This window comes from Dromiciops gliroides, chromosome 3 (genome assembly GCF_019393635.1).
Source record: "Dromiciops gliroides isolate mDroGli1 chromosome 3, mDroGli1.pri, whole genome shotgun sequence".
NCBI classification, from domain to species: Eukaryota; Metazoa; Chordata; class Mammalia; order Microbiotheria; family Microbiotheriidae; genus Dromiciops; species Dromiciops gliroides.
Window position 1 is genome coordinate 595,746,389 of NC_057863.1, and position 72,089 is coordinate 595,818,477.

Sequence of the window (72,089 nt, forward strand, 5' to 3'; positions counted from 1 at the left end):
AACATTTATGTATGCTAATCCACATTAAATTGCATAATACCCTTCAGTTTCCCATGCATACAGCTTCAGATGCTTTTCATATTACTGGGATCACATTTCATATTTCCCAATTTTAAAAGGCATTACTATTTTGCACTTTTGAAAATTAGACTGATTCTAAGTGATCCCATGAATCTTAAAAATATAGAACCTTTTGTTATGAAAGGAGATTAGAGTTAAACCTACCCATATTAATAAATCCCCATTTGTGTGTGTTATCGCAGCTCAGTGAATATACACTAATTACAAGCGGGCTGAACTTGTGGCTCTGTGAGACACAAGTCATGGGGTTTAACTAGAAAAGCATTTTCTGAAAAGCCATTTATCTAACGCCAAGTAAAGCTGAAGCATCAGTGGCCTGGCTCTAGTTATGATTGGGAAAACATGTCCAGACTGGTTATCTTATGCCTCTGTGGGAATTTAGGCCACGCATTAATGCACTGCAGATAAAATCCACTTGAAAATTTCTCCCAACAGCAGGACTGGAGTGATACTGCCTATGTGCAGAACTAGCCAGGAGCAATGTAAAATCAACCATAAAACACAAACCATTCAAAACGAGGGCCCTAGTTCAAAATGACCAGTTGCAGGCTTCTCCTGGCTGGTTTGTACAACTAAAATCAACTAGATTCTTCAAAGGGGCCCAAATTAGCAAAAACTTCTACTAAAAATTGGCATGTAAATTAGGTACTCCCAAGGCCAGGGCACCAGGAGGAAGGAGGTTTTTTTGCCACACCCTCAAAAAAATGGACCAGGCAGATCTACCTGGTACTCTGTTGCTTGCTACCCTCAAGCTCCAGATTGGCAAGGTGGTAAGGAGAGGCATCCTGCTACTGGCACATGTGGTTCAATGGGTATGGCCACAATGACATTTAAATATGGGAATCTACACTGGTCAGACCAGATCTGGAATTCTGTATTCTTCTCCCTTCTGCCACTGGACCCAGATGGCTCTGGGGGAGTAAGGTTGATGACCCTCCCTCACTTAAATCCAATTTCAGTGCAAGTCATGACACCACCCTGATGTCATGGTCCTCTTCGGGAACAAAGGACAAATAACAGCATGGGTGCCATATTGTAGAAGGAACACTCATAAGCTTGAGGAGAGGAACACAATAGTGATGGGGCTGAAAACCCCTGAAGAATTATAAATCTTTTTTTTTTTTAAGTAAGGCAATTGGGGTTAAGTGACTTGCCCAGGGTCACACAGCTAGTAAGTGTCAAGTGTCTGAGGCCGGATTTGAACTCAGGTCCTCCTGAATCCAGGGCCGGTGCTCTATCCACTGCACCATCTACCTGCCCAAGAATTATAAATCTTAAGATAGTGTGCTTGGGGGCAGCTAGGTGGCACAGTGGATAAAGCACCGGCCCTGGATTCAGGAGTACCTGAGTTCAAATCTGGCCTCAGACACTTGACACTTACTAGCTGTGTGACCCTGGGCAAGTCACTTAACCCCAACTGCCTCACCAAAAAAAAAAAAAAAAAGATAGTGTGCTTGAAGATAACATAAGCCCTGTATTCAAATATCTCTAAGAGCTCTCATGCAGAAAAGTGAAGAGACATTCTGCCTCACACCAATGACAGCAAGTACTGATGGATCTGAGTCACAGAGACACTGATTTTAGCTCAGTGCAAGGAGAATTTCACTGATAAGGTATCGCCTGCCATCAGCCTGGGCTGCTGCCTGCTTTGGGAAATTTCTTTCCCAGCCAACTGCAGGAGGCATTTGAAAGAGTACCAAGAGACAGGAATGAAAGAAGCAGTAGGAGATTCCTAAAGCTCTTAAGGTAATGCCCAGGCGAGTGTCCTCTATGAAAAATATCCTTGCTTTGGAGAAGCCTCCCTGCCTGCATCCCCTGCCTTTGCCCACCTGCCCTACTGTGGAGGTGGTGAAGAAATAAATCCTTTCCCCAAGGTTTTAGTACATTTAATAAGAACCTCAAGTGAGAAAAAAAAGTTGGGGTGAGGGCATTGGACTAGGTGACCTCTAAGGTTCCTTCCAACTCACTCTGAGATTCTGCAATCTTGTCTATCTACTAACACTCCAACTGAATGTAATCCAAAAGTTACAAGAGAATGAAATAACTTTCCTCATCTGAACAGTTCTCCTATAAAAGGACCAAGAATAATTGATATAGAACGAACACACAATCTAGGACTGGGTTTAATGGAGCTGACCATGGACTCCACTAACTGCAAGGACCACTCACCACCTGCCCTGACCACCCATCTCTACACCCACCCCCACCCCCAGGGCATGGAGAGTTGCTTCCTATGAGACTTCACCGTACTTTGGGAACTCAGGAACAGGAGTCATGCCTGTGAAAAGTCTATGAAATAGGGGGGCGGCTAGGTGGCGCAGTGGATAAAGCACTGGCCCTGGATTCAGGAGTACCTGAGTTCAAATCCGGCCTCAGACACTTGACACTTACTAGCTGTGTGACCCTGGGCAAGTCACTTAACCCCCATTGCCCCGCAAAAAAAAACAAAAAACAAACAAACAAAAAAGTCTATGAAATAATTCTCTAAAACAATGAGGCAAGATGTTGGCCAAATTCCTATTGTGTCATGCCCAATAGTTGAATGAGAAAAGGTGACAGATGCACCCCAAGTCAAGTTACACTTGTCCAGATTTCACACCTAGGCTTCACAACATCCTAGTGCTGCTTACCAGGTACTCAACTTATCTCTCCTTGCTTGCAGTATGGGACCCAGAAGAGACCTTTAAAATAACCTTCCCAAAATAACAAGTCACAGCAAGCCCAAGAGAACAAATGCAAAACCAGGCAAAGAGCATGTAAAATATGTTTTATTGTTCTTTAAAAGGGTTCAGAGTTTGTTTGGAATCAGGCTGCACACCTTTCAATCAGTCCGACATCTCTCTTACCATGTCAAACTGGCTTCAGCTAGCAATACTTCATTAAATTCAAAAGAAAAACTTTTTAATTTCACACACACAAAGAAATCCAGTTCTGAGAATAGTTAACATTAGTCTGTAGTTCAAAACAAAAAGAGGGCTAGTATTGACTGTAGCCTTGTACACCCTTCTTATCAGACAAAACCAGGAAGGTTCTCCTAATTCAGGTAGGCACTGATGTTGCCCTACCTCTTAACAGCAATGAAAATCCAAGTTCATCAAAGGCAAGAGGCTTATTATGGCATTGATGAAATGACATTTCAGCAAGCAGACTGTGCTGTCTGAGCTTTGAGGGGTACTGTTTTGATCTGAGGCCTATGTTAAAAGGAATCTATTGGCATGTTCTGAAATCATAAATTTTGGATAGTACCATCATTTTTTTTAAACTTTAAAACCCTAGGAACAATTTAAAATGCATTATTTTGTGTTTTCAGGAGGGAGGCAGAAGGGGGAAAGAGAATAATCTGCAGTTTTTCATTTAGCTAACAATCAAAACAGAACTCTGGGAACAGGAAAGGAGGCAGTTCACACAGCCGGCATCTGAGGTATCGACAAGGGACTGGCCAGTCCATTCCCACTGACCCAGCTGCTCTAAACAAACGAAAAGTTTTTGGCTCTGCACAGCAAGACACAGCAGGACAAGGTGACCTTAAGCCTGTATCTCAAGCCTCAGAAGTGGAAAGATGTTACCTAGGCAATGTTGAGGTGAAAAAGGACAAGGGCCCCAGTCAGGGCTCTCCAACTGTTCTATCAAACCAGCCTGGCTAGAACTGTTGCCTGGGAAGGAGCAGAAAGTGTGTATTAGCACATGGAATCCAGCAAGAATGCTGTACAAATAATGCTACACTGATCCACAAGCAACCCATTTCATATTCCCTAGGCTCCAATTCATTCAAGGTCTCTTCTCTACCCTGCCATGGCCTGTGGACTAAATACTCAATAGGCATTGTTGGTTTTGAACCAGTGATTTTCATCTCAAAAAAGAATCGAGTAAGAAAAGAACAAGGCAATCAGTGGTTAAACTGAAACTGTACACAAGGGCGAGTTTGGGAATACCCACACCAGACATTTATTTATTCTCAACTGTGGACTGTACTCTGTCCATGAAAACTCACCCACAATACACAAACTATTCCTGAAACAGGCATTTCAAGGCCTTGGTGGGCTCTGACACTATCCGACATGAAGTCTGAATAATAATGGCTACAGCTGGCATGTCTGTAATGGGTAGAAAAAAGCATGCTAACTTCCCGCCTGGAAGGGCCTCTCAAGCAAGAGAACCAGTCTGACCTGGAAGAGGGAGGCCTTTCCTCCCACCTAGTAAAAAAGTTCATCTTTCCATAATCCACTTAGCTTTTGCTCCATATTCTTACTTAAGCAATAGAAGGAAACAGTTCATCTCTCAGCTAAGTTCTTTGGACAAGTATGAATGCACACATAACAGAAGATATACTCCTCTTATACTACCCCCACCTCAATTACAAAAACAAAAAAACAAAACAAAAAAAATCCAACACAAAACAAAGAAACCCAACCTTCAAACCACCCATCCCCCCTAAAAAGGGTTCCTTGCCTGCTCTGCCTAATGATAGGTTGAATTTTCAGGAAAAGAAAGACTAAAAAGAACATCTCCTTGTTACTCAAGACTAAGAACCAATCCCCTGGGCCACAGAACAAAACTGCCACTGTTATTTCTAAAAGTGCCCAGTTGGGCTTAAGGCTGTCAGACTGTACACATCCACAGCAGCCAGGGCTCCTCCTAGCCTCTGTCAACACACACACACACACACACACACACACACACACACACACACACACACACACACACACACACACGAGACAAGGGAAAGATAACCAGAGAGGAAATGCCACAGGGAGGAGGATGGGCCAGCCCTAACTGTGAGGTGTGCTCCCCAAACAGATGATTGTTGCTGCACAGGCCAATGTTCTGCTGGTTTTCCTTAGAGACCCCATTTTGAAAAAAGTTAAAAAATACAGGAGGTTTAGAAATGATTCCCTCCTGGCAGAAATTCAAACTGCAACACTGGGAGAAAATCATCCTTCACTGAATTCATCATTTTTTCCCCTCTCTCTCTCTTTAAACTCTTTATTATTCACGTTATAGAGTTTTCTTTTTTGTTTTGTTTTAAAACATTAGGACAGAGGTTGAGGAGTACTGACTCCCATCGCTACTTTGTTGACATAGTTTAGATTCCAGATTCACATTTCCAGGTACCAAGAGTCCCCACAAAAAAACCACAATCCAATTCAGCTTTTTCTCTACTGAACACAGCAGTGCCCATTGGTATCTCTGAATCGTAATCGCATCTTGGGTCGGTACTTCTCAAGGTAAAGCAGCTGTTTGGAATTGAATGCTCCCCTTCTTTTTCTGAAAATAGAAGAACCACAACTTAATACGTGCAAAATGCTTCCTTACTCATTAAGCTACATGTATTGTTGCTGTTTCCAGCCCAAGGCCTTTTAAAACTCAACTAAAAAACCTCACTCCTTTCTCAAGTGACATCATTTCAAAGCAAAAGAAATCTGCAATGGAGCATTATGGTCCCTCCAGTAAAAGGATGGAAAAATTCCCTTCAATTCTCTATAGATTGTGCCACAGTCCATCAAATGGCTACACCAAGATCAGAATGGCATATCTTAAGACACTTAAGAGAATAACTTTCCCCCAAGAGAGTCATGTGTTACTTCATTATCTTATAAACTGGTATGCTGGGGGTTTTTTTCCAACAGCAACATCCACTGACGGATAGGGAAAGAAAGGCCATGCTCCAAGACAGGAATAGGGAGTGTCTTCTGAGAAGATTCCCATCTTCATTTCAGGATCCTTGATTTAGTTATATAGAGACTGTTATGATCTTATTGGGGAGTGGCTCTATAGAAAATGGGCACAATGGTGGCTGCCAACATTTCTGACCAGCATTACAACACAGTCCAGCATGCTAAATTGTGAAACAAGATTTAAGTCCTATCTAACATCATCTATAGGTTGTAACCACCCTAACTCTGGGCATGAATAATTGACACAGTATTAACACAGTTTCACAGAGAAATTAAACAATTCTTCATACATGGTTTCATAATGGTATTGAGAGTTATTTAGAGTCAGCTTCTAGGTTATTACAAGCCCTGTTGGGAGTATGAATGACCCTTACTACCACCCTTACTCCTTACCTATGCTGCTTCTCTTCATTCAAGTCATGTGAGTATCTGACTTTGCCATACAAATGACAAAGTCCACAAGTCTTTAGGATGGTGTTGCCTCTGAAAACTAGATTGATTGTACTTTTCTTTTTCATCCACAGGATTTTTAGGTCAAAGACAGCAAGTTAATATACATGGTAAATGAAATCCTCTCTTCCACACCTCTCCTTAGCCCATCAATGTGTTTAGAAGGTAAGACCATGAGTAATGCCTTGCACCACAGGCTTGCTGAACACACAATTCCGTACTTACTGTCTTATAAACTGAACTGCATCTTCATACTTCATTCCACATTCAATCAAAGCAAGTGCAACCAGCACAGGTGCCCTGCAAAAAGAAACCCATCTGTAAATACCCACAAATCTTTTGAATTAAAAGATTTTTAGACACAGGATTGTCATACTTAAAGGGAAAACACTTTGTTCTAGTATACAAAGTACTATGATAGTATCTCTCCAAATTTAAGGCTATGTCAAAAGATTTCTGTATTTGAACTATCATTATTTATATCTGAAAGCTCTCTAGGTCCACCACCCAAAATGTAAAATTCTAGACCTGACCATTATGTCAGCAAAAGAACCGAATACATTATCTAATCTTGCAAGAGTGCTTTCTAAATTCTCACTTCCAGGATGGAGTTGCCCTCATTAGATGCCCCAAAATTGCTATAATACTTTTTTGTGAGCTTAGGGAGCGAATATTGGAAGATTATTAATTGGAAACAGCTCCCAAGGTAACTCCTTTAAATCCAACACAGGCTACCAATTGTTATCCGAGATTATAAGCCCAGAGCAGACAGCAAAATGCCCAGAACTGGCCAGGAAAGCTACCTTCAGCTACAGGGGGCACAACAGAAATTGCTTTCTAAGCTGCAGAGAGGGGCAAGAACAACAAGCAAGTCTAACATCTTGCCTGAACTGAGCCTGAGTCACCTTTATCTTGGAGCAAAAATAGTTTCAACTAATGTTCTGAGTCCAAGTTCTTATCATAAATAGGCAGTTTAATCTGCTGACCAAAAAGGTACAATGCATTTTGGGATACTAAAAAAGGAAAAGGGCTTTTAAATCCTAACAGTCACTCATCTTTATAAATCTCTTTGGGGAGATTAAAATAAAACTATCCATTCTCTTACAGTGTTTTCATTTAAAGACAAAAATAATCTTCTTTAAGGATGTAATACAAACCTCTAACTAAAAAGAGTAATAACTGTATAATATAAGTTGAATATTTAATTACTTAGAAAAGTCAAAGGAAGGGAATTGCTGGTAATCTGCAATGTTTTTAAATTCAGAGATAATGTAATTACCTTAAGTTGATATCACCAACAAAACATCTAATATACCAAATATAATACCAAGATCAATCATAGTAAGCCAAAAAAAAATCCCAACCCACAACACAAAAAGCTGAACCCAAATAGATATTAAATCATCATTGCCAGCCTTTATTCTCATTTTCCTTTTTTTCAGGGCAATTTAATAATATTTAATGTCATTGCTGTTGCTGTTCGGTTGTTTCAGTCATGTCAGACTCTTCATGACCCCATTTGTGGTTTTCTTGACACAGGTACTAGAATGGTTTGCTATTTCTTTCTCCAGCTCATTTTACAGATGAGGAAACTGGGGCAAACAGGTTAAGTGACTTGCCCAGGATCACACAGCTAGTAAATGTCTAGGTCAAATTTGAATTCAGGTCCTCCTAATTCTCTAGGTCTGGTGTTCCATCCACTGTACCACCCACCTGCCCACCACTTGTAGCTTAATAAATGCTAATCTGGACAAATTGAAAACTTCAGCTGACTTACCTTGGCATGCTAATGAATTCACTGACAAAAACCTAAGTGCTTACCTTCCCAGCCCAGCAACACAGTGCACAGCAACACAGCAACCCGGCTCTTCTCGAAATTTGCTTTTTAATAGATTTAGCCAATCATCTACTATCTGATTAGGAGGTGGAGCTCCATCATCAAATGGCCAGTCCTTAGAAGTAATAAAAGACCAGTACATTAAATGGAGTTTCTTCCAAAAGAAGCTAATGTTATCAGGTACAAGTTACTTTACCAGAGTTATAATACAGATGTTACCAAAAAAAAAAAAAAGCACAGTATTTTGCCAAATTGAAGATAAGAGTTCAATAATAATTTAATTAGATAGTATATTACAATTAAATCCAAGAAAAAGTAAAAAAAGGAGAAAACACACAACTCACTTTAAAATGGCACACATGTATGTCTATTGATCAAACAGGAGTACACATTTGAAGGAGTTAAAGTGCCAAATATTAAGGAAACCTGGCCTTGACTCAATTCCGACCTGGTTTCAATTAAGAACCTCCTACAAAGGAGGGGTCAGGCTCCGAGTCTCCTTCCTATCTCCTAGAAAGGAGTCCTGAGAAAACAAAACATGGCAGCTTTAACAGGAGAAGGGAGGATGACCATTCCAGGCAGCCTCTCTTCTATAAGAACAGGGGACATTTACACAGTCCTTGGAGGTTTACAGACATTTAATTTGATCCCCAAAACACCACTCTAAGGTTTAAAGACACCAGCATGAGTCATCTCATTTTACTGATGAGAAAACTTAATAAAGTAGACTGAGGTAAAGGACTTTGTCCCAAGTCACTTATCTGAGTGACATGCAAATCCAAGCCCCTGAATTCCAAATACATGCTCCTCCTACTATACTATAGCGTCTTCCTATTGAAGGGGAAGCATAGTGTCAATGTCAGTGTCAATGTCATAAAGCACAGGACAAATGAGAGCCAAGAGAGATCAGGATACACAACTGTGTGACTAGAGGCACAATATTCTCCACCACTCAAAATGGGGATAACAATACATGTAATTTCCTTCTGGTCATGCAGGCTCACAACCTTGAAGTCATCACCCATGCCTTATTTCTCATTCACCCGACATATCTAATCAAGGTAGATATCTCACCACTCCACCTCCACAACACTTCTCCCACCTGCTCCCATATGCTTCCTAGTCAGACAGGTCCTCATAAGGACTTGCCTGGATTACTGGAGGGGCTGCCTATCACCTCTAGGATCAAATAGAAGAGCCTTGGTTTGGCATTTAAAGCTCTTCACAACGTGGTCACAATCTTCTTTTACAGGCTTGCACACTTCATTCTCCTCTCTGCACTCTATACACTATGTCTGCTACGGCCAAACTGGCCTTCTTCCTGTTCTACACACAGAGAACAACTTCTTCTGTCTCTGGGCCCTGGATAACTGTCTCCCTGGCCTCCAACTTGCACCCTTTCTCACCATCATTTCACAAAATCCCTTGCTTCCTTCACAGCTGGGCCCAAGAGCTGTCTTCTGTATTAGGCCTCCTCTGGTTCTATCATCTGAGAGTGATTGCCCTCTTCCCCCATAATCTCAGCAAACCTATATAGGTGCTTGTTGTCTCCCAGGTGGGATGTTAGCTTTTTGATATGAAAAATTCTCCCCCTGCTTCTTTTATAGGACTGGGGAACCATGGGTATGATGATCAGACTTTTTCAACTAATGGTTAGATTGGATGAATTTTTTTCTTCCCTTTTGTATTCTTAATTATAAGAGCTGGCTCTCTAGGAGGGAGGGCTTCTGGGAATGCAGTCAATTGGGTAAAAAGGAAAGATATTAATATTTTGTTTTTGTTTTTTTGTTTTTGCAGAGCAATGAAGGTTAAGTGACTTGCCCAGGGTCACACAGCTAGTAAGTGTCAAGTGTCTGAGGCTGGATTTGAATTCAGGTCCTCCTGAATCCAGGACTGGTGCTTTATCCACTGTGCCACCTAGCTGCCCCCCTCAATATTTATTTTTAAAAGAACCCTGAGGGCAAGGACTGCTTTGCTTTTGTCCCTATATCTCCAACACATAGTACAGTGACTGGCATACAGCAGGTATTTAATACTTTTTTGACCGAATATTTCATAGGACTGTTGTGAGATAAAGTATATCCAGTGCTTTGTAAAATTTAAAGTACTTTGTGATTCATCTGAGTGGCATAATGGAGATACAGTTTTTGGACTTTAAATCAGCAAGACCTGAACTCAAAACCTGCCTTAGGCACTACACAGATGCGGCCAAAGGCAAGTCACTTTAACCTCTCTTAGCTTCAATGATCTCATCAGTAAAATGGGGGTAATTATCTCACCTGCCTCCCAGGGTTACTTGTGATGATCCAATGAGAACATAAGTAAAGCACTTGTAAACCTTAAAGCCTATTTTAAAACTGCTATTATTAGGAGTACCTGAGTTCAAATCCGGCCTCAGACACTTGACACTTACTAGCTGTGTGACCCTGGGCAAGTCACTTAACCCCCACTGCCCCACAAAACAACCCCCCCCCAAAAAAATGCTATTATTGTTGTTGTTCTAGTCATTTCACTGTTTCAATCTTATCTAACTCTGAATGGTCCCATTTGAAGTTTTCTTGGCAAAAGTAATGGAGTGGTTAGCCATTTCCTTCTCCAGTTCATTTTACAAATGAGGAAATTAAGGCCAATAGGGTTAAGGGACTTGCCCAGGGTCACATAGCTAGTAAGTGTGTAGTCGTAGTACTATTACTAGTGCTGCTGCTGCTGCTGCTGCTGCTGCTGCTGCTGCTGCTGCTGCTGCTGCTACTACTACTACTACTCTCTTACACCACTACAACAACCTCCTAATTGGTCTCCCTATCTCAAGTCTCTCCATTCTCCATCCAATTTCCACACAGTTGCCAAATTAAGATTCCAAAAGCATAGGTCAGACTTAGGTCTCTCCTCAGCTGAAAACGCTCCAATGCCTACTGCCAACTCTTCTACTTGGCATTTAATTTAAAGTCCTTCACAAATTGATTCTATTCTACCTTTCTGGGCTTATTACAAATTACTCTTCATTATAAACTTTCTATTGCAATCAAATGGTCCATTGCTAGCCTTCATCTCTAACAACCATGCATAGGCTCTCTCCCACAGAGAGAACACACTCCTTTCACCTCTATTGCCCTCCCTCACCTCTACCATTTTCACAGACCAGCTCAAGTCCTCCCTCCTATCAGAGGCCTTTTTTGATTGCCAACTTCCGCCCTGGGAAATTGCTGTATGTAGACTGCAAGCTCTCTGAGTGCTAAGATGGTAGCACCAGCACCCCACCTAGAATTTAAGTGGGTACTCAATGAGCATTTGTTGGATGACTGTTCAGTTGACACTCCATTATTATTACTCTTCAAGAAAAATCATGGGTACTGAGATGTTGGACCTCTGAGAGGCAGAAAAAATAAGGTATTCCTAAGGACTCTCCAAGGACAGCACAAAAAGACAAATGCAAACCAACAAGTGCTAGGTGATTGAGATCCAAACCGCCCTCAGTCCATCACCACCAGGAACTTTCATTTAGCCTATTAAGCAGGCTGGCACATTACAATTCAAGCTGTCAGCTGCTCCCCATAATTAAGAATCTGTCAGGATTAGCTATGTAAATTCTCTTCTAGAATTTTAACTGTATGCAGCCATGTAGCCATGCCCTCCATCTTGGTTCACTTTTTGCACTAGTCTCCAAGATATACTTAAATGGCAACATGAAGCACAGTGCACTTATGTTCTTCTCTTCTGAGAAAGTTTCCATCAAAACATCAAAGCATTTTCTCAACACTAAAGTAACAATTTAATAGCCTCTGAATCTAAAATCATCATATTTGAAATTATCCTTGCAAGTGCACAGTGCATTCATTGCTAATCAATAACACCATGAATTACCTTCTGATTCACCTTTAAACAACTAGGTTTGAAAAAGAAAGAAATTCTAAACTCAGCTTTCAATATCTTTGGTTTTTCAACTACCGTCAGGCATTAATTTTACCTATCACACACAGTTTCCCCCTAAAGAAACTGGCCAGCATTAACCATAGACTAAACTGATACCTGCTCATCAGGGAAACTTTTATTTTAAAAAAGTGTTTACCAGCACTACGGATTCAGAAGAGCCACAACAGATTCCTAGCTCCATCTTCTCACCAACTCATTTCCCATCTGCCTGGCGTACACATACTTGACAGAGGAGAATCAATTTGCAGATCTCAACTTTAGAGTCAAAAATTAATCTAAAGCAGTGAAACTAATTTGATCGTGCAATACTTTAAAGCTTGGCATAAAACTCAGGGTTCACAAACAGGACATACCAGCTAAGAATAGTTTTTACATTTTTAAATAAAGTTTTATTAAATTAAAAATATAAAAGCCATTCTTTGCTTGCAAAACCAGACTGCTATGTCTGCCCTGAAGGCAGTAGTTTGCCAAATCCTGGAATACATATATTCTGGTCAGAGGAGTAGCACAGGTATATGTGTAAATGATTACTTATCTAGACACTTTAGGGAAAGAAATTACATGTTATGTTCTTATTTTTTAAATAAGATATATTAAGTATTGATAGGTAATTTCATATAGAATACCTGATGGGGAAAATTTTGCTAGCATCATCAACCTTTTCTACAAAAAACTAGAAACTATCACAGAAAACAATTTGAGGAATGCTTAACTAAATGTCACACTGACTTAATTTTCTTCTTTTTTTTATTTTTAGTTCCAAATTTTCTCCCTTCTCCTTCCCCAAACCCATTGAGCAGACAAGAAAAACAAAGCTAATTTCATAAAAAGTTAATTCCACTAGCCTTGTCAAAAAAGAAAGATGGAAAAGAAAAGCTGTTTCAGACTTTTACTCTGAACATATTACTTCTCTGTCTGGAACTGGATAAGTTGTTTGTTTTATTATGAATCTTTTTAAAACGTGGTTGGTCACTGTGCTTATCAGTTACCAGGTCTTTCAGATCTGATTCTGCTCACTTCACTTAGTTCAGTTCCTGTCAGTTTATATAAATCTTCCCAGGTTTTCCTGAAAACAACCTCTTCATCACTTCTTACAACACAACAGTATTCTATTACATTTATATATTCAAAATACTGGTTCTGTCTTTCTCTGAAGTTGCATCTCACCAGTTTCCAATTCTTTGCCACCACAAAAAGGGCTGCTATAAATATTTTTGTACATGTGGCTCCTTTTTCTTTTTCTTTGATCTCTTTAAGGTATAGATCTATTAGTAGTAAATCTGGGTCAAAGGGTATGCAGTTTAATAGTTTTGGGGGGTAAAATTTCAAACTGCTTTCCAGAATGTATAAACTAGTTCACAGCTCCACCAGTAGGTAAAGAATCTGTTTTTAGGTAGCCCCCTCAACATTCTTGACCAATCTGATGGGTCTGAGTTGTTTTAATTTGAATTTCTCTAGTTATTAGTGATTTAGAGTTTGGGCTATCAATAGCTTGGCTTTCTTATTCTGAAAACTACCTATTCATACATATCCTTTGATCACTTACTAAGGAATGGTTCTTATTCTTATAAATTTCTGTTCTCTATATAGCTTACAAGTGAAATATTTATCAAAGAAACTTGATGCAAATACTTTTCCCAATTATCTGCCTCTCTTCTAATTTTAGCTGCATTGGTTTTGTTTATGCAAAAACTTTTTAATTTTATGTAATAAAAAATTTGACTTAATTTTCTCCAGAGTATGATTTTACTCATAATTTTAGGAAGTAAATTTCATTTTTATATACATATATAAATTTTATATCTTCAGCTTGGCAACCACTTATTACATGCCAATTACTCTGATAGATAGTGGAGAAATAAAGGCAGAACAGCACCTGTCCTGGAGTCAGTCAACCAACACAGAATGGAGTACCAAACAAACACTGTGCTTAAGTGTTGAAGATACAAAGACAAAAGTCAAGCAATCCCTGCCCTCAAAAACCTAAAATTCTAATGGAGGAGAAAACACATAGATAACTGTATATTCAAGATACAAGATAAGCTAACCTAAGGCCTCCTGCACAAAGTAGCAATTAAGTTCAGTCCTTTTTTTTTTTTTAAATCAATTTTATTTATTTATTTATTTTGGTGAGGCAATTGGGGTTAAGTGACTTGCCCAGGGTCACACAGCTAGTGTGTTAAGTGTCTGAGGCCAGATTTGAACTCAGGTCCTCCTGAATCCAGGGCCAGTGCTTTATCCACTGTGCCATCTAGCTGCCCCCAATTAAGTTCAGTCTCGAAAGAAAAAGGTGGAGGTAAAAGGAAAGCACTGGGGGGAAGGGGTGGGAGTGCTGCATTGTAGAGCAAAAGTACAAAGATGGGGGCTGAATCATTTGTCTGAATGACAACAAACAGGCCAGTACGAGTAGACTGAAGAAGAGACTAATGAAGACTGAAAAGGGAGGAAGAGACCAGACTGTGAAGAGCTTCAAATGCCAGCCAGCATGGTTTCTATTTGATCCTAGAAGTAATAAGGAAAGAAGAAGGGAGAGGGGAGAAGGGAGAAAGGAGAAGGGAGAAGGAGAAGGAGAAGAAAGAAAAAAGAAGATGAAAGAAGACGAAGGAAGAAAGGCAAAGGAAGAAAGGCGAAGGCGAAGTAATAAGGATCCCCTGGAGTTCACTAAGCAGGGGAGTGACATGACTGGATTTGCACTTTGGACAATTACTTTGGTGGCTATGTGGAGGATGGGCAGAATGGGGAGAAGCTTAAAGCAGGGAGACAACTGCAATAATCTAGGCAAGAGAAGATGAGGGTTTGAATTAGGGTGGTGACTGTGAGTAGGGAGAATGGGACACATACAAGGGACACTATGGCAATAAAAACTGGAAAAAAATGGGTTATGTTTCTCGTCTGCTACAAAAGGCAACTGGTGCTACAGTGGACAGACCCCTGGGCCTGGAGTTAGGAAGATGAGTTCAAAATAAATCCTCAAATCCAGCTGGTCTCAGACACTCACTAGCCATGTACAGTTTAACAGGAGTGAGGGTGATATAGTGGGACTTGCACTTTAGGAAGATCAATTTGACAATTGAATGGAGGATGGCCTGGAATGAGAAGAAACTTGAGGCAAGGAGACCAACCAGAAGCCAATTGTGATATTCCAGGCATGAAGTGATTAGGGGTAATAATACCTCCCTCCCTTCCAGGGTTGCTGTGAAGCTCAAATGGGATAAAATGTATAAAAAGTACAGTGTCAGGCACAAAATAGGTGCTATATAAATGCTGATCCCCTTCCTCTACCCCACTATATGGGGTACAATAGGAACAATATCTTAACTCCTCTGCCCCTCTACAAATTAGGACAGTTTAAAATCATCCTCAAGACTTACTGGTGGGGCAGCTAGGTGGCGCAGTGGATGGGCCCTGGATTCAGGAGGACCCGAGTTCAAATCCGGCCTCAGACACTTAAGACTTACTAGCTGTGTGACCCTGGGCAAGTCACTTAACCCCAATTGCCTCACGAAAGAAAGAAAGAAAGAAAGAAAGAAAGAAAGAAAGAAAGAAAGAAAGAAAGAAAGAAAGAAAGAAAGAAAGAAAGAAAGACTTGACTGGCTCAAGCTCCTGTCATCATCTCCTGGTTGCCTGGTACAAAAGGGCTCTGGAAATGTTTTCTGATGCTTGGCTGGCAAACTATGCTGGGCAACTCAGACAAAGAAACATCACTAAGCCAATCAGCCTGGACTCTCAAAGCATATGCTTCTTGAATAGCCTTCTCCTGTACAACTAAGTGGATCTTCTTTTACTTACTGCTGAATGACCTATGAGTCTGATTTCTTTCCAATAACGAACATAAGCTATCAGGATTCAGGCCCATACCAGAATATGGGGTAAATGATGGTGAGGCATCTGGAATGACAATGGGATTTTTCCTCCTCAACAGAAAGTTATGAAGGGTGGGTTGGAGTTGGGGTGGGGGAAGAATGTGATGAGTTTTGTTGTGGACAGGTAGAGTTTGAGATGTCTATACAAGACATCCACTCCACGATGCGGGACTAGCTCTCAGAAGAGAGACATGGGCTAAATATAGAGATCTGAAGTTATTGCCATGTAAAAATTAGCCCAAAAGAGCTGTCAAGTTAGACAATGTTAAAAGAAAAAGAAGAGGGCCCAGGACAGAGTCTTAGGGTGCACTCAAAGTCTTACATTTTACTGAGATATACATGTATAGAGATTTGGCATAATAAAAGGCAAGGAGGTAGGGGAATAAAGAGATCCGAAGGGTTCTAAGAAAATGTGGAAATCAAGTACACTTTCACATCTGCAGGAGAGCTTATAAGGAAGTAGGACCCCAGCACAGCATTAGTACTGCCTAATAGATATTTATATCCCACAGGCCCTGCTCATGCCACATGTTCTATATAGGGCTTATCTTCCCCACACCCAGCCTCTTCTTTCAAACTTCCCTAAGTTCTGCCAAAGGCATGATCATCTACCCAGTCACCATAGTCTGACACCTACCCTCTCCTAGCCTCTAAATCCAATCAGTTCCTGTCAATTATCCACATTTTTCACATCTATCTCTTCTCCAATTCCATACAGAGCAAGAGGCAGGGAGGTGATAAAATAGACAACTGGGCCTGGAGTTAGGAAGACCTGAATTCAAAACCAGCCTCAGACACTCACTAGCTGTGTGTCCCTGGGCAATTTACTTAACCTCAATCTACCTGAATTTCCTCAACTGTGAAATGGGAATAATAGCACTTGTTTTAGGGCTCATATGAGACAACATTTGTAAAGCACCTATTAGCACAGTGCCTGGCACATAGTAGATATTTAATCAATCCTTCCTTTCTTCATCAGCATACTAGTTCAGACTCTCGTGGTTGGTTAACTAGCTTTTATATGCAGATGACTCTCAGATGTACTTGTCCAACCCTAACCTCTCTCCTGATCTCCAGTCTCCCAATACCCACTGCCTATTAGACATCTCAAAACGGATGTCCCAAAGAAGTCTTAAATTCAACATGTTTAAAAGAAATTACTGATGTTTTTACCTTCTTAACATCTCTCCCAAATACCTTCTTCCCTCTTCTGACATTGCCACTGCCTTGTCATAGGCCCTAGCCACTCACACTTGCTGGTTTGTCCTCCTGCCTCAAGCCTCTTCTCACCTTAGATCATCCTCAACTCAGCTGTCAAATCTTTCAAAAGTGCTGACTACATCACTTCCCTATTCAAAAAACTCCTATAGCTCTTTATTGCTTTGGAGATCAAATATAAAATCCTAATTGGCTTTTAAATCCCTTCATAACCTGGCCCCCTCCTCCTTTTGCAGTTTTCTTGCACCTTAATTCTCCCATCACCCTCTGCAATCCAGTGACATGACCTCCATCACACAATACTCAATCTCCTTACTCCAAGTGTTTGCACGAGCTGTTGCCCAGGCCTGGAACTCTCTCTTTCCTCCTCTCTTCCTCCCAGACTCCTCAGCTAAAGTCCCACCTTTTTGCAAGGGGCCTTTCCCATCTTCCTTAATTTTAGCTACTTTCCCAATTTTATTCTGTATTAATCTTGTTTGTACAGAATAGTTCACATGGCATCTCCCTCAGACTGTGAGCTCTTAGAGTGGGAATTGATTTTTTTTTGTTTTTGTTTTTTTTGGATTTTTTTTTTCTTTGTATCCCCGGCACTTAGCACAGTGCCTAGGACATAGCAGGCACTTCATAATAGTTCCCTAATTGGTCTCCCTGTCTCCCTGATTTACCACCTTTCACAAAGCTGCCAAAATGATATTCCAAAAGCACAAAAAGACCCATGTCACTCCCCTGCTCAAAAAGCTTCAGTGGCTCCCCATTACCTCTAAGATCTTCACAATCTGATTCCAGCCTCCCTTCAGACTTATTACATACTACTCCCTTTCACATACATTCTACACTCCAACCAAACTGGCCTATCTGCTGTTCTTCTATGACATTTCCATTTTCCATCTCTGTACCTTTGTATAGGCTGGCCCCAATCTCTGGAATCACTTTCCTATTTCTCAGCATCCCTAGTTTCCTTTAAAACTCCGGGACGGGGGGCTAGGTAGCACAGTGGATAGAGCACCAGCCCTGGAGTCAGGAGGACCTGAGTTCAAATCTAGCCTCAGACACTTTAACACGTACTAGCTATGTGACCCTAGGCAAGTCACTTAACCCCAATTGCCTCACACACACAAAAATACCAACCAATTAAAAAAAAAACCCTCCATTCAAGCCCTTTCAAAATAAGGCCTTTGCTGAGCCTCCTTGACACAGAAGACAGTCCTCCCCCTATGACCTTGTATTTACTTTGAACATGTTTAACATTTATCTATACTTGCGTGTGTTGTTTTTCCTCATAGAGCAGAGGCTTCTTAGGGGCAAGGAGAGTTTTGTTTTTATCTCTAAATCACCAGTAACTAGCCAAGTTTTGGCATATAACAGGCACTTAAGAAATACAGAACTCACTTGTTGGTTAATTGGGAGCCATGTAAGCTCTGACATAATAAGGATACTGAAAGACAGTTCCTTCCAGGCATGGGGAGGGTGACAGAATTTCAGGTTCAGGAGAACAGCTAATTTGTCCAGTTTAGCTGGAATGTAGAATTCGTGAAGTGGAACATGAAACCAGATTCTGTGGGGCCTTATATACCTGAATAGGAAGTTTGTATTTTATCCTAGAAGAAATAAGGAGCCACTGAAGGTTTGTTTTGAGCAGTCAACTGACATGGTTAGAGGCGTGCCTTAAAAAGATATTTTGGAAGCTGTCTGAAAGAAGGACTGGAGGAAAGGCTAGAAGCCAAGAGTTCAATTATGAAATCCTGTACTGGGGTGGTAGCCATCTGAAGGTAGGGTAAGAGATGGAGAAGAGAAAAAAAAAAAAAAAAACAAAGGGTTCTGCTAAGCTGTCTGTTTTGGGGGGGAGGGGAGAAATTATTTTTTTGAGTGATGGTTTCTGAATCTTGCTTGTTTTTAACTTATTCTCATAAGTTAGAGAGAGAATATAGCATGACCAAATGAATACTGAACCAAAATGAATCAATAAAGACCTGAAATGAAATTTAGGATCTGACATTTATTAGCTGAGTAACCCTGCGTACATCATTTTTTACTTCAATGGGCCTCAGTTTCCTCATCTGTAAAATGAGGGTACTAACAATTTTTTTTGGGGGGGGGGGTTGAGGCAATTGGGGTTAAGTAACTTGCCCAGGGTCACACAGCTAGTAAGTGTTAAATGTCTGAGGCCAGATTTGAACTCAGGTACTCCTGAATCCAGGGCCAGTGCTCTATCCACTGTACCACCTAGCTGCCCCCAGTAGTAACACTTTTACTAACTACACACCATGTGTTAGGGTAATAAAAAAGGCTTTATAAAAATTATAGACCTAGATAAATGAGCTATTATCACAATAAATTACAAAGATATTATTGTGTTCAATTCTCCAAAATGAAGTCTTGAATGTCAATATTTTAAATATATAAGCAATCTACTTACCTGTAATTCAATTTGACAAATATTAAGTAGTTACTATATGCAAGACACAGGTAAGTAAGCAAAAAATACATAGTATTTTCATGAAGGGAGAAAGCACTAACAAGGTGGGTGGAAGAGGGGGAATGGAGATCAATAAAGGCTGCTTTTAAGGTAGTAACTGAGTTGTGCTATGAAGAAAGCTAGAAAGATGTTGAAAGAGGTGTTGAAAAAGTGCATTCCAGGTATGTGGAAAGTGAATGGGGTTCACCCATGCAAAGGTAGAGAAGCATGAGATGCAGTATTCTGTATGGGGACCAGCTAGCAAGCTTTAATGTAACTCAGTAAACCCTCCAATGAAGTCTGCTCCGATGTGGAATCATGGGATAGAGTTAAACTGGAAAGGCTTTAAGAACAGGCCCATTGAGGGGCAGCTAGATGGTGCAGTGGACAGAGCACCGGCCCTGGAGTCAGGAGTACCTGAGTTCAAATCCGGCCTCAGACACTTAACACTTACTAGCTGTGTGACCCTGGGCAAGTCACTTAACCCCAATTGCCTCACCAAAAAAAAAAAAGAACAGGCCCATTAAGACTGTGAAACTCATGAGAGAATGAGTCTAGCTTAGCAGGGTGAAGGATGCCTCTTCAGCAGGAGGCCAACCATCAGCTCAGGAACTCTTCCAGTAATGGCAACTCAAAACAGCCATACACTGAGGACTTCTGGCTAAGACAAGGCAGACTGTCCAACTACCAGATAGCTAAGGTGGTAAAACCCTAAAATTTGCACCAGAATGAAAGGATCAAGAAATCCAATAAGAAACTACAATAAGTGACTTTTTCCACCTAAGAACCGTACAAAAGAACAGCCAGAAGTCCATGGACAAGAGAATAAAGGCGTCTGCCAACAGTACCAGGGCAGGCAGCCAAGCTTAGTTTTCCAGAGCAACCAACTAAGACAGTATAGCCTGTAAGGCTGTATTTAGAGACAGCAAAAGTGTATAGAGGCCAGAAAGCCTCAGGGTGGAAACCCTGAAAGCCCAAGGAAACGACAGCCAGAGTAAAGAGGCAACATTCAGAGAAGGGGGAAAAATAAGCATCCCTTTAAAACCTTAATGTTTTCAAAGGAGGGAGAGGGGGCAAAAAGAGAGGGTATGTTCTGAAGATTTTAAGAAAGGAAAAAGAAGGAAGGGTAAAAGAAAAACACCAGTACAGAAAAGGAGGTAGAATTTACTATTTTCTTTGTAATTTGGTGGAATTTGCCAATTCTTTTCATTGGGATACATGAGAAGTGTATACAAATATTTTTGAGGAGAAAGGGGCGAGGGCATCAGTTGAACTTCATTCTTGTTTGAACCAAAGGAGGGGTTTATGCACACACACAAGAGTTTGGTATAGAACTACATCAAAACTCAACAAAAAGTAACAAGTGTAGATGTTGGAAGGAGGTACAGGTTAAGAGAAAGGATAATATCAAGGAAAGAATGCTTAAGGGCTGATCAAAAGGGAAAAAGACCAAGACTCTCAGCAGGGCACCCAACAACTGGAATATGCCTGAACAAACTGCTATATCAATGTGATATATTACCACGCTACAAGAAATGACCAACAGAGAACAATTTCAGAAAATCCTTGGTAATGTGAACTAATGCAGTGAAGTGAGCAGAACAAAAAGAACAATATTTACAAGGAAAACATCAATATAAAGAAAAATTTTGAAAGATTTAAGAACCCTGATCAATACAATGACCGACCATGTCTCCATGCCTATGATAAAACATATACCTCCTAACAAAAGGGTCTGAACAGACACTGTAGATTGTTTTATTTCACCACATTTACTTGTTACAGGGGTAGTTTTTTTCTCTCAGTTTTTAAACAGGGGCAGGGAAAGAAAATGTTTGGAATGAGGAAGATGTTTGAGCAAGAAAGGAAGCAATAGTGATGCCCCACCACCACCAAAAAAAAAAGGCCAACAAAACATTTTTTAAAATGCAGAGTAGAAAAGCAAGACACACATGGCAGTTTTGAAAGTAAAACAGAATATATAACTTTTTTTTAAAAGCAAGTAGTATGAAATAACATACAATCCTCTTTTTGAGTTCTGCTATGTATATAGAAATACTCTTTTTGTCACTGGAGTTCAGAATTTTTGAATAAAATTTTAAAAGCTCATATACTAAAGAATAAAGAGATTACAGGTGCATTTAGTACCCACATTAATAAAATCACTGGAATAGTGAACTAAATTTAACACATTAGACATATGAAAGCTTATAAAAGATTAACTTTACCATCATTATACAAACTTAATTCCTAGAGGAGAGTAAAAAGGTCATGTGACAAATTTTCAGGAGGGGTGACAACATATTGTCAAAACTCCCTCATTACCTTACTACTTTCTATACACAAACCTGACAAATAATCTTAATCAACCATAAATAAAAGATGGTAAATCCCTGCTTTCATTAGTATTTAGATAAGGGAAGATGATTTTCACTTAGTAATATCCAATGCTTTATTGTCAGATTTAGTTATCTAAGGAATCTAATCATGATACAAAATGCTCAGAGACCTAACAGTGTCATCATCTGTGCTGACTACTTTCTAAGGTCAAGCTACCTTCTGATCCTCTCCCCCCTCCCAAATTATCAAAAGATAAAAAAGAAGTAATTCTGTATTTGTAAAACAAAAGAAATACTATTATCAAATATATTTTATGAATACCTGGTGGAAATGACTTCCATTTAGATTTAAACCAATGACCTAGAAATGAAAGCTAAATATCACATTTATTAATATCCAAAGAAAAATGCACTTCTCCACTTTCTTGAGATAAATAGGGACTTTTAGCTCACATACATTTGGTTTTAAAAAAATTCTGTAGTTCTAGACTTTTTAGAGTGTAAATGAATTAAAATTTTAGCAATTTACTAATAATCCAGGAGTCAAATGAGATAGCTAAAAACTATTTTTGGCACTATGTTGAATCAGCAATTTAAAAAAACAACTTCAATTGTTAGCAACCTAATTTGGCTTTGCTGAATATAAACTTGGCCTGTATAATTATTACTTAAATATTATATTTGTATTTATATTTACTTAATAGTTGAAAATTATAAATACTACACACTCACTAGAACCTGGATTCCTTCTTTTTCAACTGGAGCTTTATCATACGTAGCATCACAAACTCGGACCAAAGTTGTCACACCATACTTCTTAAGTTCCTTTAAAGAAAAACAAATACAAGCATATTTGCTATCTGAATCTAAGATTAGGACTATAAAAGTTTAGAAGAGAACTGGTAGGAATGCTAAAAATATTATCTAATCAAATCTGCTAATTTTATAGATGAAGGAACTGGGCCTAGAAGGAAGAAAAATATTTGCGCAAAATCAGTTCAAAGCAACAACCATTTATTTCTTAGGTGCCCACTCTGTGCAAAGCACTGTGCTAAGGATATGAAGATGAAAAAGGATGTGATCCTGACTCGTTTTATCGATCGAGTAGGGTAAAGGTGAGACTATAAAGCAGGTTACCTGACTCCTAATCCAGAGTTCTTTGTTTTTTGTTTTGTTTATTAAGTGAGGCAGTTGGGGTTAAGTGACTTGCCCAGGGTCACACAGCCAGTAAGTGTTAAGTGTCTGAGGCCGGATTTGAACTCAGGTACTCCTGACTCCATGGCCGGTGCTTTATCCACTGCGCCACCTAGCTGCCCCAAGAGTTCTTTAACAGCATTCTTCTGAAACTCTACTTAAGCTTAAGAAAAGCTGTGAGGTGTGCTAGAAGACAGTAAATACAATCACAGCCTGGTTCCCTGCTCCTCTATACATTCTTTATTCTAATTTCACCTGGCACTTCTGCCACCATCACCCTGTTTGGATTAGGTTCCTCTGCTATCTCTGAAGTGGCTGGCCTAGAACTGGAAACAACATGAGACAGTACTGGGCTAGACCTAAACAGTCTTAGGCCACTGAAATGCCATGACTCCATTTACAGACCTGTGTGGTCAACCTACATATACCATGCAAAGCAAATTAAACTGCTTAAAGAAGTTACAAATATAAATGAGAACACTCAGTCTGTCAGGAACTTAAATCATTTATATAAATCATAGAGTTATTATAATTGTTAATGGAGTATAAAGCCAAGAGATTTGAAACCACACACTACATGGAACAGCAACTTAAAAAACAAACTTCAAAATACAGGTAAAATCCCATTATAGTGAACTCTATAAGACTTAATCATGTGGCAGTTGTATTCATGATAAAAAAAACATCCTACACTGAGAAAAATCCTATTTCTAGTATTCAGGACATGGAGATTAAAGAGAACAAAAACTTAGAAACAAAATTAGCCAATGAAAATAATGCTCTAATTTCAGTAGGAACAGGAAGAGATTCTCCAAACATTAATACTTAATTAGTATTAAACATTAATTAGTACTTCTATCCCAATACTACCCCTAAGCTCTGGAGTCATGGGGGAAGGGGGGGGGTAGTGCTTCAGGTAAATAATCTAGGGTTTTTGTTTTGTTTTGTTTTGTTTAGTGAGGCAATTAGGGTTAAGTGACTTGCCCAGGGTCACACAGCTAGTAAGTGTTAAGTGTCTGAGGCCGGATTTGAACTCTGGTACTCCTGACTCCAGGGCCAGTGCTCTATCCACTGCGCCACCCAGCTGCCCCTATAATCTAGGGTTTTAAGGGAGCTTCAGGCCACAACACCTGGGAGTGAAAGAGCAGTTGCTACTTGCAGACATGGAAAAGTATTAATGATTGTTATGAGACCAACACCCATAAAAGGCCATACTGGGTTAGACTGGAATCCTTCCGGGAGCTCTTTTCCAGCTCAAAAAGCCATGATTATGTTGTAAACAGGTCAAACAAGACTTATGTCTATCCCTCATGGATGGAAAAACTTTTGTGGTACATTCACTATGATGGGTTTTTTAACCTGTAAAATGAATCCCCAAAGTGGACTACACTGCACTCTTACCTCTGTGAACTTGTTGAGTGTTGCATTGGTAGGATTGTGGGTAATCAGAAAACGCATGTTCTCATATGAGATCTCCACAGGGGCTGGACGGTTCATTATGGCAGACAAAAAGTGTGTATGCGTGTGAGAGAAAGAGAGATGGGAGGAGTAGGTATGTGTGGGTGTGTGTTTGGGGAAGAGAGATGGGAAAATGGAGGGGAAAAAAATCAATAACCCTTGAAACGTTTCACAGCAGAAAACATTAAAAAGACCACAAAAATGCCTATTATTGATCAGTGTCTTCTCTAGTCAGCTTGTTCCTTCCTTAAGGAGTTTCTTCGGGATAACCAGATCTATTTAGAATCCTCTGGAATTCAGATTCAACTTGGGCCTCAATGACTGCAGATGGTTACCTTCAACCTCCAAAAATCCAACAAATGCCTTCAACTTCAGCGGCCTTTCCTACATTTAGGCACTGGTGAGGCAAGGTGAAAGTATAGACCCGCTCTGCACTTGTTTTCTTGATGCTTAATTTTGCTGGAGGTGTTAAAGGGAATATGCTTCCAATATGAAAAAAATAAAGATATATGCCAAATATTTCTGAGGCCAATCTTGGTGTCCGGAGTCTTCAAGGCAATGTTAATTATGGCACGTAGAAAAGCCTCAAGCTCACTTGTCAGCAAAAGCACTGTGCTGAGCCTGGCAGAAGTCTGCCTGCACGCTCAGAATCGCCATAAATGTGCGGCGTGGATTCCAACAGAGAACCTACAGGAAAAGAAAAACACCAAGTGTGAGTAACTAGTTAACAGCATTACAGCATCAGAGCACACAATACTATGAGTAAAGAAATCAATTCAATTCAACAAGCATTGGGAATACAAAAGCCCAAGTCTCTACCCACCTGTAGCTTACATTCTAACAGTGGGAAACAACATGAACACAATGTACTCTTTACTATTTTAAGTTACCCGGATAAGTATGGAATTATAAGAGTACTAGATGTGCAAAACACACATTCTAAAACATACATAGGTGTACTTGCTTTGCAAAGTTTTTCATTAAAATGTGTTGGGGAGGGGCAGCTAGGTGGCAGAGTGGATAAAGCATCGGCCCTGGAGTCAGGAGGACCTGAGTTCAAATCCAGCCTCAGACATTTGATGCTTACTAGCTGTGTGACCCTGGGCAAGTCACTTAACCCCAATTGCCTCACCAAAACAAAACACACACAAAAAAAATTTGTTGGGTAAACTATTAAATTTTTACAAGTGCAACTCACTACTTAAGGTAATTTTTTTTTTTAATTTGTGTGTGTGTGTGTGTGTGAGGCAATTGGTTTTAAGTGACTTACTAGCTGTGTGACCCTGGGCAAGTATGTCAAGTGTCTGAGGCCGAATTTGAACTCAGGTCCTCCTGACTCCAGGGCTGGTGCTCTATCCACTGTGCCACCTAGCTGCCCCAGGTAATTTTACCTATGGATGAATTCTTTCCATAATGGAATCACCACTACTGCCCTTACTCATAAGCCTTACGAGCCAAGTGTTCATATATTTCCTATTTGCTTAAAAAAGATTACACTAGAAGACTGGGGGAGGATTAATATATTTATCCTTGAGACGGTAAACCTCTTTTACTACCCACAAAATAAGCACTGCCCCCCAAATAGAGTAATAATACCCTTTTCCCATTCCATCTTTTACCTAAGTCTGTTCCTATTTCACCAAGCCAAGAGTATAAAATCATAAAGCTAATAGAATAGTTTTACACCTCCACTGCTATCCCCCCCAAATTTTCACACACACACACACACACACACACACACACACACACACAAATAGCAGAAGAACAAAAAGGCAAAGTTGTCCAATATTTTAAGCTAGAATAACTGTACCAGAGCTCTGACATAAGCACAATTAGTTGGTTAAGACTATTCACTGTCAGGGGGCGGCTAGGTGGCGCAGTGGATAAGCACCGGCCCTGGATTCAGGAGTACCTGAGTTCAAATCCGGCCTCAGACACTTGACACTTACTAGCTGTGTGACCCTGGGCAAGTCACTTAACCCCCACTGCCCCGTAAAAATAAATAAAAATAAATAAATAAAAGACTATTCACTGTCTTTGAGTACTCTTAGACATGTCTGGTTTCCCCAACTAGATAAGCTCCTCTAATGGGATGATGATTTTCTTCCTATCTCCTACACCATACTACCAGGGTGGAACAAGCCTTCTGCCAGTTTTCAAGAACAGCTGTGTACCAAAAAAACTTCACCTCCCTTCAGCCTACCTGGTGATGAGCCCCTAAAGTTAATTAGGCTGGCCCTCCCCTGGCAGACTTGCTGTGTTACACATAGTCCTTCACCCAGCCCACTCCAAAATCCCTTCCAGGGCAAAAGCACCCTATTGTGGCAAATGAAGCATACCCAGAGCTGAGGAAAAAAGCCCAGGGCCCTGTCTACTGTGATGAGGCCCAGTGGAAAACTCTCAGTGAACTTTCCACTCCCTGAGGACCCTTGGTTTTATCAGTGACACAGAAGCCAAACTATGGATGGTTAGATCAATAAATAGTCTAGGAACAATTATCATGCCCCCAATTCATCACCCCGAAGCCAACCTAGTGATAACTTTCCCCATTTGAGGGGGATCCAGATGTGGTTTCAGCCATACAGAGAACTCCCAATGCAGAAACTCCCATTTATAACTACCAATTTTAAGAAAGTTGCCTGGGGCACCTGAAAGTTATATGACTTGATCCCACAACTGGTATGTGTCAGAAGCAGGACTTCTTTCTGACTCCAAAGCCAGCCCTTCCATCCACTGCTGTCTCTCAAGACACCTATAAATGTATTTGTTAATTTATTCTCCCTAATATTCAAATTCTCTAAAAGGCAGGGAAGAAGCCTGGAGTTTTGCCCAATTCAAAAATAATAAGGTTCATGAGAATAGTCACAAAATAACTTCAACATCATGGCCAGGAAAACCCTAACATCCAGCCATTTAATATAATTCTTTACTCAGTCTTCTTTTATTTTTTGTTTTAATTGCATGGATTCTATTATCACAGACGGAAGTACAAAAATAAAACATTCTTAAAATTCAGAAGACACAGCATTTCAAATGGCATTCTTAATGTCTTCACACCACTATCCTATTCAATTAAAGACATCCAACAGTGCAAATGCAAAAGATTCCTATACTTAAGAAGACTGCAAATAAATACACATACCACCACTCATACTCTTCTCAATAACTTAGACATTTAACACAAACCAAAAACATAAATCTCACATTACCCAAATAGATCCGTCTTTCAAATACTGGCCACAGAATCACAGGATCCTATATTTGGAAAAGACCTTAGAGAACACTTAGTCCAATCCCTCCTCAAGTGAGGAAACTGGGAGGGAGGGACTTGGCCAAGGTCATAAAGGTACTTGAAAGAACAGGGCTCAGTCTCCTAGAACCCACATTCTCCTAGCAATGTGTCCAGAACTATGAATGAACATGGTGCTTCAATTACCTGGGGAGGGCTGGGGAAAAGGGAGGAACAGCCCCCTCCCAGAGAGAAGGAATTAACCCAGTCTCTTTCATTCAAGTATAAGTTTTCTTCACATATTTGCTGAAATTGTTCATCTGTTACTCTGTGGATATATAATCATTCTTTTTATGATATAAGAATAACTATTCAAAGTAGCGCATAGCAAAACACATGGAAATTCTAAGCTGCTTCGTAGCCCTTTGGAACCATAGATACCATCGAGGTTAGTGTGTGTGTCAGTTGAGAAAAAGCAATGAAAAGACAGCATTGTACTGATGGCCCGGTTTTAAAAGTCAAGATGCCAGAATTAAGTTTTCTACCTAGATACTGTTTGCCTGCTTGGGGAACAGCAAGCTTTATGCCATATTTCTTCTCCAACTCTCTTCTGGAAGGACCACTTCAGGAACAGATGATAATTTACTGTGACATTTTTTCCCCTTAATGCAGAGATCCCTAACACAAGAAGTCATGCCAAAAGAAAAAGTATTTTATAAGTGTTCATAGACCCATGATAATAAAATTAAGCTTCTCTTCTCTATCCCCCCAATCTCCAAAGAAGTGTTCAGCTACATCAATGGAGAACCTTTTGCAACCTGTCAGTTCATTTAAACTAAGACAAGTACCTTTGGAATTAATAATAATTCAAAGCAAAAAGATTCTAAGAGAGCATGAACAATCTACTACGGCTGGGAAAAACTCAAAAGTTGCAGAATCCCATGGTTCAGCAAATGGTTAGCACCTGTAAACTCTCCAGGAAGACTTTTAAAAGAAAAGTAGGGGGGCAGCTAGGTGGCACAGTGGATAGAGCACCAGCCCTGGAGTCAGGAGTACCTGAGTTCAAATCGGGCCTCAGACAGTTAACACTAGCTGTGTGACCCTGGGCAAGTCACTGAACCCCAACTGCCTCACAAAAATAAATAAATAAATAAAATTCTGGTGCCTTATCTCTTAAAAAAAAAAAAGTAGGGGGCAGCTAGGTGGGGCAGTGGATAGAGCACTGGCCCTGGAGTCAGGAGTACCTGAGTTCAAATCCAGCCTCAGACACTTAACACTTACTAGCTGTGTGACCCTGGGCAAGTCACTGAACCCCAACTGCCTCACTAAAAAAAAATTGTATTTCTGGCATTAATTCTACTTTGTTCATTTAAGGAGAGAGTAAAACAAAACAAAACAAAAAAAAATCTGTTCAGTGACTAAAGAGCCTGGGTTACTTTAAAGTATCTGCCAACCATCCTTTGAGTAATTATTTAAGATGCAAAATTTTAGGCACTATAAAATTAAATCTACACCCCCTATATCTTTTTCCAACAACAATAATAATAATAACAATGATAATAACTAGCATTTTATGGAGTACTTTTGATTTTTACAAAGAATTTTTTTACTTATTTTATCCTCATGACAACCCTGGGAAGTAGGTGTTATTTTACAGATGAGGAAACTGAGACAGAGAGAAGTTAAGTGAATTGCCTTGGATCATACCATAAGAATCTAAAGCCAGATTTAAACTCATGTCTTCCAGACACCAGGTCCAGTTTCCTTACCCACGGAACCACCTTGATGCCTAATACCTTCCCATGCAATGCTCTTTCAATGCCATCTGCTCTAATTTAAGGCTAAATGAGGAGCCTATTTCCAGAGTAATATGTCAATATTTCATAAATGGAATAAAATATAGCTTTACTGAAATTTAGAACAGGAAAATTTTAAAGTCCTTTAAATTTCTAAAATAAAAAGTCAGAATCCAATCCATTAATTTGAGATGGTGTACTATCAGATGGACTTTACCAGGGGTTAAATCCATGAGGGGAGGTGGGCTGTCAACAGTACAATACTATACAGGATGTTCAATTAAGCCCTTAAAGAAGGCCTGTTGGAAGCTGCTTAGTGTCAGACTAGTGACAAAGCTTTGTATAGTTTTGGAATGTAATGGCTAAGATAATGGGCCATAAACTATCCTATCAACTTTTTAAGATAAAAATTGCTGTCCTTCATTTTTGAAGAGGGTCATGGCATTGGGAGGGGTTGCCATGACTTGTAGTGGATTGGATTTAAGTGAGGGAGAGTCATGCAAGGTCACCAATCTCACTTTCTCCTCCAGAGCCATCTGGGTCCAGTGACAAGATATATATCAGGATCGCTGGAGATGGCCCCAAATGTTTAAGGCAATTTGGGCTTAAGTGACTTGCCCACGGTCACACAGCTACTAAGTGTCTGAGGTCATATTTGAACTCAGGTCCTCCCAACTTCAGGACCAGTGCTCTATCTACTACCTACCTGCTCCAAGATAAAAATAAGTATTTGAAAAATATATAATAGGGGAAAGAGGATCCTTAAAAATAGAGAGGAAAGAAAACCTACACCTAGGCTAAAGTCCTAGCTAAGTTATTATGTAACTTAAAGTCACTTAACCTCTGTGGACTTCAGTTTCCCCACCTGTAAAATGTGGGGATTGGTCTACTTGATCTCTAAGGGGTATCTTACAGCTCTAACAAAGTATGTATGGGGACCACCTCTATAAAATAATTCTGTACTACATCTGTTCTGGGAGGCAATAATGTGTTGGAAACTGGATCTGTACTCAGAAGATTTGGGCTTGAATCCCAACTCTGCCACTTTACCTAGCCACGCGACCTGGGGCAAATCTCGCAATTTCTTTAATTTGTAGTTTGGTATTAATACTACTTCCCAGCATTGTTGTGTGAGGAGTTATTACCTGACCATGCAGTAGAGCAGACTACACCTTCTGGCAACTAAAATGAAATATAATTACAAAAAATACTGGGTGGCCTTTTTAAAGACAATCTCATATCTCACTGTGCATACATTTAAAAGTGAAATATCGGGGCAGTTAGGTGGTGCAGTAGAGAAAGCACAGGCCCTGGATTCAGGAGAACCTGAGTTCAAATGCGGCTTCAAACACTTGACACTAGCTGTGTGACCCTGGTCAAGTCACTTAACCCTCATTGCCCTGTAAAAAAACCCCAAAAAAGAACTTTTTTAAAAAGTGAAATATCCTATATTTCAAGTTCTGCACTAAGAAATTGCCTTTTTATTTCTAAAATTCAAGTGAATGACAAAATGAGCAGAGAAAAACCTCAATCTCATGGAGTAGGTCCTAGTTTTCATTAAACACAGGTTATATATATCTTATAATGCAAAGAATAAATCCTAGCTTTAAGATAACACAAAAGGCTATGGATATGTGAAAAGCAAGTTGATATACAATTAAAGCTTTTACTTTGCTTAAAAGACACTTAACAGGAAGTCATGCAAATTTAAATCAGCTCAGTTTCTATATTCCTGCAACATTATAGCAGCACACTTTATGAAGTACCAACTTAAAACAAAAGTTGCCAACAACATGCTTTCTCTAGAGGTAAGAAGACTGTAAATAGCAACCCCAACTTTTTATCTTAACCACCATAATAGTAGTCTTCAATGCCTTCATATTCCCATCTTTCTACTTCCTCATATGAAAACATTAGAGTCCTACTACCAAGGAAATCTATAGTCAAATTTATTCCCCCAAAGAAGAGATGAGAAAACTCCTAACTTTCCCCTCAACGGAAAAGTGGAGGGGGCAATGGGTGTGGAGCACTATATACCATAAGACTCAGCTAGGATGTTAGTTTTGCTGAATTTCATTCTTTTTTTTCTGCTTTACTTTTTCATATACAGTTTGGCTTGATGAGTAGAGCAGAAGGAGGAGTATATTCAGAAACTAAAGTTATATAAAAACAAATTATAGTAATACACTTTTGTTAAAAATCAATGATAACACTAATATCACCAAAATATTTATGGCAGCCTTTTCTGTGGTAGCAACAAATAAAATAAGTATGCATTGATTGAGGAATGGCTCAACAAATTATGGTTATAGGAATGTAATAAAATTTTACTGCTCCAAGAAATATCAAATATGAAGAATTCAAGGAAACTTGAACTGATACAAAGTGAAATAAGCAGAACACAATGACTAACCACAATAATGAAAAGAAAAACATTTAAAAAACATCAGAACACAGACCAATACAATGATTCATCTTGACTCCAGAGGACTGAGGAAACAAACTTTCCCTTTGGTAGAAAAGTGGTAGAATAAAGGCACATAATAAAGCATATTTTATCAGAAATAGTGTGCCAATTTGTTTTGCCTAATTGTATTTTATTATAGGGAAAGATGGATGAATTAGTTATTGGGAAATGGCAGCAATACAAACAAACCAAAAAAATCAATGAAAACATATCAACAAAATCCAATGGCCACTTCTATTTTTAAAAATGACCTTGGATGGGAAAATGTTTTAATAGTTCAGAAACAGGATAAGATATAACCTGACACTCAACAGAGAGTAAAACAACCAACAACCACATCAGATTCTGAGAAGAGTATCGGTTATTTACCCAAAATCCCCTGACCCTGTAAGCAGGGATCAAAAGGGAATGGTTCTCAAAATTGTGTGTTCTCTGGTGATTACCAATCCTGGTAGGGTTTAGAGTGAAACAGATAAGTGAACTATAAGATTAAAACTTAACTACCGCCCACATATTCAGGTCCTACTTTCAAAATGTTCCTTCAGATTCTGTTACTTTGTTTTTTTAGCATATAGCAATTTCCCAAGAAGAGCCTTTTAGTCTAAACATATTCTTCCCTCTTCTTCTTTCCTCACTATTTCTATTCTTTAAGGATTTGTGGTTTTGTCAATGTGGGTAGTAATAAAGCAGTCCATAACCCATTTGTAACAAACCATCTGAGTGTTGCCATAGCCAAAAGTTTTATCACCCTGGGGCTAACAGCTCCAAATTTAGGTAGGCTGGTCTACGGACAATGCATTAATCTATCACCAGACCTATACTTTCCCCTCATATAAATTAAAATAGGGATAACATAACTATGACTGAGAGGCACAGACCTTTTTTTTAAAAAGGTCACATCATTTGGGTAGCATCTGTAATAATACACTGAAAATCATAACAATGGCCACTAGTGTTGTTTTCAAGGAATGTTTTTTAATTAAGTTAAATGGGTCTGGTAACCTGATTCTATTTGTTCATATTTCTATTTCCAGTCTGAGGTATCATGTAGCTATCCTGTGAATAAGTTTTAACTTTTAAAACTATCATCTTCCTGTGTTTTAAGGCTTTCTAGGTTTCCTGTTATAGATTTTTTAAAAATCATATAGAAAGTAAACTCATTCTAAATGATTTAGAAAATAACTTGCTGTATATAAAGTCTATACTCCAATTGAAGTTAAATCCTGAAGCTTGTTTAAGCTCAAAAATATGAGTGATTTCCTAGAGAGCAACTGAAGTATCAACCTTTTGATTTTGTTTCCAAATCCATACAACAGAGTTACTCATAGCCAACTACAGAATCCAGTATTTCATTTATACTGGAATGCACTTAGAATTTAACTGCAATCCTAACTAGAAGCCAACAACCAAGAGACACCTGGACTCTAGCTCACACCATTCTCAAGTGTTATCTTGGCTATAATCAGGGAAGTTAGAATGACTGTAACAGCTGCAAGTTTCCTGAGGTTGCAAAAGAGATACTTCAGAAAAGGTTGTATGAATCATTTTTCCAAAGAAGCTACAACACAGCAACAACAACTACAGGATGCAAAAGATGACATTGTCCCAGGACTGTTTGTTGAATTATATATGGTAACATCTTACCAACAGTAGCATGCAAAGCAAAAGCTTTTCATCTCTGGTTAGTATTATTAAAAGAATACCATGTTTCAATGATTAGACAGTTTTGTGGGCCAGTTTAATACTTTACATTCCCCATTCTGTCAAACATATATTTCATCATATTCACTTATATTCTGAAGTTTGGTGATTTGCATCAGTTATGTGACAGGTACTATGCTAAGCACTTTACAAATATTTATTAAAGAAATTATAGAACCTTTTTAAGTATTAAATGTAAAAATATTCTTAACTTCATTTATACAGTTGGTGCTTTAAGGCTTACAAAGCACTTTCCACACAACTCTGGGAAGTATGTTACCCTATGTTGCAGAAGTACTGGTCTTAAATTAAAGGGAAACCTAAGTTCAAATACTAACTGAGCAACTTAGTAGCTCTCTGACTATTCGTAGAGTACACCCTAAGACTCAGAGATAGATCACACAGCTAATAAATGTCTGATCTGGAATTAGAAACCATGTCTCCAAGTGCAGTACTAAATGAGTTCAGATTTTATTACCTTTTTCTTCCTAGTTAGAGGAAGTATGGTTGCACAGACTTCTGAGCCATACATACTCCTTCAAGTGCCTTCAAAGTTGGAGAAGCAATAAGGTAATTTTCTAATCAGACTAAAAAAATGCAGGACTTCTTAACTGGTCCATTTAAACACACACGGTTCCATGTAGGATGCAAAACAAAAATGTCAACAGGTTTGTTGAAATGAACAATCTAGTTGAGAGAAGGTGTGTGGTAATATCTTATCAATAGCAACTAAGAAGTATTTTGTGAACACAAAATATGGGAAAGAGTGGCTTAAAGCTAGAGGTAAGAAAGGTTTCTTGGAGAAAATAACCATAAAAGAAAGTCATGGTCATGGGCTGCTATGGAGAGGGCAGGATGTATCAAGGAGGTGGGGAAGGTATAGTCAAAGGTTGAGCAAAATGCAGAGATCAGACTGACCCTTAGATGTACTCCTGTCTAGAGTGTACAAAAGAAATTAGCTCAGATGGTCTCCCAACCTAGCACTGGGCCTAACAGAGTACTATGCACACCAGAGGGATTTGTAGAATTGAAATTCAATGAATCTAGGGAGGCCAGAAGATGGATGGCTTTGAAAACAAGCCTCAAGTCAAAAGGCAATAATAACAGGTCTTTGAGTAAACTGAGATGGAATCAAGTAGCAGTTCACTGACTCTAGAATCCAATATGCAAGAGATGTAGGTATCCTTAATGCTGGCCCTTCCAAAACCACCAACTGGCTTCACAATTATACCCTCACCTGAGCAAACTCTACTTAATTAGGGAGCTATTTTTCCTAACAAGATCAGTCTATCCAAATTCCAGTGAAGATATAGCAATATACCCTACTGAAGATAGCCATTCATTTGGACTATAACTGTAAGTGCTATTAACAAATTTATAATCTTTCCTTAAAAGAGATCTTCACATTCTTTGACAGTTTTAAAAACCGATAAAGGGAAGCTTATTTGTAACTACATGTGTAGAGTGAAAAATGTCAAGAATAATGTCACTAGAGTCTATTGTTTCTTCATCAACTCCCTCTCAATTTGCTGACAAATCTTGCTGATGACTCATTTCCTCTGCACTAACAAAGTCACCCCATTCCTTAATGATAGGCTTTTCACCAGTAATAGAAAGTAGAAAACAGATGTCAACTTACTTTGGTATCCAAAAAGTAGATAGCAACTATTCTGTGAACACCAACGTACCAACCAACCAAGAAGCATTTATCAAACATCTACCATGTTCAGGCGCTGCTTTTAGAGGCAAAAATGAAACAGTTACTGCTCTCAAAAACCTGTCATTCTATCCAGAGAAGCAGCATGTACACATCTAAGTAAATGTTTAGTAAACACAAAGTAATTTTTTGAGGGGGTACTAACAGCTGAGGGAACAAAGGAAAGGTCTCACACAGGTAGCACTTGAACTACACAAAGAGAATGGAGGAAAACATCTACTCAAAACCACAAATAAAACAGCGGTAATTTAAAGTGATGTCCAGGGGCAGCTGGGTGGCGAAGTGGATAGAGCATTGGCCCTGGATTCAGGAGTTCCTGAGTTCAAATCAGGCCTCAGACACTTGACACGTACTAGCTGTGTGACCCTGGGCAAGTCACAACCCCCATTGCCCCACAAAAAAAAATAATAATAATTAATTAAATTAAAAGAGCTATGGGAGACTTTTGTGAATTTGAATTCTTGTCAAATACATTAGCTTAAAAGCCAAATTTTTGGCAATGGCAGCAATAAAAATAGAAGTACTGTATCTGATCTTCTAAAGCAAATATATCACATGTGCATTTTGTGCCAAAAGAATTAACATTTTCTGAGAAAGATGAAATCTCAACCCAAAGACACTATGAAAAGAATTAAAATACTGCTTCTCTAAAAGCAAGCAAGCCTTTCCAATAGTCAAAATATTTTTTTTCAAAATGGGCTCAGCTAACAAAAGGTCACTGAAAGAAGTAATTTTATAATTCCCTAAAGTTTGAAAAGTCAACATTGCACAAAATAAATTTATATTAAAAAGATGAAATTAAATAGGGTTTGTGGGTTGTTTAAACCACAGTAGATTCCATGTTACTGGTTAATAAATTCAACCCAGGAAAACCAAAACCATATGTATATCACATATGTATATACTGCTGATTATGATTGGTTATGTTGTCACAGGTATTTTCGCATGGAATCTTACAGAAACCTTAAGTAATGGTGATGTGAGGGTCTTCCTTGAAAAATGAAGGGGCCACCTCCTCAAACCTCATTCTAGGGGCAGCTAGGTGGTGCAGCGGAAAAAGTACCAGCCCTGGATTCACGAGGGCCTGCGCTCAAATCCAGCCTCAGACACTTGACACTTACTAGCTGTGTGACCATGGGCAAGTCACAACCCTCATTGCCCTAGGGGAGGTGGGGGGATACTCTCATTCTGGTTAATTCAATGAAGGATAATTACCGAAAGTGGAAAGAGCCAGTAAAATCTAAAGCCAGCTTTGGAGGGGCTGCTTGGACAATAGTGGAAACTGGTTTGGCCAAGACCAAACTGCTGTTCAAGAGAATGGTATTCAGGCACAATACCCATTTCAGTTCTATATCAACCAACTCTGTAAAGCTTTCCGAACATCAACCAGGAAGTCAAAAAAGCTGAAAAATGTGGTTCTGCTAACTCAACAAAAAATAATTGCAGAAAGTTATCAGACACCTTTATAGATACAACTGTTGTGAAGTTTAGTGGGGTTAGAAGCTCTCCTAATTTTCCCCAAAGATTAAAAATTAAATCACCATTTCACAATCTAATGAAACATGGCTCAAAAACAAAATAACTTAAGTGAACTGTTTCATCAAGGTTGCACGAGTTATAAAATCAAGAGATTATGCATCAATTTCTAGGGAACATAGTATCAACTTGAGTATCTCAGACAAATCACAAAACAAATATGCCAGGAAAATAGTTTACATGCCTTTAAACGAATAATTTTTAAAAGTTTAAAAACAAATCTATATTTCAAGCAGAAAGGGGCAATTTGGGCACTTAACATCTCCTACCTACACTGCTTTCTGTAAAAAAAATAATAATAATAATGTAGGAGAGAATGACTGAAAACAAGCTAGGGCATAGGCAGCTAGATAGACCACTGGGCCAGCCCTGACTTGTTAAGACGACACTAGTTTGGGGCAGCTAGGTGGTGCAGTGGATAGAGCACAGACCTGGAGTCAGGAGGACCTGAGTTCAAATCTGACCTCAGACACTTGACACTTACTAGCTGTGTGACCCTGGACAAGTCACTTAACCCCAACTGCCTCACCAGAAAAAAAGATGTGAGTTTAAATCCAGCCTCAGATGCTTATCTATGTTTGCCTGAGTTTCTTTATCTGTAAAATGAACTGGAGAAGCAAATGGCAAACCACTCCAGTATCTTTGCCAAAAAAACCCTACGTGAGATCATGAACAGTCAAACACAACACTACAGAAGGAAGAAAATTGTCCACCATTAGCTGTTTTTATTAGTCAAAAAAGGTGAAGTGATCAACTTTTGAAAGTTATACCCCTGGGACAGCTAGGTGGTGCAGTGGATAGAGTACCGGCCCTGGATTCAGGAGGACCTGAGTTCAAATCCTACCTCAGACACTTGACACTTACTAGCTGTGTGACCTTGGGCAAGTCACTTAACCCCAAATGCCTCACCAAAAAAAAAAATTATAATCCTAAGCTTTATAGTAGCAGCAATAATAAACAACTCACTTTTATATTGTGCTTTAAGATTTAGAGAGTACTATCCTGCTATTCAAACAAGTCTCTTAAATAACAGTATCTTGTACCTCAAGTGACAGCGAACAAAGCACATGCAACACAACTGAAGAACTGGTACACCACACTCTCTCTTCAGTGTACAAATCAGTCAACGAGCACTAGTCTTCCAAAGTGAATCCTTTTATCTAGAGGGAACTTCAATTTTCAAATGAACTCAATTTTTCATATAACGTCTGGGGAAAACACCTACCACTTTAGACCAGCTCACTATTCAAGGTGAACAGATCAAAAATCTGTCTACAAAATTAGTGTTCCTTTGCATCCAATGCCTCAACATTTTATTTTTTAAGTTATTTCCACAGGCTTCACTATAGTTTCCAACCTCCCAATTCTGCCCTAGTGCTGAAAAACAAATCACTTCTATTCCAATTCTCTTCCTCAATATGAGCAAGTTTTTCTCTGGGAAAATATTAAGATAAATTACTAAACAAGTAGAAGGTTAATCACTAAGAAAGGTCAATTTGATTTTTAAAAATATATTCTGGAAAATGTTTCCATTAAAAAACTTTTAAGCCTTCAGGTCTTTAGTTTTTAAATTATATGTAAAAATCAGTCACATATTTTACTCTTTTATAATGTTTCCAAAGTTCAATGACTATGTTGTAAATGGTTTATTTCCATCAACTGGGTTCATGAAAATTAAATCTTACTTGACTTTTGAGTCATGGAGGGAGTGGTTTTACTTCTGCAATTCTGAGTCATAGCATACTCTCTCTGTTCAGAAGTTCTAAACTATTTGTCATTTATACAGGTGTCCTAAAATTAGCCAACCGTTCCCAGAGGCAAGACCATTTCTAGTTGACCCACTTTCCAAGAGAAGAGACCATTTCTGGATGACCCTTTCTAACTCACCCTCAAAGTCACTAAAATCCATCCATTCCTTTTCCCACTCCAACAAAAAAATATGTGTGCTTTCCTCTCCCAAGCCACATCCCAGGTGCCTCATAAAAACTGAAAACACCAGCACCAGGCACACACCCTGAGGCCCCAAGAGAGCTTGTAAGTAGAATCCACTCCCACACAAGAGCCTATACTTAGGCCCTAAAGAGTCTCCAACCAACCTTCCCTTAAACGATCGCCTTGCCTCCAAGCCTCTCTATTCATTGCTTATACAGACCTCAAAAGAACTATATGGAGAAAAAACCTTCAAGGAAACTCCACTGAAAGAAAAACTCACTTTCTATTTCTGAAAGCAAAATGTATAGGGTGATTTGCAAGAGGGCTGGTACCCCTTCTGGGTTTATATGAACTAAGTCCTTCATGCTGAGGGGAAGTTGTGTTAATAAAGATGGTTTTTGTGGGAGCAAGGCCTTCCAAGGACTGGAGCACTCACCAAGTTTAAGAGTTAACCCAAAGTCCTAAACACTAGATCCAGTAATTATTAAGCCCTTCAAAAAAGACTCTTGGGATATGAGGTCATAGAACCCCTGACTCTAAAAGGGACTCCCAACAGTACTGGGCAAAGAGTACAATACAAATCAAGAGTATTCCTAAATAATCAATTAAAAAACATCTGCAAAGTACCTACTATGAGCCAGGCACTGTCCTAAACACTGAAACAGAAATAAGCACTAATTGTCTATGGCATAACAGACCAATCAATCCTCCATATTCCAACCATCAAAAAGAATCTGAATGTTGAGCTGTTTGCCTGTCACCACGTTCCACAGTGCACTTGCCATTGCTATACAGGAAAGTGGTTTTTGAGGCCTTGATAATGTCATTCTGCTTCCTGAATTTCCGTTTGTACTTTCAACAGGACATAACTTCACTGACTTCCTGTCTAAAACTATTGCACATCATATGGAACATGGGAGCAAAGAGCTCCCATGTTCCAATCCAGTAGTAGCTACTTTTTTTGATAAAAGGGAAAGTGCTAACCTTTAAACTCAAGGAAATCTACAAAGTAAATGTCCTCTGGAATTTGTTTAGATATTAAGAAAGTTGTATGTTCAGGCTTTCTTGCCAAGAGTAGGGGGTGGGGAACAAATCCTAAAGAGGGGATAAATGTAATTCTACACAATCCTGCATTATACATTTCTAAAATGCCTTTCATCGGAAAAACTCAAAACACTTTATAAGCATTAGCCTCCCAGGAATAGATGGGCTTTTCAGTCTGGTACAGAAAAGGTCAAAGTCTTTCTTGGACAGGAAGAGTTAGGGAGTTTTGGACTGAGAAAGTCAGAAAGGGCAGGGCCAATCATTTAGCAAACTTTTAAATGCAAATAGAATATAGGGTGGAAGAAATTAAAGAAAGCAGAAAGAAGCCAAAAGACTGCTTCCCAAGCCTCAAAAGTCACACAAACCAGAACCCCTAGGTTAAAGTTTCCTCCCTCATCCAATTCACCAGTACAAATGACCACCCTCAAGACTCAAGGAATGCCCTTCCATTTACAAGTAACCATCTGGAAACACAGGTCCCTTCCCCCATCCTCATCAGAGTGACCACCTGAAGACCCAGGAAAGATCCCCTTTACAACAAAATGAGTGGCCACCTAAAAACCCACACACACCATTCACAAGAAAGTGACCACCTGAAAAGCCAGAAAGAACCCCTCCATTTATAATAAAGTGACCACCTAAAGACCCAGGAAGGCCTCTTCCCTTTACAACAAAGTGAGTGACCACCTAAAGACACCCAGACACCATTTACAATAAAGTGACCGACCACCTGAAGAGCCAAGAAAAATTCCTCTCACCATTTACAAAAAAGTGACCACCTGAAGGCCAGGGAGAACTTTCCCCTTATGTGTACAATAAATGAAGTGACCACCTGAAGACCCACGAAGCGGCAACACCCCCCCCCGCAATAAAGTGACCACCGGAAGACCCACGAAGGTCCCCTCCCCAATAGATTCAAAGCCCACGGAGGAGCTTCCACCACCACCCCCCCACCCGGTCGCGCTCCCTCCTTCCGGGGACGTGTCTGGGGCCTGGGTAATGGCTGCGGCGGCGGCGGCTGCTGCCCTTCCCTGGCTTGGGGTGGGGGGCAGAGGAGCTGGACCCCACACACACAGCTTCTCCCACCACCACCCCGACCCCGCGGGGCCTCACTCACGCCGGCGAGCTGGGGGCTGGGCATTGAAGTCCGGCGGCGAGGACGGTCGGGCGGCCGGGGGGCTCCTCCTCAGTCACCTCGGCGGCGGCGGCGGCGGCGGCGGCGGTGGCGGCGGCGACGACGACTCCCCCCCAGCCTCCCCCCGAGCGCGCGACACCCGGCCCGGCCCGGCGGCGGCTCCGGCCCCGGTCCCGGCCCCGGCGGCGGCTCCGGCTCGGGCCCCGGCTCCGGCTCGGGCGGCGGCGGCGCGTGCCAGCGAGTCCGTCTTGCTGCGGCGGCGGTGGCGGCTCCGGCTCCGGCCCCGGCTCTGGCTGAGGCGGCGGCGGCGGGGGCTGCGGCTGCTCCCCGTGTGGAGGCAGCGCCGGGGCCTCGCCTCGCGCCGCTCCGCCGAAGGGCCTGCTCCGCGCTCCGCGCTCTGGCTGCCGCTGCTGCTTGCTGCTCCCGCCGCTGGGGCTCCCGCTGCCGCTGCTCCGGCTCCTGCCGCCGCTGCCGCTGCCGGGACGGTTACGGCTCAGGCTGATCGCGCCGCCGCCGCCGCCGCCGCTGCCGCCGCCGCCGCCGCTCCTGCTGCGCGCGCAACCGGAACCACCTCGCCTTCTCCCCCTCCCCCCCCCCCTCGTGTCCCCGCTCCTGCGAGCGCCCCCGCCCTCCCGGGCCGTTGGTCGGCTCCTCAGCCCTCCACTCCCTTCGCACTCCCGGCCCACCCGCCCGGCGGCCATTCCATCCGACCCGCCCACCCAGGCTCTCGCCTTTGTCTTGACCTCTGCCCTGAACCCCCCTTCCCCCCTCCGCTTCTCCCCATGGTTCCTTCCACTTGGAGCTCAATCTCGTTGAGGCCTGATCCATGTGGCCACGAGAATGGGGGAGGCTACACGCACACACTCGCACACAACACACACATAGACACACCACACGCACACACACATACATACACATACCACACGCACACGAACACACACAAACACACACACAGCCCAGTCCCGGGCAGGAAGCTGCACCCTCAGGCATCCCGGCCTTTGGCCTCCTTAGGAAGGGCTCCCAGCAGCCTTTGCTCCTGGAAGTATTGGCCATGCTGCCAGGTGCCATGATGCAAGGGCTGGGTGCCAGACCCTGGTGGGACGTGGCAAGGGAGCTAAAGGCCATTGGAAAGGGATTCCCAGCCTTGAGGACTGGCAGAGGCCAAGGAGACGCAAGCCAGAGCTGCCTGCCTCTTGACTGAGCCTCCTCAGAGACTAGGGTCTCCTTGGCCCTTGGCCCCGAAGTTCCTGGGCAGCAGGTCTCAGGCCTGAGGATTGACCCAGCAATGGGGAGAGATTTCCTGTAGACTTAACCTCTTTTTTGGGGGGGGGGGGAGCAGGGTGCAAATTAGCAGGAAGCTAGACCAGGCTGATTGCCAGTTGTCATAAAGAACAATCAGTGGAAGTCTGCTCAGGGGGGAATAGAACTAGCTTCGGGAATCTTCATTACTTCAAAAAGATCCCTGATTTCATCACTCTGGGTCTTCCTTTCATTAAGGAAGACTCTATCTCTTTAAACTGGAGTAGGCGGTTTTCACAAACTGCTGTGGCAAAACAAACAAACAAATAAACAAATTGTCCCTAGTGATAACTCCTGTGTGTGATAAACACCCAGTCAATTGCTGAACTCATCCTCAAAGCTCTTATTCCCTTCCCTCCCAAATTGGGAGGACCCGCCTGGGCTTGTGCTCTGTATGTGTCGCTTCCATTCCAGACAGAGGCATACAGGCAGGACTTTTTGTGGGAAGCATCAAGATCAGGTTTTAGAAAATGTGTCTCTTAGATAAAAGTGGCTATTGAGTGTTCTATCCAGCCAGCCCTGGTAGCACAGACCTGCCCCAAAACTAGGTAGCAGAAGCATGCCCTTAATAGAAAATGAGCTCCTCCTCAAGGACAGGAACTCTCTCATTTTGGTATTTATATACCCAGCACCTAGCACAGTGCCTGGGATACATCAGGTGCTTGTTGATGGAGGAGTCCCGGCTTATTCCTGTTCTTCCCAAGCCTCAAAGTTGCCTAAGAAATAGTAATTAACCTCATAGACATGAGGGCCTTCCCTCACTATGTGGGGCTCTGGACCATGCATTTTTGAAGCTGGACCCCAGAGAACCCTTCAGAAGACTAAGTGATGCAAAGAAGGGTCTATCCGGTGACTCAGCTCCATCAGCCCATCCATCACAAAGCCCTGGAGTTTACTCGCTGTTAAAGGCCCCAGGAGGGAGTATTTCAAGATGAGACAGGCAAGTCAGTATGGGACTTAAAGACTGGAATAACAAGCTTTGCCACAGGCCAGAAGAGAGGTGCATCTGCCCAGTGGCAAAGGGGAAGCTGGCACAGCTCCTGTTTGCCCTCCACCTGCTGTCTCTCATATCCAGGAAGTGCAGAATAGGTGCCGAGAAGGGATCACAGGCATGATGCCCTCCTAGAGCTGGACATGGAACCCACTATTTTAGGGAAACATCTCCTTCCTCTAATGCAAGCCAGGGATAACAATGGGAATGAGCCATGCCTACCACAGAGTCTCCAGGAACCAAGAAGAAATACCCCCAACATAATGGAGCTTCTGACCTTATCAAAAATTGTTCCCTGAGTAGAGCTATAACAGTTTGTCTCCACACCTTAAATAGCTTGAGAACTGAGCTTGGGGCACCTATATTGTACAGCGTGAATCATTCTTGACACTGAGTTTAATACATAATAAATGCCCTGAGTTTAGCAGTGCCTTTTTCTGAAAGGCTCTGAGTCTCATTAGCTTACTAATCCTCTTGACAGCCCTGAGAGGTAGGCTGGCACTATCCTTTGCTTTAGCTTAGAGAGTATTAGCACCTCAAGGGCAGGAAACTGTTTATACAGATATTCTCTGCATATTTTTCAAGCCTCACTGGACATTACTTACCAATTACACACTGAAATCCAACCAAACTTGCCTTTTCTCTATTCCTCACAGCTGACACTCCATCTCTCATCTCTGTGTCTTTATACTGCCTACTGTACTTGCCTGGAACACGCTACCTCTACCACATAGAATCCTCTACCAAATGGGAAAATAATTTTTAAAAGTGCTTAGAACAGGGGGCGGCTAGGTGGCGCAGCGGATAAAGTACTGGCCCTGGATTCAGGAGGACCTGAGTTCAGATTCGGCCTCAGACACTTGACACTAGCTGTGTGACCCTGGGCAAGTCATTTAACCCCCATTGCCCCTCAAAAAAACAAAAACAAAAAACAAAGTGCTTAGCACAATGGGGCAGCTAGGTGACACAGTGGATAGAGCACCAGCCCTGGATTCAGGAGGACATGAGTTCAAATTTGACCTCAGACACTTAACACTTACTAGCTGTGTGACCCTGGGCAAGTCACTTAACCCCAATTGCCTCACACACACACAAAAAAAGGCTTAGCACAGTGCCTGGTACATAGTAAACGATATGTAAATGCTTATTCCCTTCCCAGCACCACCTTTTGCATGAAGACTTTTCTGCTAGTGCCCTCCCTCAGAAAGACAAAATACAAAATGAAAGTGAAAAGAGGCAAAAGGGATGGGGCAAGATGTAGAAATCCAAAGGCATATGGGTGCCATCTTTAAATGGAGGTCCCAGGAAGAGCTCTCTGATCCACCTTCCAAAGGGGCCCCCAGGAACAGAGGGTACTGATGAGATGTGAATACCAGGGCCATGTGATCTCACAGAAGAAGTACAGGAAGTTCCAGGACCATGGTGGAGAAATCCAAAGGAAAGTAACCAGGTGGGAAATGAAGAGTTAATACTTTGTATTTAACTACTTTGTATATCTTTGTATTTAATCTGTATATATTTTATAGGTGCTTGTTGTCTCTCCCATTAGAAAATAAGCTTTTAATAAGAAGAGATTGTTTCTTTCTTTGTACTTCTATCCCCAGCTGGGACCATGACCAGTCATCTGGCCACTGGATTCTGATGATTTTGGAAGAAAGGGCGAGGCTGGTGACTTTGCACAGCTCTTTCTCACTTCAATCCTACTCACTTGCAAATCAAGACATCCTGATGTCATTGGTCCTCTCTGAGAACAACAGAAATCCCCAGCACCTAGCAGCACAGTGCCTGGCACATAAAAGAATGCTTTCATCAATAGCTGGTAATTGAATTGATTGATAGTGCTCACCCCCTAGCTAGTGTTCCATATGAAATTTAATTCAATTCAACAAACATTTATCAAGTTTGAGGCACTGAATGCTTGGTTGGTTGTTGTCCTTCATTCTCACAGAGGACCAAAATAACATTGCTATGTTGGGGTCGAGGTACAGTGTGTCTGACTCTGGCTGATTAGACCAATACAAGCTGAGAAGGCTCTACCATGGGTCAGGCACAAATAGTCCTTAGGAACATTTGGAATGGAGATGTCTCTACATTTGTGCATCTCATATTTCTTTTGAGCTACTGCAATTCTGCTTAGCTCAGAGAACACAACACCTTCTTTGATGCAGGCATGCCATACAGGGCAGTCTGGTGCCAGTAGCCAGTGTCTCCCAAGTCTCACAATTGATTCCAAAGTTCTTCAGAGAAACCTCGAGAGTGTCCTTGTATCACTTCTTTTTTCTTTCTTTCTTTCTTTCTTTCTTTTTTTTTTTTTTTTTTTGGTGAGGCAATTGGGGTTAAGTGACTTGCCCAGGGTCACACAGCTAATAAGTGTCAAGTGTCTGAGGCTGGATTTGAACTCAGGTCCTCCTGACTCCAGGGCCAGTGCTCTATCCACTGCGCCACCTAGCTGCCCCTGTATCACTTCTTTTGACCTCATGTGAGTGCTTGCCTTGAGTGAATTCTCCATAAACTAGTCTTTTAGGCAAACTTATTTGGGGCTTTTGAACAGAGTGACCAGCTCATTGAAACTGCACTCTCTACAGTAGAGTCTGAATGCTTGGCAGTTCAGCTCAAGAAAGAACATCAAGTGTCCAGTACCTTATCTTGCCAGATGATCTTCGGCATCTTCCTAAGACAATTCAAATGAAAGTGATTCAATTGTCTGGCATAGTGCTGGTATACTGTCCAGGTTTCACAGGTGTACAACAATGAAGTCAGCACAATAGCGCTGTAGACCTTTGATTTGGTGGGCAGCCTAATAGTTCTCTCCCATGCTTTCTTTTGGAGTCTCCCAAACATTGAACTAGCTCTGGCAATGTGTGCATCAACCCCATCATCTACATGGCCGTCCCTGGAAAGTCTACTGCCAAGGTAAGCGAACTCACTCACAGAATAACAGATTTCTCTATTTGCTGTAACCAAATGGTTCCCTGTATGCATAGTGAGGAGAACCTCTGTTTTCTTGCTGTTTATTGTCTGGTCAAAATTAGCATAAGTGGCAGAGAATCGATCTATTCTCTGTTGCATCTCAGCCTCAGAGGCTGCATTGAGTGCACAATCATCTGCAAACAAAAAGTCGAGCATCCGCTCTCCCTCCCTTAACTTATTTCAAGTTAAATAATTTCCCATCAGTTCCAAAGATGACCTCGATGCCATTTTTACTTCTGTTGAAGGCATCCGACAACATTGCTGAAAACATCATGCTAAAAAAGCATGGGAGTAGGGCAGCTAGGTGGCCCAGTAGATAAATCACGGGCCCTGGATTCAAATCAGACCTCAGACACTTGACACTTACTAGTTGTGTAACCCTGGGCAAGTCACTTAACCCTCATTCCTTCCCCCCAAAAAAAAAATAAATAAAAAGCATGGGGGCAAGCACACAGCCCTGCTTTGCTTCAATGGTGACTGGGAAAGTGAGAGAGTCTTGTCCATTATGTAGAACTCATGCAAGCATGCTGTCATGGAAATGCTTTACAATACTGATGAACTTCTCTGGGCAACCAAATTTTGCCATGATCTTCCACAAGCCCTCCTTACAGACAGCATCAAAAGCCTTGGTCAGATCAACAAATGCTGCATACAGACCTCCGTTCTGCTACTGGTATTTCTTCTGTAGTTACTGGGCAGCAAACAGCATATTGACTGTTCCTCAGCCCTTTCTAAAGCCACACTGGCTCTCCAGTAGATAACCATCTTCCAGGTGAAGGATCAGCCTATTAAGGAGGACTTTGGTAAGAATCTTACTGGCAATGACTAAGAGAGAGACTACACCCTGTGATTGTCACAGGTCAATTTATTTCTTTTCCCTTTATAGAGATGGACAATAGAGGCATCCTTGAATTCCTGGGGGGATAACCTCCTATACATGAAGATTTCAGTCAGATTTTGTGTGAGTAGTATACCCCCTGGCTTGTAAATCTCTGCTAGAATAAAATCATCACCAGGCACTTTTCCACACAAGAGGAGCCTAATGGCATTCAAAACCTCTTCTTTGGTTGGAAGTTTGGTTAAAGAAGGATCGACTTCAGCCTGAACAATGGTCAATGCCTTCAGCATTAGTTGATGTGTCTGTTGAGAACACTATGGAAGTTCAACCCATCTCCTCCAGGATCATGTCCATGTCACTAATCAATGTGGCTCCATGAGCACTAAGTAGTTGAGATGCAAGTCTGAGGTACCACCTCACACATATCTGATTAGCTAATTTGGCCAAAAAAGGAAAATAAATTGATAATAATAATAATACATCTTTGGCTCATAAATAGCCTTCTGGGAATCATAAAAGTGCTTTGGATTGTTACTTATTAGCATAAAACTGAATTTCTTCTGCCTTCTTACTGAGCCAAGAATTCTGAATCTCTCTAAGCTTCATTTATACTTTACTTTTGATGCTGTTTCTTAGAGACACTGCTTTCTTAAAGACGGATGAATTATCCTGCTGATAAACCCTGTAGAGTTCTCATTTTTCATTTAGTAACTTCTGAAATTCCCCATCATTTTCATCAAGTCAGTCCTGATGTTTGTGAGTATTCTGACCAGATGAATAAATGCAAATCTCTGAAACTCCAAATCTCAGAGCTACCCACTCCTTTTCTGCTCCACTGTTGCCAACTGCGTGTTGGCTCAACTTTCCCTCCAAGTTGGCAACAAACTGTGTGGAGAAAAGTGCTCTAATATGTTGATATTAAGTCTTCTGGTAGTTGTCTTGCCTTGGGGCCACCACTTTTGCTGAATGCAAATGTTTAGCTTGGAGAGGATAAGTCTATGATCAGTCCAGCACTCTGTACCACATATCACCTTTGTCATTCTCTCATCCTCTCTGTCTCTTCTCCTTACAATCACATAGACTATTAAATGCCAGTGTTTGCTTCAGGGTGCATCCACAAAGTTGTATTGCATTTAGGTAAATGGAAGACAGTGTTGGTGTTGAGAAGGTCATGAGACACATGAGTCTTCAGTAATAAGTGACCATTGGTGTTGCTGTTTCTAACTCTGTTCCTCCCAAGGACACCCTGCTATGTCTGGTATTCTGAGCCTACTCTAGAATTAAATTCACTACAAGGGGCAGCTAGGTGACACATGGATAGAGCACCAGCCCTGGAATCAGGAGGACCTGAGTTCAAATCTGACCTCAGACACTTAACACTTATGTGACCCTGGGCAAGTCACTTAACCCCAATTGCCTCACCAAAAAAAAAAAAAAATTCACTACAAACTTGTCCTCTTTCAGCATTTTGTTGATGTGGGTCTCCAGATCTACATAAAAATTTTTCTTTGACTCCACCAAGTGTGATGTTTAAAATCTATATTGTGTGATTGCCTTAAATTAGAAGCTTCAGCACCACTCTTTGGGCATTAAACATTTATTAAAGCATACAGATATTCACATGGAGTTCAGAAAGTTAAGAAAAAGCCTACCTAGGGGCGGCTAGATGGTGCAGTGTATAGAGCACTGGCCCTGGATTCAGGAGGACCTGAGTTCAAATCCAGCCTCAGACATTTAACACGTATAGCTGTGTGACCTTAGGCAAGTCACTTAACCCCAACTGCCTCACCAAAAAAGAAAAGAAAAGAAAAGAAAAAAGAAAAAGCCTACCTAGCCTAGAGTTCCAGCCTGGTTTGGTCTGGTTCTTCCTCAAGTCCTCTGCCACAAGCCTGCTTCAATCATGAACTCTCTAGCAAACTGATTGTGGAAGCTTTTTATAGGTCTGGAACAGAGGCAGTCCTTACACACTGCTTCAAGCTGATTGGTTGGCGTCATCCAGATCCATTGGTTCACTGGACTTGAAGGTGTTCTCAAGCTGAGTTCAAAGTCTAGCTTCTGAGAATAATATCTTCTTAAGGGCTAGCCAGGTGTGAATACAATCTAGTTAACTTGAAGTAGGCTAATCAGCAGTCAATCACTCTCATTTAATTAAATCAGTTTAGATTAATCTCCAGGTGGGCCTTTGAGTATCTGTTAAATCCCATTATTTTATCACACTAGGTTTGTCTTAGTGAGAGCATATACACTGAAAATGGTAGTGTGGCACTTTCCTGCAAGTGGCAACCACATTGTCATGAGCCTGTCCTTCACTCCTTTTAGGAGGTACACAAACTTGTTGATTAGATTATATTTAATTTTAAAACCCACTCCAGCTTCATACCCCGCTTAGCACTGAGTGCTAAGGATACAAGGACAACCCTAAGAGTCTTACATTCTATTGGGGAGATATAAGTACACAGATTAAATAAATACAAACCATAGGAGAGGGGAAACATTCACAATTGTGGGGACATAAAAAAAAGTTTAGGAAATAAATTGAGTCAAGTTTTGGAAGAAGCTGGGGATGTTGAGAGAGGTGAAGAGGGAGAACAGTATAGGCCTGGGAAACAGCCTGTGAAAAGGCATGGTTTCTGCAGATGGCCTCCTGAATTCTGGAAATAGTAGGAATGGGGGGATTCTTTTTTTAAATTTTTAAATCTTAATAGTAATTTTTTTCCAGTTACATGTAAAGATAGTTTTCAACAGTTGTTTTTATAACATGTTGAGTTTCAAATTTTTCTCCCTCCTTCCCAGAAAGCAATCTAATATAGGTTATATATGTACAATCACATTTAACATATTTCTGTGTTTGTCATGTTGTAAAAGAAGAATCAGAACAAAAAGGGAAAACCTAAAAAAAAAGTAGAAATAGTATGGTTCAATCTGCATTCAGATTCCACAGTTCTTTTTTCTGGATGTGGAGAGCATTTTCCATCATGAGTGTTTTGGAATTGTCCTGGATCATTGCACTGCTGAAAAGAGCCAAGTCTATCACAATTGATCATTGAACAATGTTGCTGTTACTGTGTACAATGTTCTCCTGGTTCTCCTCACTTCACTCAGTATCAGTCCACTTAAATCTTTCCAGATTTTCTGAAATCTGCCTGCTCATAATCTCTTACAGCACAATAGAATTCCATTATATTCATATACCACAACTTGTTCAGCCATTCCCCAATTGATTGGTATCCCCTTGATTTCCAATTCTTTGCCACCACAGAGTGGCTATAGGGGCAGCTAGGTGGCGCAATGGATAGAGCACTGGCCTTGGATTCAGGAGGACCTGAGTTCAAATCCGGCCTCAGACACTTGACACTTACTAGCTGTGTGACCCTGGGCAAGTCACTTAACCCCCATTGCCCCACAAAAAAAACAAAAAACAAAACAAAAACAGAGTGGCTATAAATATTTTTGTACGTATGGGCCCTTTTCCCTTTTTTATGATCTCTTTGGGATACAGACCTAGTAGTGGTATTACTGGGTCAAAGGGTATGCACAGCCCCATAACCCTTTGGGAATAGTTCCAAATTGCTCTCCAGAATGGTTGGATCAGTTCACAACTCTACCAACAATGCATTAGTCTTCCAATTTTCCCAAATCTTCTCCAACATTTATTATTTTCCTTTTTGGCCAAATTAGCTAATCTGATAGGTATGAGGTGGTACCTCAGAGTTGTTTTAATTTGCATTTCTCTAATCAATAGTGATTTAGAACATTTTTTCATACGGCAATAGATAGCTTTGATTTCATCTCAAAACTGCCTGTTCCTATCCTTTGACCATTTCTCAATTGGGGAATGACTCGTATTCTTATAAATTTGGTACAGTTCTCTATATATTTTAGAAATGAGGCCTTTATCAGAAACAGAAATTGTAAAAAATTGTTTCCCAGCTTTCTGCTTTCCTTCTAAGCATGGGAGAATTCTTCAACAAAATGTTTTAGAAATAAATCTGGACAAGACAGATATGCACATGTATCAGGCGTACTCTGGCTCCCACACTCCCTCTTTAAGAGCTAGGCAGGCAACATGTCAACATTCTAGGAATCATTGAGGGGTTTGTGATCTTGCTTCTCTAATGCTATAGACTTGAGTCCCCACTGGCTGCATTCCCCCTCATTGTTAGGCAACAGTGACTAGAACCCCGGGTCTATTTGGCTATTTAACATTGATTAGCTTTTATAAAGAGATATCTACTTGAAGTTATAGCAATGACAAAATTATAATTCCTCTCTCCACCCCAATACCTTAGAGACATACTTTCCTTTATCCCACCTCATTCTATGAGGAAAATGGGCTTATTCTTAGCAGAGTTCCTACAGAACACTGATTCCACCAAGTTCACATCTGCTACTGCATGAGTTCTGGTCTCAGCTACTAAAGGCCTAGGTCTGGAAGGTCACTCTTTGCACTTCAGGGCATCACTGCTGTGCTGGCTGCAAAATTCAGATGTCACTCTACTTTCACCTGAAATGGAAGGGGGGAAAGTCAAAACAAAACAAAACAAGCAGGAGGGCAAGCAAAGAACCCAGGCTTTTAATCACAAGGCCACATGACCTTAGAGAGAAGAAGGCCCACAAGTGAAGAAGTCAATAAAATCCACTAAGATGAAGCAACCAGACAGAATGAATCAAAAAGGAATGGTGGAAGTCAAAGAAGGCCTTGGAAAAGCACCTCCACTGCTGGCTCCGTAGCCAACCAAAGAGGCTTCTCCTAGCCACATAGTTAACAGGCCAGAGTCATCTGTGGAATGTCTACACTTGCTCCGCAGCTTCTCCAGGACATGCTCCATCACCTATCATCACAACTGTGCTGGAAGCAGGGTCCTAGCCTCTTCAAGTGAAGATTCTGTCAGAGGCACACTGCATGTACCCCTGATCACTATAATACACATAATGAGGAAGCTACATTGAAGTGCCTCAAAACAAAGAGGACTTGCCCACATATAACTTAGGTACAGAACTCAACAACCAGGACCCTGCAACTAGCATATTGCCTTGCATGCTTTTGGCACTCAATCATTGTTTGTTCCAGTCAACAGACATTTATGTGCCTAAGGATAAAACATCATCCTGGGTATTAGGGCTACAAATGACTCAGGTCCCCCTCTCAAAGGTCACACAGTCTAATGAGGGGAAAGACAAATACACAGCTAACTGTTACAAGGGATAGGGAGAGCAGGACAAAGAAGACCAAGGATTGTGCTTTAAAAGACCTGAGTCTGGCAAGGGGCCATTACTACTTTCTCCCTGGAACTGGAGCTGAGGAGCCTTAGGAAGGCCTTGAAAGAAGAGATGTTTTTTTTCCATAGGGATGGAGGCAGGGGAAGCCAATCCAAGAAGCGAGAGACAGCTTGAATAAGGACATGAAAGTGGGAGAGGATGAGACGAGAATGGAATAGAGAGTCATCCAATTTGGCTGAAATGTGGAAAGCATGAAGGAGAATGAAATAAGATAAGCCTGAAAAAGTAGGATGGAGCTAGGTGGGGGGTAGGTGGGGAAGGTGGTCTTCAATACCTAGAATTCATACTTTATTCAATAAGCAATGAGGGAGGGGTGGCTAGGTGGCACAGTGGATAAAGCACCGGCCCTGGATTCAGGAGGACCTGAGTTCAAATCCAACCTCAGACACTTGACACTTACTAGCTGTGTGACCCTGGGCAAGTCACTTAACCCCCATTGCCCCACCCAAAAAAAAAAAAAGAATGTTAAAAATAAGCAATGAGGGAATAGTAGACAAGTGATATAACTCACATTTTTATAATGCTCCTAGGTTTAACAAAGCACTTTCCTCATAGCCTTGTAAAGTAGGTGCTATAGGTATTATTACCCCCATTTTATAGGTAAAGAAGCTGAGGCTAAGGCAGAGGCAGTATCAGTGGGAAAAGAGCCTAGCTCTGGAATCAGAACACCCAGGTTCGGAGCCTAGCTTGGATACCCACTCTGTGACCCTGGGAGGGTCTTCAGACCTCTCTGAGCTTCAGTTCCCACATCTGTGAAATGAGGGGTTTGAACAAGATGGCCATTAAGATCCCTTCCAGCCCTAAATGCTATGTTCCCATGACCCTACAAACTTTCCATCCCTAGGCCTTCATTTAATCACCCCAACAATGAAGGGATTAGATTATGTGGCCACTAAGAGCCCTTCTGAGCTCTAGATGGGAACTTTCTCTGGGTCCCTGGGCTCTAAGATGGGAGCTTCCATTTTGCCCTGTCCAGAATCAGGCCCACACTTTCTGGGCATCTCCACCCTACAAACCACCTGTATACCCCATCCCCTAGAGAGGTGTTGAAAGGCCTCTCTATTCATGGCCCTTTCTGTTAAAATTCCTGAAGGCAGGAACTAGCTGCTTGCTTGCCTTGTCTCCCCAGCATTTAGCATAGTGCCTGGGTTGGTAAGCACTAAATGAGGACTGTTTACTTGTCTATTGGTGTAATGGCAAATGTTCAACAACCAGCCCTCCCCCCCCCCAAAAAAAAAAGAGTATACAACACATGTTTAAGTTTAATTTGCTTCTTTTTTTGGGGGGGGGTAAGGCAATTGGGGTTAAGTGACTTGCCCAGGGTCACACAGCTAGTAAGTGTTAAGTGTCTGAGGCCAGATTTGAACTCAGGTACTCCTGAATCCAGGGCGGGTGCTCTATCCACTTAATTTGCATTATTAACATTTTCTCCATCTATTTCTCACTTTCTTGAGTCTAGATAATCAATAAAACAATAAATCAAGCTCTGATTTTTAGCCAGGTGTAAATGCTCAAACTGAAGATGTAACAATGGGACTTTCTTAAGCTGGGCTGGGCTATATCCATCTATCTATACCCATTTATCTATCTATCTATTTACCTATCTATCTTTAGCTATCTCTATCATCTATCCATTTACATGCCTACCTACTTAGCTATCTCTATCTACCTATTTACCTACCTATCTCCATCTAACCACATATATCCAACAATTTCTCTCCATCCATCCATCCATCTACCTATCTACTTACCTATTTATCTCTATCTACCTATGTATCTACATCTATCTATTATATCCATCCATCTAGCTAGCTAGCTACTTCTCAACTTATCTATATATCTCTATTTCTATCCATTTACCTATCTATATTCAGCAATGGCCATGCAGGTAGCTGAACCAGGTGCTGTGGAGTGCTTAGAGCTTGGGCAGACATGGCAGACATTAAGACCATCCACTGCATTCTGGGCCATTACCAGTCCTCTTGATTTTTGTTCTGCCACTGGACATAGATGACTCTAAAAGAGAGTGAGTCTGGTGACTTTGTACAATTCTGCCTCACTGAAATCCAATCCACTTGCAAACCAAGACAGCCTATTAAGAGGTGATAAGATACCGAACTAGGACCTGTGGTTAGGGACCCATGTGGGGACAAGGGTAGCAACTTTCCAAATTATAAACCAAATGAGGCCACAGTTTGGGGATTTTCTCTCAGTCAGTGACCATTTAATGGGAGACCAGAGCTCTGTCCAGTTTAGGAAGGAGAAGAAGGGAGTGTTTCTGTATTCTTCAACTAATCTGGAATTCTGCTTAGATTAGAAAAGATCAGCCACTAGGTCCTTCTATTACAGGGCCCACACCCTCCCAGAGTGATAACCCATGAAGGAGGGAGAAGGGGGAGGAAGGAATGCACTGATTCACTGCCCCACCCATCTCCTGACTCTAATCTACAGCCTGGAATTTTACAGACATCTTAAAAAAAAAAAAAAGAGTGGGTGCCCAGATTCCCCAGAAAGCAGCAGGATCCCCACTTGCCCATCAGTTTGTATAAGTATCCAGGAGGACTGGAGAGACCTGCAGAAGCTCCCATTGACCTCAATCACACAGGGAAAGCAGATGGCAAGCTCCAAGTAAGTCCCTGCTGTTAGGGGAAAACTCAGCCAGGGAAAGAGGGAGATGTTCAGAGACATCATGGCTAGTGCTGGGGTGGGTGTGGGGTTTTTTTGGGGGGGGGCAGAAGGGGGCAGGGAGATTTCCTCTCAATGGTGGAATCTGGAATGGTATAGCCTAATAATAATTATACAGGACAAAATGGACCCAGGAAACAACATTTCTCGATCACTGAATTGAGTCCACAGGCTTCTCTCTGTCTCAACCAACATCAGCCATGGGTCAGGTCATGAACAGGAAAAGGCCACCTGATTCCCCTTCCCAGGAGGAAGGTCCAGTGGTTTTCAGAGCTGAAAAGAAGATTTCATTTTAAAGAGGAGGAAATGGAGGCCCAGAGAAGTCTTGCCCAAGATGGTGCAGTGAGCTAGCAGCGGGACCAGGATTAGAACTTGTGAGGGAAAAATCCATCCTCTTCTCAATAATTCTCAGGAACTCAGCAGTGAAGTGACAAAAGCTCTTTTATTTCCTTCTCTCGAAGAGGCACCCTAGTGTGCAGCTAGTGGGTGCCCAGAAAGGGGGCTTGAAAGCCCTGTTTTATACCCTAGTCCCTAACGCAAATGGACCTTCCCCTTTTTTATCACTGGTCAGGGTTACTTACAATCTACAAAAACTAGCTAATCGGAACCCAGTATTCCCACCCCTCTTCCTTGTATGGGCATAACTCGGGAGTGGACCTTATACTTCCTTATATGGACAGAACTCTGAAGAGGACCTAATTGAGACCAGGGCTCCTTGAACCATGTGACCTTGCTAACCTGAGGGGGAGGAGGGGATCTGAGACCTTTGTCCTACAAACAGGTCAGGGAAATATGACTGACTGTTATATCCATGTTGAGAGGAGACAATTACCCATTTCTCACAGAACTGTATTCCCAAACTCAGAATCTGGTGGTTTTTCCCTTACACCACACTGTCTTCTGGGTTGACTTCTCATCTTGAGTGAGCAGTGCAGTGTTGTGAACTGAACAGAATCACAGGATCTGGGTTCAAATCTTGCTTCTGCTACTTAGCTCCCAGTGTGACCTTAGTAAGGTCACTTGGTTCTCTGGGCTCCAATATCTTCATCAAACAATAAGCATGTATTAAGAACTTATTCTGTTTCAGCAACTGTGTTGGGAACATGAAGACAAAAGGAAAACAGCCCCTTCTTTCAGGGAGTTTACCTTCTAAGGGGATATAACACACACATACATAATATACATGTGCGTGATGGTGAAGCAGCTCATAAGACCCAGGCTTATGGCAGGTCCTCTCTCTGTTTGTTACCCATGAATACCAGGTGATGCTTGAGCTGAGTCTTTTTTGTGTGTGTGTGAGGCAAATGGGGTTAAGTGACTCGCCTAGGGTCACACAGCTAGTCAGTGTCAAATGTCTGAGATCACATTTGAACTCAGGTCCTCCTGAATCCAGGGCCGGTGCTCTATCCACTGTACCACCTAACTGCCCCTTGAGCTGAGTCTTAAAGGAAATCAGGAATTCCAAGAGGCAGATGTGAAGGAGTGAAATCTATGCAACAAAGATGGCCAGTGGGAAGGAAAGGAAATGGGAAAAGGCACATATTGTGTGGGGTGGCCAGCAGACTGGAGAGGCAGGAAGAGACCAGGGTGTGAGGAGGTTTAAATGTCAAATAGATCCAAAAGGCCCTAGGCAGCCATTGAAGGTTACTGAGTAGGGGAGGGATATGCTAAAATGCACATTTTGGGAAAATCCCTTTGGTGGAGAAAGGGTTGGAGTAAATAGAGGCCTGAACTATAACAGGCTATGTGAAGGGGTTAGACTAGACAGCCCTGAAGGGCCGTGCCAGATGGAGATTTATGAGCCTTTTATCCAGGGGTGTGCTAGAATCCACTCCTATGGGTTCTCAGCAGTGAATATTTACACCCCAGAAATCAGCAAGTTCTACAAATCATGGCTTGATTTATTGTTCCATAGATCGCCTAGACTTCAGAAAGTGACGGAGAAAATGTTAATACTTTTTTTTTTTTATGGGGCAATGGGGTTAAGTGACTTGCCCAGGGTCACACAGCCAGTTAAGTGTCAAGTGTCTGAGGCCGGATTTGAACTCAGGAACTCCTGAATCCAGGGCCAGTGCTTTATCCACTGCGCCACCTAGCCACCCCCGAAAATGTTAATAATTGCAGATTAGACTTAGAAGTATATTCTCAGTATATATTTTTTTCTTTCAGAGAGCCTTTTGTTAAACATTTACGAACACATCCCAGCTACGATCCTATGATAGCAAAGATCCTTTCCTGCTCTGACACCTGTATCTGTCTGTGCTTCAGATTGCTTCCCTAGCCTTAGAGAAGCATGAGTGTACTTGGTTGCCTCAGGGATTAAAATGGGGGGGGGGGGTCTTATGCTGAGGCCTCCTGAAGCCTCATGTCCCAAAGGACTTGGGTTGTATATTAGAGATTTCTCTCGACCCTTTTCTTGACTCAAATCCCTAACTAGAAAACAGAGAAAATATAATGCCTGCATAGCCCAGTGGTCTGGGAACACTCCCCTGAAACCTATCAATCAATCAATCAATCAATCAATAAAAAGTATTTGGGAAGCACTTCTATGACAAGCTATAGAGGATACAAAGACAGGTGGCTCAGGGGATAGAGGGACAAGCCGGGAACAAGGAACACCCCAATTCAAATCTGGTCTTTGATACTAACTTAGCTATAAGACCCTGGGCAAGTCATTTTATCTCTGCCTCAGTTTTCTCATCTGTAAAATGGGGATTATAATATACCTATCTCCCAAAGTTGTTGTGAGGATTTAATGAGGTAATAATTGTCTAGTGCTTAGCATAGTTCCTGGCACATAGTGAGCAAAGTGTTAGGTGCTATTATTATTAAGATAAGCCCCCCCCAAAAAGACACAAAAAAGGAAAAAATAAAATAAGCCAGTCAGATCCTGCTGACCCTCAGGGACTGAATACATTCCGCTGAGTGGATACACCCTGGTCCTAGTTATGGAATATCTACAAAATTAATACAGCGTGATCGTGATTTGGCAGTGAGTGGGGCACTAACAGCCAATAGAAAGGCCTGTTTTAAGGAGATGGCATTTAAGTTGAACCTCGAAAGGAAATGGAGTTTCAAGAGGTAAAGGTGAGGAGAGAGAACGTTTCAGGCCCAGGGAGGAGGGTAGGGGTGGGAGTGAGAATAAATAATCTGTACAAAGGCTGGAAAAGAATGACTGAATGTCACAGAGATTGGCAAGGAGGCAATCATTGTAAGTGAGGAGGAGTAATGCAGAATGGGCCTGGGAAGACAGGCTAGAGCCAAATTGTGAAGGGCTTTACATTTCAAAGCAAGTTTTCATTTTATCCTGGAGGCCACCGGGAGTCATTGACCCTTCTCCAATAGGAGAGTGACATGGTCATGTCTGTGCAATTTGAATATCAGTGTGGTAGCTGGGTAGAGAATGATTAGAGAGGGGACAGTTTCCATGCAGGGAGTCAAGACCAATGAGGAGGTGAGAAGTGATGGGGGCTTAAACTAGGTTTGTGTGACGGGAAAGGAGGCTGATATGTGGTATATCCAAGAGGTATACTGAACCACAGAATTTTGTATTTGATCCTAGCAGTAAATAGGGAGCCAATGGAATTGAGGAGGGTGATGTGGTCACTCGTAAGCTTTAAGATCATTTTGGTAGCTGAGTAGAGGATGGATTGAAATGGGGAGAGACTTATGGCAGGGAGACCAATGAGCAGATTATTGCAATAGTCCAAGGTTGGGGGCCTGCACCAGGGTAGTGGCAGTGTCAAAGGAGAGAAGAGACCTTATATGAGAGATGTTACAAAGGTCAAATTGCGAGGACTTGGAAACAGATTGGACATATGCTGAGTTTAAGATATCCACAGGACATCCATTTTGAGTCACCTGATAGGCAGCCAGAGATGTGAGTTTGGAGGTCAGCAGAAAGATTAGGGCTGGATAAGTAGTTTTGAGAAGGGGATGACCATTGAATCCATGGGAATTGATAAAGTCAGCGGATGAAATAGCAGAGATGAATAAGAGAGGAAGGGACTAGGACAGAGTCCTGTGGCATAGCCATGATGAACTGGCTTGACTTACCTGAAGATCCAGCAAAAGAGACTGAAAAGGAACTGTTAGAAGGCAAACCAGAAAGAGAGGAGTGGCACAAAGATTTAGAGAGGAAAGAATGTTAAGGGAAAGAGGGCAATCCATAGTGTTAAAGGCTGCAGAGAGGTCCAGAAGGGCAAAGATGGAAAAAAGGCCATTAGATCTGGCCATTAAGAGATTGGAGAGAGGGATCTCAGTTGGATGCCTCACTGTAGAAAGTTAAGAAGAGAGGGAGGGAGCGGGGCAGCTAGGTGGCGCAGTGGATAAAGCATCGGCCTTGGATTCAGGAGTACCTGAGTTCAAATCCAGCCTCAGACACTTGACACTTACTAGCTGTGTGACCCTGGGCAAGTCACTTAACCCCCATTGCCCCGCCAAAAAAAAAAAAAAAAAAAAAAAAAAAAAAAAAAAAGAAGAGAGGGAGGGAAAAGAGGCATGGGCAAGGATTGTAGACAGCCTCCTCAAGGAATTTGGTCATAAAAGGGAGGAAAGATATGTGATGATACCTAGCTGGGATGAACGATCAAGATTTTTTTGAGGATGGGGAGACATAGGCATGTCTAAAGGAAGCTGAGAAACAATCGCAGGAGACAAACAGGGAGAGATTGAAGATAAATGAGGGGCAGCTAGGTAGCTCAGTGGATAGAGCAATGGCCCTGGAGAGGAGAAGGAGGAGGAAAGTGAGAAAGTGAGACTTTAGAGTAAGCAGTCTTCAAGAGAAGATGGGATGGAATGGGACCACTTGTATATGTAGAGGAGTTTGCCTTAGCAAGGAGAAGGACCACCTCTTCCATTGAGATTGGTGAATGATGAGACAATGGCAGAAGACATCTGAGTGCTATGGAATGTAGAAAAGGGGAGAAGAAGGAGCTCTCAGCAAATGGCCTCAATCTTTTCCAGTAAAATATGAGGCAAAGTCCTCAGCTGAGAGGATGTGAGGAGGGGAAGGTTTGAGGAGGGATGAAAACGGTTTGGAGAATCCATCGTGGTGAGTAGGATATTGACTCAATTGGGGAGGTTTAAAGGATTGCCTTACCACACTAAGGACCTAGCTGAGATTGTGTAACAGAAATTCATAGTGGGCTCAGATAGACAGCACACTTTTCTTCAGCATGAATTGGAGGGGATGAATTTATATTGCTCCTATGCTCTTCTCTGCATCCTCCTAGTTGTCAGGGTTCTCAAATGAAATAATATTTGTAAAGCACTTAGTCCAGTGCCGGGCACAGAGTGCTTTCCTTTTCCCTTCCCTTTCCCCCATACCATAGGATACACCAAGCCAGACATGGTTCCTGATTTTTTGTTTTGTTTGGTTTTGGTTTTTTGTTTTGTTTTTTTGCAGGGCAATGAGGGTTAAGTGACTTGCCCAGGGTCACACAGCTAGTAAGTGTCAAGTGTCTGAGGCCGGATTTGAACTCAGGTACTCCTGAATCCAGGGCGGGTGCTTTACCACTGTGCCATCTAGCTGCCCCTCTGATTTTTTTTTTTAAACAGCTTGGTTGTAAGCTGGGTTACATAGGATATTTGCAAATCTGCAACAACTAATTATTATTGTTGCTAATACTAATAATTCACCTTTCTATAATCCCTTACAGTTTCTAAAACTACTTCCCTGTGAGATAAGTAATACAATTATTATTTCCCCCATTTTATAGTAAAGGCTCCAAGCAGTTATTGTTACAATTATAATGAATGATCATTATGAATAATTATTGTTAATTGTCATCAATAATAATTGACATTAAGTAGAGATTTAGTTAGTGAGTGAATGAATGAATGAATGAAAAGAAAAGACATGTGCCAAGTACTTCGCTAAGCACTGATTATACATATACAAAAATGAAGAAAGTCTCCATCCTCAAGGAGTTTACATTCTAATAAGGGGAAGCAATATATGTAGTTGAATAGTATACAGGGATGGGTATTTGGACTTGGAAAGTTCAAATGGTTAGTGGATCCATAGAGGAATTGATTGACACACTCTCTACTGTATCTATAGCAGTAATTAAAGGGGGGTAGGGGTGGGAATAATCATTTATATAGTACTAAATCAATCAGGTGGGGCCCTTGGGCGTCTGCCAAATTCCATTATTTTATCACACTACTATGTGCCAGGCACTGTGCTAAGCACTTTACAAACATCTTATTTGAACCACACAACAATCCTTCTAGGTAGGAACTGTTATTATCTCCATTTTACAGTTGAGGAAACTGAGGCTAACAGAGGTTAAGTGACTTTCCCAGGTTTCCACAGCTAGTAAGTATCTGAAGTCAGATTTGACCTCCAATCTTCCTGACTCCGGGCCCAGGGCTCCATCCCCTGCACCACCTAGCTGCCACTGTTGATTTGATTATAATTCCAGAAGTGGAAAGGGCCTGGTACTATGGGGGTGGGGAAAGCCTGGAAAAGAACCACAAAGAGTGCTAAGATGTCAAGGGAAGCATAGCTGGAACTGCCTTGAGCAACTCCCTCCCTGATTATGAGAGCAGGGCAGGAACCAGTTAAGCCCTCTAGGGCACAGTCCCTGGTGGGGCAAAGCACTTGGCAGACAACATCCTAGTGACTCACTGGCCCATGATCCCCAGCTAGGAAATGTCAGAAACAGGAATTGAAAGGTCACAGGATTTAGAGCTAGAAGGCAGAGGGACACTTTAGACAAAGCAAACGATTTCTCCATTCGATAATCATTTATGCAACAAGCACTCTCTTGGATCTCCTCCTATCTGCCTGACTGCTCCTTCTTGGTTTCCTTTTCATGGATCAGCATCCATAGCTTGTCCCCTAACTATGGTCATACACCCAAGGCTCTTTCCTGAAGCCCTCTTCCTTCTGGTCTCTCTCCTTCCCCCCTCAACCCCCCTTCTCTCCCCCTTTGTCTTCTCATTCTCTCTCTTTCAATCAATCTCTCTCTCTCTCTCTCTCTCTCTCTCTTTTCCCCCTTGGTTCTTTCTTTTTCTAATTTTTTCTCTCCTCTCTTTCCCATCCTCTTAGTCCTCTCTTTCTCTTTCCTCTTTCATTCCCTCTCTCATTTTCTCTCCTCTATCTCTCCTTTCTCCCTCTCCCCTCTCTTTCCTCTTTCTCATTCTCTTTCCCTCTCTCTCTTATTCTTGCTTCTCTCTCTCATTCTGTCTTTCTCTCTGTCCTCTCTCTTATTTACTCTCCTCTCTCATTCTTTCTTTCTTCTTTCCTCTTTCTCATTCCCTCTCCTCTCCTCTCCTCTCCTCTCCTCCCATTCTTTCTCTTCTCCCTCCCTCTCTTTTCTGTCTCAGTCTCTCTCTCCCCTCCTTTCCTCGTGTCTCTCTCTTTCTCTCCCCCACCTCCACTCCCACCCCACCCCATCAGTCCCCATGGGTTCATTTATCATCTCTACCAGATGACTCCAAGGTCTATGTACCCAGTCCTAATCTCTACCTCGAGCTTCGGGGCCACATTTCAAATTGTCTATTAAGCCCCTCCTACCCCATAGCTAAGTACATTCCCTGAAAGCAACTAAACAAAATTGCCTGAAAACACCATTGCACGTGATAAAATGCCACTTTCCTGTTTATCGTTAGCAGGACAGAAAAGCATTTGTTTCAACTTTGAAATATGGTGCCACTGTTGCCTGTTGTATTTGACCCAAGTTCTGTTGCCTTGAAGGATTGTTTTTATTGTCATGGTCCTGTCACCATTTTGTTCCTTTGACTGTGCTTTCTTCACTCTGCATCGCCTCATGAATCTTCTCACGTTTCTCTGAAAAAGCAACTGTTTATTAAACATCTTCAGCCAGAGGTCCCAGAGGAATGTCAAGCTCAACACTGCCAAAAACAGAACTCATTCCCTTCCCCCCCCCCTCCCCGGTCATGTCACACCCCTTTGGACTTCTCTATCATGGCCCAGGAACTTCATTGTCCTTTGAGATCGGGTCAGCCTTGCCCCGCCCCCACCCCTCACTCCCCACCCCATCCCCCACACCCCCTTCTCAGCTTCCCTTTCTTTGCTGGTTTCTCCCATTAAGCAACTTGAAGCACGGACTGTCATTCTTTTTTTATTTGTATATGGAGAGCTTTAGCACAATGACTGGCACATACATAGGAGGCACTTTTAAATGTTTATTGACTAACATTCCATGATGTAAGTTTCCTCCCAGCTCTGACTTTCTGTGTTCTAAGGACCTTCTCAGGTCTGACATTTTGTGTTCCAAAGCCCCTCCCACCTCTGACATTGTGTTCCAAGGCTCCTCCCAGCCCTGACCTTCTGTGTCCTAAGGGCCCTTCCAGCTCTGACATTCCAAGATCTGATGATAATGTTGATGGTTTTATACACAGACACTTCAAAAGATAAAGTTAAATAGCATGACTGAAGTCATTCTATAAAATGAGGAGGATTCCCCTCCACCGGAGTCCTGCATTCTCACTAGTCAGTTTTGTTTATCACTGAGCATTCTCTGCAGGCAGAATCATAACTTTGCCCTGTGAGATCAGATAGCCTGGTACTATGTTATCAACATTTCTCATTCAGCATTAAAGAGAAAATTCAGTTCTAGTCAATTTAAGAAGGGGGGGGGGTGGTTAAGGCTCTCCTTAAAAGTAGATATTGGGGGGCAGCTAGGTGGCGCAGTGGATAAAGCACCGGCCCTGGATTCAGGAGTTCCTGAGTTCAAATCCGGCCTCAGACACTTGACACTTACTGGCTGTGTGACCCTGGGCAAGTCACTTAACCCCATTGCCCTGTAAAAAAAAAAAAGTAGATATTGGGGGGGGGCAGCTAGGCGGTGCAGTGGATAAAGCACCGGCCCTGGATTCAGGAGGACCTGAGTTCAAATCCGGCCTCAGACACTTGACACTTACTAGCTGTGTGACCCTGGGCAAGTCACTTAACCCCAATTGCCTCCCCCTCCCCCCCCCCCCAGGAAAAAAGTAGATGTTCTTTCTCACAACTGTGATTTCAAGGTCCTGGGAAGATTGTTCACCAGCCTTGCACAAATGTTCCTTCAAGCTAACTTACAGATTCCAGAAATTCCACTCTTAGAGCTTCATTTCTTTAACTTAAGTCAGATGTATTATAATGCAAATATCTTTGGGAAATATAACACAAAAAATCTTTTCAGCCTTCTTTCTATTTTAGTATAAATGCAGTAGTACAACAAAACAGGGAAAGTGGTATTAAAAAAGGCAGGCCTTTGTTTCAGTAAGAAATTTGGAGTCATTAAAATAACTTTGTCATTTCCCAAATGTCAATTCGTCTGCTTTCTTCTCTCCTCTCAATTCTGGGCACAACTCACTTATGCATTTGCCAGTGTCTGTTCAAGATAAATATATGGATGGACAAGCTCTATAGGTTGCCCATTCAACTGCATCTGTACCATAGACATTCTTCATCTGCTTGGTTTTTCCCATTCAGATAATCATGCCAAACTCTTTTGAGTGATTTCTGATCTCATTTAGTGTCTCTGCAAGTGTCAGGGGCTTGATGCCCTTTGCAGAATGTCATCCAAAAACAGGACCTCACCATCCATAGGGAATCCCTCTTCCCCTTGGACTCCTAGCTGGATCTCCTCCATGACAATGGCAAATGCCTTTGGCAAACATAATAGGTTGCCATGGCCAAGTAATTGGACAACAAGTAATCAGTCTACTTGGTGATGCGCCTCTCCACTGCTTAGCTAGACTGGTCCTCAGAAACTCTTTCCAACATGGCAGAAGGGCCTTGGGAAACCCAGGCATGCTTGCCACCATGATGAGGCATCAAGAAAACTTGTTGAACTATGCAGGTGAATGATTTTATCAGACCAACAGGAAAATGTAGATGGTTTCTTTAATTTCATTTTTTTTCAAATAAGAAAAATATTCTTTCTCTCCCACAATTGAAAAGAAAGAAAAACAAAGCCTTTATAAGAAATATGGATAGTCAGGCAAAACAAATTCCTGCTTCAGCAAAAAAAAAAAAGTGTGTATATGTATGTGTGTGTATATGTGTATATATGTGCCCCTGCATGCATGGATGCGAGCACACGTGTTAGTCTGTGTTCTGAGTCTATCAGCTCTCTGTCAGGAGGGAGGTAGCATGTTTCACAAGTCCTCTAGAATTGTGGTTGATCACTGCATTCATTAGAGTTCAGAAGTCTTTCAAACTTGTTTGTTTTGACAATGTTGTTATTGTACAAGGCGTACTTCTGGTTCTGCTCCCTTCACTCTGCATCAGTTCAAACAAGTCTTCCCAGGTTTCTCTGAAATCCTTCTTTCATTATTTCTTACAACACAATAGTATTCCTTCATATTCATACACCATAACTTTTTCAGCCATTCCCCATTTGATGAGCATTCCCTTGGTTTACAATTCTTTGCCACCAAAAAAAAGAGCTGTTCTAAATACTGTTTCTTTCATCTCTTTGGGGTAGAGGACTAGTACTGCTACTATGAATAAAAGTTTTAGAAGGTGGGCGCTCAGCACATGAATATGAGTCGGAGAATAAATTAGAGGAAAAGGACACCAAAAAGGGAGACTTGGGAAGAACGGGGGAAACTTCCCTTTAGAGTAAAAAACCATTTTTACCAAGGCAACTTCTTTCCAGACTATTACCTTTCGCTTTTCCCTTTCTTCCTAAAGAAAAAACCGAATCCATTCATGTTATAACTAAGACTAATTCAACTTAAAAGAAGACGGAACTTTCTACCAGCTGTTCTAGCTATTCAACAATGGGATAGAGAACTTTGAGAAGCGGGTTGAAAGTGTAAGGGGTCTTTGAGCACTGGAATTGGAAATAAGGCTTATCTTTAAATACTGGCTGACTGTATAACTGAGAAGGAAGAGGTATCAAAGAACCGCTCTGAACCTCAGTTTTCTCATCTGTAAAATGGAGAAAATATACTGTTCCAAAAGTTTTGGTGCAGTCTCAAGCTGCTTAAAACTATACTAAGACTTTTGAGACACCTTGTATTTGCAGTCTTCATGGGGATTGTCGTGAAGGCCTAACAAGCTACAAATGTAAAACACTTTGTAAACCTTTAAGACTTTTGTTGTTGTTATTAGTATTTTTACTCATGACTAGCAATGGTTGGTTAAGGCCTAAAGCCAAATTAGATCTGATTAATGGAAGCCAAATTCTTTTAATCATCTCAGTAGATGGCTAACCAATCATTTCTAGTCATTATCAATAATAATGATAACATATAACAACAATAATGATACATATATGTGCATATATTTTTATATATACATAAACATCTATATTTTAAAAGTCCACAAATACCTTTAAAAGAACATTTAGGGGCATCTAGATGGCGCAGTGGATAGAGCACTGGCCCTGGAGTCAGGAGTACCTGAGTTCAAATCCGGCCTCAGACACTTAACACTTACTAGCTGTGTGACCCTGGGCAAGTCACTTAACCCCAATTGCCTCACTAAAAAAAAAAAAAAGAACATTTAACTGCATTTTTGTTTATGGATATGCTTGCAAATCACAGAATCACCCCTTGGGTTTCTATACAGACAAAGGATTTGGAACTGATAAAGCCCTTAAGGCTCACCTAGTCCAGTCCCCTTTATTTTTGTTTTTTTGGTTTAGTTTTTGTTTTTTGCAGGGCTATGGGGGTTAAGTGACTTGCCCAGGGTCACACAGCTAGTAAGTGTCAAGTGTCTGAAGCTGGATCTGAACTCAGGTACTCCTGAATCCAGGGCTAGTGCTTTATCCACTGCGCCACCTAACTGCGCCCCCCCCCTTATTTTTAGAAGGGGAAACTGAGTCACAGTGAGGCCCAAGGTCACAGAAGGAACCCTCTCTTCTGTCTCCAAAGAGAGAGCTCTTTTCACCCCACCAGGCTATTTCATAGCTGAGTGATAATTCTAGAAAAGAGAAAACAGCAGAAATAGTAAAAATGAAAGTGATGCAGGGAAAAATCAATACAATGCAGTTTTCACAAACCTTTCAAATGACATAGCATTTAGGTGATGATTGGGCAATGAAACCACCCAGTAACAACCCGTCAGAACTACTGTTGTGTCTTTGGCCTGGGGATGTCGAGCTGAATGGGAATTTGGCTGCTAGAAGAAGGGAGGTGATCCATCATCCCCCTGGCCTCCAAGTCACTCAGACAGACCCCATCTGGGATGCTGTTTTCTAGGCACCACATTTTAGGAGGGGGCATTGGCAAGCTGAAGAGGGTAATCAGGATGGTGAGGTGACTGGAGACCATGCTATAGGAGAGTCTATCCAGGTGCTTAGAACTGTCCCCTCCCCTTATGGGACCTTGTATTTCTTTGTCTACGTATTTGTTGCATTTTCCCCACCTTCCACCCCCCCCAACCTTCCCAACAAAGTCCTTGATGGGAGAGAATATTTCATTGTTGTCTTTGATCCCCCCCAATGTCTGCAGCAGCACCTTGCAGGTAGCAAGTGCTTAACAAATGTTTGCTGAATGAAATTCAGTAGAATTTAATTGAATTAGTGGAAGAAACTCAGGATGCTCAGACTAGGAAAGAAGGACTTAAGAGGGAGAGAGACATAATTGCTGATTTCAGATATCCGAAAGACTGTCTTATGAAATCCAATTCAATTCAACAAGCATTTAGCAAATCCCTTCTATATGCCAAGCACTGTGTGAGGCAAGGGGAATATAAAGAGAGCACAATATAGTAGATAGAACACTAGACCTCAAGTCAGGAAGACCTGAGTTCAGTACACACTTGCTAGCTGTGTGACCTTGGGCAAGTCACAAATTCTCTCTGTCTCAGTTTCCCCCAACTGTAAAATGGGAGAAATCCTAGCACCTACCTCCCAGAGTTGTGAAGATCAAAGCCCAACTCTGTTGGGCAAATCGGAGTGGGAGGACTTAGAAGGCTCATATTGAGACTTCAGTGCCATATAAGGGAGAACAACTAGTGACCAGCACTCTCTTACAATGCATGGAGCTGTATTTGGAGGTCATGAGTTTCCTGTCACTTGAGGCCACAGAGTCATGGATTGTTAGAGTCTTGAGTAAAGTGAATCCAACTTTGATCTGACCACAGCTAGAAGGAGGATAGAGGTCATCTACTCTTCACTGCTGAGAAAACAAAAACCCAGAAAAGTCCAGTGACTTGTCCAAGGTTACCCAGTTCATTAGTAGCAGTGCAGACATTTGTGGGACACAAACCCATGTCCGGTGGTCTTTCCATTCCACTGTAAAACCAGTTTTGGATGGTCATTCTGAGGGATACTGCTTACTCTACTCTGAGTTTGGATTAAACTAGCTGACCTCTAAGATCTCTTCCAATAAAGGAAATTAAATATGCAAGATTTTAGTAATGCCCCATTAACATGAAGAAATGCAGGTCCCCTAAATGCACAGGCTGTGCCGGCCATGTAGAATCCTTCCCCCGACTCACAGCCTGCAGGGGGAATGGAGAAACTTACCAGCACCCGGAGCATGGCTGTTACCATGACAACGCCTCACCTTCTGCATTCCTCAACTTTGGAGTTTGAGATTTCTGCAGGTCACAAGTTACCTTGGTTTTTCATGATCCTCCTTGGCTGTTGGGAGAGGAAAGAATGTGACCCAGTTTTCCTCTTGTCCGTGGATATCGACATCTCATCAGCAGGGGTGTGTGCCTAGGAGTCAGGTGAGGAATCATAGGGTCTCAGAGTGAGAAGGAGCTGGAAGGCATCCAGGAGAACCCAGATCAGAACAGGAATCCTCTCCACAACAGCTGAAACAAACATTCATTCATTCTCCACTTGAATACCTCCAGTGATGGGGGTGGGGGGGAGGTCTCACTACGTTTCAAGGCAGACTTCCACTTTGAGCAAGAATTGTTAGGAAGATTTTCCTTACATGAATCCTAAATCTGCCTCTCTATAACTTCTTGTTCTGGGGCCAAGTCTAGTTCCTAATAAAAAAAAAAGTTCCCCATCATCAATATTTATTGAACATTTACAGTGTACTTGTTTTTCCTTCCTTCTCAAAGAGGACCGTGACTTGCAGTTAGATTTAAGTGAGGAAAGGCTGTGCCAGGTCATCAACCTCACTCTCTTCTCCAGATCCATCTGGGTGCAATGGCAAGATATAGATCAGGAGGACTGGAAATGACCCTGGATGTTTGAGGCAATCAGGGTTAAGTGACAGCTAGTAAATGACTGAGATGAGATTTGAACTCAGATCCTCTCAATTTCAGGGCCAGTGCTCTATCCACTGTGCCACCTAGTTGCCCTGTACAGTGTACTAGGCACAATAGAATATATAGAAAAACATTGTTCCTTCCCTTTAGGACTTATATGTACAAAAGTGTTTATAGCAGCTCTTTTTGCAGTAGCAAAAACTTGGATATTGAAAGGGGAATTGGGGAATGGCTGAACAAGTTATGATATATGATTATAATGGAATACTATTGTGCTATGAGAAATTACTAGAAGGATGGTTTCAGAAAAATCTGGGAAGACTTATATGAACAGAAGCAAAGTGGAGTAGAACCAAGAGAACATTGTACACAGTAAAAGCAATATTGTAAGGATGATCAACTATTAAAGACTTAGCTACTCTGATCAATACAATGATCTAAGACAATCCCGAAGGACTCATGATGAAAAATACTATCCACTTCCTGGAAGAGAATTGATGAAGTCTGAGTGCTGATTGAAGCATAATTTTTTCCTCTTTATTTTTCTTCCTTCTTTTTTTTTTTTTTTTTGCAATATGGCTAATATGGAAATGTTTTGCATGATTTCACATATATAATTAATATCACATTGCTTGCCTTCTCAGTGGGTGGGGAAGTGGTGGAAGGAGGGAGGGAATTGGGAACTCAAAAATTGTTTTAAAAAGAATATTATGGGGCAGCTACATGGCACAGTGGATAAAGCACCGTCCCTGGATTCAGGAGGATCTGAGTTTGACACTTGACACTAGCTGTGTGACCTGGGCAAGTCACTTAACCCTCATTGCCCCAAGTAAAAAAAAAAAAAGAATGTTAGAATGGAGAAAAAATTGTACTTAAAAAAAAAGAAAGAAGGAAAAGTACTTAAACCAGTGATCTTATGCCCCCAAATCTTCTCTTGTTCAAGTTAAACATCCCTAATTCTTTCTTTTTTTTTTAAACATCCCTAATTCTTTCAACTGAACTTTGTATGGTTTCCAGTCATCTTACCACCCTGATCACCCTCCTCTAGATGTGCTCCAGCATGAATGAATGAATGAATGAATGAATGAATGAATGAATGAATGAATGAAAACGCATGGATTAAGGGCTTGGCACATGAACTAATTTGCTTGTGATAGAAATGAAAAAGTTGGGCAGTCCCGGTTCTCAAGACCTTCCATTCCAATAGGTGGGTGGTGCTTCCTAAAAGATACTGGTCAGGAAAAGACAGCAGAGCACAGTGGCTAGACACCCAATCTTGGGCTCGGGAAGACCTGGGTTCAAGTACAACCTGTGACACATACTGGCTTTGTTGCCCTGGGCAAGTCACTAGTTTCCATAGGTCGGTCCAAGGTCCTTTCCAACTTTCAAATTTTGTGATTCTGTGGCTTAATCTCTTGGTGGCTCCAGGCAATTATCTAAGACTGCAAGCTGCAAGAAGAGTGGCTGATCTGCGTTGGCAGAGCTCATTTTCTCACCAGGAATTCTCTACACCCATGAAATTGCTGATCTGGAATAATAACAACAAAAACAAAATATGGTACCCAGAATTGAACACGGGAGATCACTAGATTTGGAGTCAGAGGAACCTGGGTTCAAATCTCTCCTCAGCTACGTCTTTACTTGTGTGATCTTGGTCAAGTCACTTAACTGATCAATTGCTTTTTTTCTTTTTTCACGTGTAAGAATGAGAGGTTGGACCTGATGGAGGAGCAGCATGGCACTAGACTTGGGGTCAGGAGGCTCTGGTTTCAAATCCTGCCTCAGACAAGTAACTCGGTTTGGGACCTTAGGCATTTGTCACTTAATTTCTCTGTGCCTCAATAAGGGGGAGTGGGGGTGGTGTGGTGTTGGTCGACTTGTCAATTTAATGCAGGCTTCTAAGGTCCATTCCACCTCTAGATCTTAGTCTGTGACCAGATGTGGTCTAACAGGGCTAGAACAGGGTTGGACTATCCCCGCCCTCATCCCGGATCGCGTTAGCTTTTTGGCGGCTGCATCACACCCGTTGACTCATATTGAGTTTCTAGATCATTAAAACCTCTGGCTCTTTCTCACACAGCTATCGAATTGAGCTTCTCCCCAAACCTGTACCTGGGCCCGTAATCTTTTTAAGCACAAGTTTATTATTACTGCTGTTCTGTTGTTAATATTGTTATTAATAGTAACTAGTATTAATGTAGAACTGAAACCGCTTTACATAAACTAGGATTTTACTATCTTCACCTCCTTCTGCCTCCCAAAGAATAACACTGCATGAGCCAATTCACCTTTGTCTGTTCCTTCTCTCAAGTGGATTTGGTGTTTTCCTTTTCGGATGCATTAAGAGCTAAGGAGTTAACCTCGAGCGAGAGCAGGGAGGCTATTCTACGAGCCCTGCCCCAGGAGCCTCGGAGGCATCTGGCCAACAGCCCATAAACTGCCGCTGTTCCAAGGGTTGGTTAGCCTGACCTCGCTGGCCAAGCGGAGGTGAATAAGCCTTAAGCATCAGTCCCGGCAGCCCTGCTCTCACATGCCTTACTCGTACGTCCTCCCTTCTTCTCCTTCCCCTCCTCCTCTCTCTCTCCTCTTCCCCCTCATCTCCTCTTCACTCTCTTCTCCCCCTCTCCCCCCCTTCCTTTCCTTTCTCCCCGTCTCCTCCCACTCTTTCTCCTACTCCTCCCCCTCCTTTCCCACCCCCTCCTTCTGCTCCGGAGGCCTAGGTAGGGAAAAAGGCAGGGAGTGCGTCAGCAGGCGCTGCTCCCGGGGAGCCGTCACCCAGATGCAATCGGCCGGGCTTGTTTGCTTGGCCAATTTCCTCTTCCCCGGGTG

The 72,089-nt window shown here is 41.7% G+C and overlaps 2 protein-coding genes across 2 annotated transcripts; both read right to left on the reverse strand.

Annotated features, from left to right (window-relative positions):
• Window positions 1-2,831: 2,831 nt before the first annotated feature.
• On the reverse strand, window positions 2,832-25,109 carry PTP4A2 (protein tyrosine phosphatase 4A2). The gene is made up of 5 exons (XM_043991525.1): window positions 24,444-25,109; window positions 22,581-22,673; window positions 8,028-8,158; window positions 6,432-6,506; window positions 2,832-5,346 (listed from the first exon to the last, which is right to left on the reverse strand). Exons 1-5 carry the CDS (start codon window positions 24,537-24,539, stop codon window positions 5,238-5,240), a joined length of 504 nt encoding a protein of 167 aa, XP_043847460.1. The 5' UTR covers window positions 24,540-25,109; the 3' UTR covers window positions 2,832-5,237.
• On the reverse strand, window positions 24,752-41,758 carry LOC122748123 (translation initiation factor IF-2-like). The gene is made up of 2 exons (XM_043993825.1): window positions 41,040-41,758; window positions 24,752-25,187 (listed from the first exon to the last, which is right to left on the reverse strand). The coding sequence occupies exons 1-2, from the start codon at window positions 41,756-41,758 to the stop codon at window positions 25,145-25,147; spliced, it is 762 nt and encodes a 253-aa protein (XP_043849760.1). The 3' UTR covers window positions 24,752-25,144.
• Window positions 41,759-72,089: the final 30,331 nt, after the last annotated feature.

Bases quoted from the DNA above. Each gene is read 5' to 3' on its own strand.
- PTP4A2 (XM_043991525.1), bottom strand. From the start codon at position 24,539: ATGAACCGTCCAGCCCCTGTGGAGATCTCATATGAGAACATGCGTTTT. The intron at 8,159-22,580 runs GTGAGTGTGTAG...ATTACTTCTAAG, and splicing joins AAGAAGGAATCCAGGTTCTA to GACTGGCCATTTGATGATGG. The intron at 6,507-8,027 runs GTAAGCACTTAG...TTCTTTTTGCAG, and splicing joins TGTGTTGCTGGGCTGGGAAG to GGCACCTGTGCTGGTTGCAC.
- LOC122748123 (XM_043993825.1), bottom strand. From the start codon at position 41,758: ATGGCCGCCGGGCGGGTGGGCCGGGAGTGCGAAGGGAGTGGAGGGCTG. The intron at 25,188-41,039 runs GTGAGTGAGGCC...CTTTTCCTGTAG, and splicing joins CCAGCCCCCAGCTCGCCGGC to GTTCTCTGTTGGAATCCACG.